Source organism: Paramormyrops kingsleyae, unplaced genomic scaffold (assembly GCF_048594095.1).
Source record: "Paramormyrops kingsleyae isolate MSU_618 unplaced genomic scaffold, PKINGS_0.4 ups83, whole genome shotgun sequence".
Lineage (NCBI taxonomy): Eukaryota > Metazoa > Chordata > Actinopteri > Osteoglossiformes > Mormyridae > Paramormyrops > Paramormyrops kingsleyae.
In genome coordinates, this window is record NW_027326021.1 from 1 (window position 1) to 56,009 (window position 56,009).

A 56,009-nucleotide genomic window follows, 5' to 3' on the forward strand; every position below is an offset into this window, starting at 1 on the left:
TTCAAAATACATTTGTTTCTGTAGATTAAAGTTGAATTATTCAACAGGTCGGTTATTTTACCTCGAAAACCAAAGGTGTTACTTATCAGCTTTACCTCAAAACTAACAAGCATTAGGCCAATGCAGACTTGGCCGTTCATTTCGTCCGTCACATACCGGGAGCTACAACTTTATTATCATTTAATCACTATAATCATTAATACCTTCTGGATCCATGTTCTCCACGTTTAAGGAGTGATGGATTCGAAATCTCATCGAGTAACAGTCCTTTATCTCAACTATCTGCACCGTTTTGCCAAGAGCGAGAGTTTGCGCATCCAGAAAGTTTAACCGTTTTTGTTTTATTTCAAACTGCCTTCATTGACCGGAAACCGTAAATATTTTAAACTCTGCGCTAAGACACATTCGCATGGCGTTAGTTTTACCGATTCTGACGGGATAAGAAACGTGCGCAATTTCTCAAAATTACCACACAGTGGAGAATTAATGCCGGCAGGATCTTACTGTCTACAAAGCAAGTTCAATGCAAGCATAACCTTCACAAGTAAGACGAAGCATGGCGGCGGAAAAGAACAACATTTTTATTTTACAATTGCTTCAAAATTAGGAACAAAAATACGACCAAAAATTCTTTAGTTTGACATGTGATCAAAATACAGAGTAAACTAATACATGATAGCATGCATGCAAAAGATCAACGGCAGAACAGGGACTTTTAACGTTGTCTGCATTAAAAAGGAATTAACCATCCCTCTCAATATAAAATTGGGATAATTTTTTTCTCTTCAGAGGCCTCCATAGAATAGTGCATCCATCCCCTCACTCATGTGTATAGAGACGTATCCTAAGGCTCTGTCAGCAACATTCAGATCAACAACAGCATCAACAATTTCACAGCTAGTTTTAAAACTTGCTTAAACGCACAGTGATTGCAGAAAATGATAAACAAATTAGGTAATATTAATTAAATTATTAAATTGTGCAGATTAATAGTCAGAAAAGGTTTTTCAATTTTACATTATGATAAATGAGAACTATAGGTGATTACTAATTATTGTTAACTAATTTACTGTATGAATTTTTCCCCCTCGTTGTTAAAAATCATTATATGTCAGGGTGCCAGTCAGTGGAAGCACACAGACACGTTGGCCAGCTTTCCTATTCAACTACTTTTTGGTCATTTATTAAGTAACTGACTAATATTTTCCTGCGGGATCTTCTAATTATGTTGAAATAAAAATGTAACTTACAGCGTAAAAACATGGAATCCAGTCAGAAGCGCATGGGCCTCTTGTGCGGTGGAGGAGAACTTGAGCCGCTGGTGTCGTCGGGCTCGGCCTTGCGCTTCCTCTGACTGGTGCCAGCGGGCCTCTGAGGAGGCCTCTCCTCCTGCCTCATGCCCCATGTTCGCAGAGAACTGCTCACATGCACGGGGACATGCACGGACATGACCACGGTGTGGTCATCGCCGTAGTCCGTAATGCCCCAGAGTCCCTCGGGGATGCTGAGCTCATCCAGCTTCCGCAGGTAGTTGCGGCCTTCGATCTCAAGCTGCTGCCACGTGCTGTTAGGGCCCACAGGGATCCAGAAGGTGGAGCTGGAGGGCTCAGCATGTTCTGGCTCAATCTGACTTCCAGGTTGAGTGTCAGAAGCCACAGATAAGGATGGAGATGAGGGCTCATCTTCACCCCAGGCCAAGGGGAGAGCCTCAGGAAGCCCATTAGCATCCTCAGTCGTGGATGCTGGAGCTGCAGGGGAAGCCTCCCTTCTAGAGCTGGGTGATGGCAGCTCCTGTCCGTAATGGTCATCCTCCTCAGCTGGTGATTCTCCATCCCCATGCTGGACACCAGTCTCTGTACCATGATGTACCACTTGCAGCCGTGCAGTTGCTACGTGCAATAGGCTGGGATCCAACTCCTCCCCAGTGAGCCGCCAATAAAATGAAGGGACACTGAGGGCCAGAGACTGCAAGTTCTCCATGGTCAGTGGGCTCCTCTCGAAGTTCACAACCAGAATGGAGATGAACTTGTCCTCCACAAACTCATGAACTGGGACAAAATGGAACACAGAGAGATATATAAGAACATGACAATAACTGGATAAATACTCTACTACAAAATCAGTTTAAAATGAGTCCATGGGCTTCAGATTGTCAGATAAATGAAATAATGTGAATTACCGATAAAGCTAAGAAAGCTAAACCGGAAGACAACATCCATACATACGCTTACTCTCATACATATCCAAATGAATAAATATTAAATGAAACACATTTAGTCCTGCACATTTGTCACTAACAGTGATCTTGCTTTTCATTTTCTTATTATTTAAACAAGATGAGCAAGAATGGGAGACAGAAGGGGAGTATAACGAACGGCATTTCTTATCACATCGTTACATTTTCTCATTTTAAAACTCTGCTTCCAATGTATCCGTTTGCAGTTCAAAATACATTTGTTTCTGTAGATTAAAGTTGAATTATTCAACAGGTCGGTTATTTTACCTCGAAAACCAAAGGTGTTACTTATCAGCTTTACCTCAAAACTAACAAGCATTAGGCCAATGCAGACTTGGCCGTTCATTTCGTCTGTCACATACCGGGAGCTACAACTTTATTATCATTTAATCACTATAATCATTAATACCTTCTGGATCCATGTTCTCCACGTTTAAGGAGTGATGGATTCGAAATCTCATCGAGTAACAGTCCTTTATCTCAACTATCTGCACCGTTTTGCCAAGAGCGAGAGTTTGCGCATCCAGAAAGTTTAACCGTTTTTGTTTTATTTCAAACTGCCTTCATTGACCGGAAACCGTAAATATTTTAAACTCTGCGCTAAGACACATTCGCATGGCGTTAGTTTTACCGATTCTGACGGGATAAGAAACGTGCGCAATTTCTCAAAATTACCACACAGTGGAGAATTAATGCCGGCAGGATCTTACTGTCTACAAAGCAAGTTCAATGCAAGCATAACCTTCACAAGTAAGACGAAGCATGGCGGCGGAAAAGAACAACATTTTTATTTTACAATTGCTTCAAAATTAGGAACAAAAATACGACCAAAAATTCTTTAGTTTGACATGTGATCAAAATACAGAGTAAACTAATACATGATAGCATGCATGCAAAAGATCAACGGCAGAACAGGGACTTTTAACGTTGTCTGCATTAAAAAGGAATTAACCATCCCTCTCAATATAAAATTGGGATAATTTTTTTCTCTTCAGAGGCCTCCATAGAATAGTGCATCCATCCCCTCACTCATGTGTATAGAGACGTATCCTAAGGCTCTGTCAGCAACATTCAGATCAACAACAGCATCAACAATTTCACAGCTAGTTTTAAAACTTGCTTAAACGCACAGTGATTGCAGAAAATGATAAACAAATTAGGTAATATTAATTAAATTATTAAATTGTGCAGATTAATAGTCAGAAAAGGTTTTTCAATTTTACATTATGATAAATGAGAACTATAGGTGATTACTAATTATTGTTAACTAATTTACTGTATGAATTTTTCCCCCTCGTTGTTAAAAATCATTATATGTCAGGGTGCCAGTCAGTGGAAGCACACAGACACGTTGGCCAGCTTTCCTATTCAACTACTTTTTGGTCATTTATTAAGTAACTGACTAATATTTTCCTGCGGGATCTTCTAATTATGTTGAAATAAAAATGTAACTTACAGCGTAAAAACATGGAATCCAGTCAGAAGCGCATGGGCCTCTTGTGCGGTGGAGGAGAACTTGAGCCGCTGGTGTCGTCGGGCTCGGCCTTGCGCTTCCTCTGACTGGTGCCAGCGGGCCTCTGAGGAGGCCTCTCCTCCTGCCTCATGCCCCATGTTCGCAGAGAACTGCTCACATGCACGGGGACATGCACGGACATGACCACGGTGTGGTCATCGCCGTAGTCCGTAATGCCCCAGAGTCCCTCGGGGATGCTGAGCTCATCCAGCTTCCGCAGGTAGTTGCGGCCTTCGATCTCAAGCTGCTGCCACGTGCTGTTAGGGCCCACAGGGATCCAGAAGGTGGAGCTGGAGGGCTCAGCATGTTCTGGCTCAATCTGACTTCCAGGTTGAGTGTCAGAAGCCACAGATAAGGATGGAGATGAGGGCTCATCTTCACCCCAGGCCAAGGGGAGAGCCTCAGGAAGCCCATTAGCATCCTCAGTCGTGGATGCTGGAGCTGCAGGGGAAGCCTCCCTTCTAGAGCTGGGTGATGGCAGCTCCTGTCCGTAATGGTCATCCTCCTCAGCTGGTGATTCTCCATCCCCATGCTGGACACCAGTCTCTGTACCATGATGTACCACTTGCAGCCGTGCAGTTGCTACGTGCAATAGGCTGGGATCCAACTCCTCCCCAGTGAGCCGCCAATAAAATGAAGGGACACTGAGGGCCAGAGACTGCAAGTTCTCCATGGTCAGTGGGCTCCTCTCGAAGTTCACAACCAGAATGGAGATGAACTTGTCCTCCACAAACTCATGAACTGGGACAAAATGGAACACAGAGAGATATATAAGAACATGACAATAACTGGATAAATACTCTACTACAAAATCAGTTTAAAATGAGTCCATGGGCTTCAGATTGTCAGATAAATGAAATAATGTGAATTACCGATAAAGCTAAGAAAGCTAAACCAGAAGACAACATCCATGCATACGCTTACTCTCACACATATCCAAATGAATAAATATTAAATGAAACACATTTAGTCCTGCACTTTTGTCACTAACAGTGATCTTGCTTTTCATTTTCTTATTATTTAAACAAGATGAGCAAGAATGGGAGACAGAAGGGGAGTATAACGAACGGCATTTCCTATCACATCGTTACATTTTCTCATTTTAAAACTCTGCTTCCAATGTATCCGTTTGCAGTTCAAAATACATTTGTTTCTGTAGATTAAAGTTGAATTATTCAACCGGTCGGTTATTTTACCTCGAAAACCAAAGGTGTTACTTATCAGCTTTACCTCAAAACTAACAAGCATTAGGCCAATGCAGACTTGGCCGTTCATTTCGTCTGTCACATACCGGGAGCTACAACTTTATTATCATTTAATCACTATAATCATTAATACCTTCTGGATCCATGTTCTCCACGTTTAAGGAGTGATGGATTCGAAATCTCATCGAGTAACAGTCCTTTATCTCAACTATCTGCACCATTTTGCCAAGAGCGAGAGTTTGCGCATCCAGAAAGTTTAACCGTTTTTGTTTTATTTCAAACTGCCTTCATTGACCGGAAACCGTAAATATTTTAAACTCTGCGCTAAGACACATTCGCATGGCGTTAGTTTTACCGATTCTGACGGGATAAGAAACGTGCGCAATTTCTCAAAATTACCACACAGTGGAGAATTAATGCCGGCAGGATCTTACTGTCTACAAAGCAAGTTCAATGCAAGTATAACCTTCACAAGTAAGACGAAGCATGGCGGCGGAAAAGAACAACATTTTTATTTTACAATTACTTCAAAATTAGGAACAAAAATACGACCAAAAATTCTTTAGTTTGACATGTGATCAAAATACAGAGTAAACTAATACATGATAGCATGCATGCAAAAGATCAACGGCAGAACAGGGACTTTTAACGTTGTCTGCATTAAAAAGGAATTAACCATCCCTCTCAATATAAAATTGGGATAATTTTTTTCTCTTCAGAGGCCTCCATAGAATAGTGCATCCATCCCCTCACTCATGTGTATAGAGACGTATCCTAAGGCTCTGTCAGCAACATTCAGATCAACAACAGCATCAACAATTTCACAGCTAGTTTTAAAACTTGCTTAAACGCACAGTGATTGCAGAAAATGATAAACAAATTAGGTAATATTAATTAAATTATTAAATTGTGCAGATTAATAGTCAGAAAAGGTTATTGAATTTTACATTATGATAAATGAGAACTATACTTGATTACTAATTATTGTTAACTAATTTACTGTATGAATTTTTCCCCCTCGTTGTTAAAAATCATTATATGTCAGGGTGCCAGTCAGTGGAAGCACCCAGACACGTTGGCCAGCTGTCCTATTCAACTACTTTTTGGTCATTTATTAAGTAACTGACTAATATTTTCCTGCGGGATCTTCTAATTATGTTGAAATAAAAATGTAACTTACAGCGTAAAAACATGGAATCCAGTCAGAAGCGCATGGGCCTCTTGTGCGGTGGAGAAGAACTTGAGCCGCTGGTGTCGTCGGGCTCGGCCTTGCGCTTCCTCTGACTGGTGCCAGCGGGCCTCTGAGGAGGCCTCTCCTTCTGCCTCACGCCCCATGTTCGCAGAGAACTGCTCACATGCACGGACATGAGCACGGTGTGGTCATCACCGTAGTCCGTAATGCCCCAGAGTCCCTCGGGGATGCTGAGCTCATCCAGCTTCCGCAGGTAGTTGCGGCCTTCGATCTCAAGCTGCTGCCACGTACTGTTAGGGCCCACAGGGATCCAGAAGGTGGAGCTGGAGGGCTCAGCATGTTCTGGCTCAATCTGACTTCCAGGTTGAGTGTCAGAAGCCACAGATAAGGATGGAGATGAGGGCTCATCTTCACCCCAGGCCAAGGGGAGAGCCTCAGGAAGACCATTAGCATCCTCAGTCGTGGATGCTGGAGCTGCAGGGGAAGCCTCCCTTCTAGAGCTGGGTGATGGCAGCTCCTGTCCGTAATGGTCATCCTCCCCAGCTGGTGATTCTCCATCCCCATGCTGTACACCAGTCTCTGTACCATGATGTACCACTTGCAGTCGTGCAGGTGCTACGTGCAATAGGCTGGGATCCAACTCCTCCCCAGTGAGCCGCCAATAAAATGAAGGGACACTGAGGGCCAGAGACTGCAAATTCTCCATGGTCAGTGGGCTCCTCTCGAAGTTCACGACCAGAATGGAGATGAACTTGTCCTCCACAAACTCATGAACTGGGACAAAATGGAACACAGAGAGATATATAAGAACATGACAATAACTGGATAAATACTCTACTACAAAATCAGTTTAAAATGAGTCCATGGGCTTCAGATTGTCAGATAAATTAAATAATGTGAATTACCGATAAAGCTAAGAAAGCTAAACCAGAAGACAACATCCATGCATACGCTTACTCTCACACATATCCAAATGAATAAATATTAAATGAAACACATTTAGTCCTGCACTTTTGTCACTAACAGTGATCTTGCTTTTCATTTTCTTATTATTTAAACAAGATGAGCAAGAATGGGAGACAGAAGGGGAGTATAACGAGCGGCATTTCCTATCACATCGTTACATTTTCTCATTTTAAAACTCTGCTTCCAATGTATCCGTTTGCAGTTCAAAATACATTTGTTTCTGTAGATTAAAGTTGAATTATTCAACAGGTCGGTTATTTTACCTCGAAAACCAAAGGTGTTACTTATCAGCTTTACCTCAAAACTAACAAGCATTAGGCCAATGCAGACTTGGCCGTTCATTTCGTCTGTCACATACCGGGAGCTACAACTTTATTATCATTTAATCACTATAATCATTAATACCTTCTGGATCCATGTTCTCCACGTTTAAGGAGTGATGGATTCGAAATCTCATCGAGTAACAGTCCTTTATCTCAACTATCTGCACCATTTTGCCAAGAGCGAGAGTTTGCGCATCCAGAAAGTTTAACCGTTTTTGTTTTATTTCAAACTGCCTTCGTTGACCGGAAACCGTAAATATTTTAAACACTGCGCTAAGACACATTCGCATGGCGTTAGTTTTACCGATTCTGACGGGATAAGAAACGTGCGCAATTTCTCAAAATTACCACACAGTGGAGAATTAATGCCGGCAGGATCTTACTGTCTACAAAGCAAGTTCAATGCAAGCATAACCTTCACAAGTAAGACGAAGCATGGCGGCGGAAAAGAACAACATTTTTATTTTACAATTACTTCAAAATTAGGAACAAAAATACGACCAAAAATTCTTTAGTTTGACATGTGATCAAAATACAAAGTAAACTAATACATGATAGCATGCATGCAAAAGATCAACGGCAGAACAGGGACTTTTAACGTTGTCTGCATTAAAAAGGAATTAACCATCCCTCTCAATATAAAATTGGGATAATTTTTTTCTCTTCAGAGGCCTCCATAGAATAGTGCATCCATCCCCTCACTCATGTGTATAGAGACGTATCCTAAGGCTCTGTCAGCAACATTCAGATCAACAACAGCATCAACAATTTCACAGCTAGTTTTAAAACTTGCTTAACCCTCAATGGGTCCTTGTCAGAAAGTTACGTTCCAGGTCCTTGGGGTTCAAGTTGCACCCCTATCCATTGGCATATATAATTCAATGGTACCAAGCTCAAATTCAATTAACTAAAGTTAAGATACATTTATTAGTTAACTGAATGATGCTTGCACAGCTTACGCAGTGAGATAGTGCAGTTAAAGGGGTTGCGGCAGTGGGGGGGGGGGCAGCAGAGGGGACTGGTCATATAATGCACATTCCGACTGTATCCTCTTGCAGAATGTGTCGAAGAGCTTCAGCTGTGGAATACCTAGCCATGGTGTTATATCTTTTCTAACAGTTGAAATGTAAACAAAACAAAATGGCTGACTTTTTTTAATATCCGAAAATGTTCTAGAATATAATAACATAAAAAATTATAGTAGCAATTATCACTAATTAACTGAATTTGTCGATCATATCAATCTCATAAATTAACCCTAAAAAGGGTTATGTAATAGCAACTGGACTTTGTTTTTCATAGAAGACGTTTTGCACTCCATCCAGAGTGCTTTCTCAATTCTGACTGACTGGCATAGCAGGTTGATGAACCCTGTGGAATCCTCAAGTTGTTAGCACTAGATGGTCACCTGTGGGTTGTTGTTGTTCCTCCTGGCTTTCATGTGTTTCACTGATACCACCTGAGGCCGAGCGTGAACGACTTTGGAAGCGTCTTGGCAAAGTTGAAAGAACTGCATTGTAGGTGGACCGGGAGGACAACTGCTTCAGATGAACGACCGTCGTTGAACAGAGGAGGTGGCCTAAGACGTCTATCACCTACCTACAATGCAGTTCTTTCAACTTTGCCCAGACTCTTCCACAGTCGTTCACGCTCAGCCTCAGGTGGTATCAGTGAAACACATGAAAGCCAGGGGGAACAACAACAACCCACAGGTGACCATCTAGTGCTAACGACTTGAGGATTCTACAGGGTTCATCAACCTGCTATGCCAACCAGTCAGTCAGAATTGAGAAAGCACTCTGGATGGAGTGCAACACTTCTTCTATGAAAAACAAAGTCCAGTTGCTATTGCATAACCCTTTTTTAGGATAACCATGACCTGGATAACTGAGAATCTCCACAGACATCTGTCATAAATTAAGGTTTTTTTGGGGTGCATTTTGCACCCCCGAAGAAAGTATGCCAGCGATAATTGACGTCAACACTTTTTCTATCATTTTCTGCATGACCGTATGTAAAACTGGTGCACTTACAATGTCCTAGAGGATAACTGCTGTAATTTTAATAACAACATGGTAGTAGCCATAGAAATGGGCAGGGGGTGCAGAACGCACCCCAAGGAACCATTGAGGGTTAAACGCACAGTGATTGCAGAAAATGATAAACAAATTAGGTACTATTAATTAAATTATTAAATTGTGCAGATTAATAGTCAGAAAAGGTTTTTCAATTTTACATTATGATAAATGAGAACTATAGGTGATTACTAATTATTGTTAAATAATTTACTGTATGAATTTTTCCCCCTCGTTGTTAAAAATCATTATATGTCAGGGTGCCAGTCAGTGGAAGCACACAGACACGTTGGCCAGCTGTCCTATTCAACTACTTTTTGGTCATTTATTAAGTAACTGACTAATATTTTCCTGCGGGATCTTCTAATTATGTTGAAATAAAAATGTAACTTACAGTGTAAAAACATGGAATCAAGTCAGAAGCGCATGGGCCTCTTGTGCGGTGGAGGAGAACTTGAGCCGCTGGTGTCGTCGGGCTCGGCCTTGCGCTTCCTCTGTCTGGTGCCAGCGGGCCTCTGAGGAGGCCTCTCCTCCTGCCTCACGCCCCATGTTCGCAGAGAACTGCTCACATGCACGGAGACATGCACGGACATGACCACGGTGTGATCATCACCGTAGTCCGTAATGCTCCAGAGTCCATCGGAGATGCTGAGCTCATCCAGCTTCCGCAGGTAGTTGCGGCCTTCGATCTCAAGCTGCTGCCACGTGCTGTTAGGGCCCACAGGGATCCAGAAGGTGGAGCTGGAGGGCTCAGCATGTTCTGGCTCAATCTGACTTCCAGGTTGAGTGTCAGAAGGCACAGATAAGGATGGAGATGAGGGCTCATCTTCACCCCAGGCCAAGGGGAGAGCCTCAGGAAGCCCATTAGCATCCTCAGTCGTGGATGCTGGAGCTGCAGGGGAAGCCTCCCTTATAGAGCTGGATGATGGCAGCTCCTGTCCGTAATGGTCATCCTCCCCAGCTGGTGATTCTCCATCCCCATGCTGTACACCAGTCTCTGTACCATGATGTACCACTTGCAGTCGTGCAGGTGCTACGTGCAATAGGCTGGGATCCAACTCCTCCCCAGTGAGCCGCCAATAAAATGAAGGGACACTGAGGGCCAGAGACTGCAAGTTCTCCATGGTCAGTGGGCTCCTCTCGAAGTTCACGACCAGAATGGAGATGAACTTGTCCTCCACAAACTCATGAACTGGGACAAAATGGAACACAGAGAGATATATAAGAACATGACAATAACTGGATAAATACTCTACTACAAAATCAGTTTAAAATGAGTCCATGGGCTTCAGATTGTCAGATAAATGAAATAATGTGAATTACCGATAAAGCTAAGAAAGCTAAACCAGAAGACAACATCCATGCATACGCTTACTCTCACACATATCCAAATGAATAAATATTAAATGAAACACATTTAGTCCTGCACTTTTGTCACTAACAGTGATCTTGCTTTTCATTTTCTTATTATTTAAACAAGATGAGCAAGAATGGGAGACAGAAGGGGAGTATAACGAACGGCATTTCCTATCACATCGTTACATTTTCTCATTTTAAAACTCTGCTTCCAATGTATCCGTTTGCAGTTCAAAATACATTTGTTTCTGTAGATAAAAGTTGAATTATTCAACAGGTCGGTTATTTTACCTCGAAAACCAAAGGCGTTACTTATCAGCTTTACCTCAAAACTAACAAGCATTAGGCCAATGCAGACTTGGCCGTTCATTTCGTCCGTCACATACCGGGAGCTACAACTTTATTATCATTTAATCACTATAATCATTAATACCTTCTGGATCCATGTTCTCCACGTTTAAGGAGTGATGGATTCGAAATCTCATCGAGTAACAGTCCTTTATCTCAACTATCTGCACCATTTTGCCAAGAGCGAGAGTTTGCGCATCCAGAAAGTTTAACCGTTTTTGTTTTATTTCAAACTGCCTTCATTGACCGGAAACTGTAAATATTTTAAACTCTGCGCTGACACATTCGCATGGCGTTAGTTTTACCGATTCTGACGGGATAAGAAACGTGCGCAATTTCTCAAAATTACCACACAGTGGAGAATTAATGCCGGCAGGATCTTACTGTCTACAAAGCAAGTTCAATGCAAGCATAACCTTCACAAGTAAGACGAAGCATGGCGGCGGAAAAGAACAACATTTTTATTTTACAATTACTTCAAAATTAGGAACAAAAATACGACCAAAAATTCTTTAGTTTGACATGTGATCAAAATACAAAGTAAACTAATACATGATAGCATGCATGCAAAAGATCAACGGCAGAACAGGGACTTTTAACGTTGTCTGCATTAAAAAGGAATTAACCATCCCTCTCAATATAAAATTGGGATAATTTTTTTCTCTTCAGAGGCCTCCATAGAATAGTGCATCCATCCCCTCACTCATGTGTATAGAGACGTATCCTAAGGCTCTGTCAGCAACATTCAGATCAACAACAGCATCAACAATTTCACAGCTTGTTTTAAAACTTGCTAAAACGCACAGTGATTGCAGAAAATGATAAACAAATTAGGTACTATTAATTAAATTATTAAATTGTGCAGATTAATAGTCAGAAAAGGTTTTTCAATTTTACATTATGATAAATGAGAACTATAGGTGATTACTAATTATTGTTAACTAATTTACTGTATGAATTTTTCCCCCTCGTTGTTAAAAATCATTATATGTCAGGGTGCCAGTCAGTGGAAGCACACAGACACGTTGGCCAGCTGTCCTATTCAACTACTTTTTGGTCATTTATTAAGTAACTGACTAATATTTTCCTGCGGGATCTTCTAATTATGTTGAAATAAAAATGTAACTTACAGCGTAAAAACATGGAATCAAGTCAGAAGCGCATGGGCCTCTTGTGCGGTGGAGGAGAACTTGAGCCGCTGGTGTCGTCGGGCTCGGCCTTGCGCTTCCTCTGTCTGGTGCCAGCGGGCCTCTGAGGAGGCCTCTCCTCCTGCCTCACGCCCCATGTTCGCAGAGAACTGCTCACATGCACGGAGACATGCACGGACATGACCACGGTGTGATCATCACCGTAGTCCGTAATGCTCCAGAGTCCATCGGAGATGCTGAGCTCATCCAGCTTCCGCAGGTAGTTGCGGCCTTCGATCTCAAGCTGCTGCCACGTGCTGTTAGGGCCCACAGGGATCCAGAAGGTGGAGCTGGAGGGCTCAGCATGTTCTGGCTCAATCTGACTTCCAGGTTGAGTGTCAGAAGGCACAGATAAGGATGGAGATGAGGGCTCATCTTCACCCCAGGCCAAGGGGAGAGCCTCAGGAAGCCCATTAGCATCCTCAGTCGTGGATGCTGGAGCTGCAGGGGAAGCCTCCCTTATAGAGCTGGATGATGGCAGCTCCTGTCCGTAATGGTCATCCTCCTCAGCTGGTGATTCTCCATCCCCATGCTGGACACCAGTCTCTGTACCATGATGTACCACTTGCAGTCGTGCAGGTGCTACGTGCAATAGGCTGGGATCCAGCTCCTCCCCAGTGAGCCGCCAATAAAATGAAGGGACACTGAGGGCCAGAGACTGCAAGTTCTCCATGGTCAGTGGGCTCCTCTCGAAGTTCACGACCAGAATGGAGATGAACTTGTCCTCCAAAAACTCATGAACTGGGACAAAATGGAACACAGAGAGATATATAAGAACATGACAATAACTGGATAAATACTCTACTACAAAATCCGTTTAAAATTAGTCCATGGGCTTCAGATTGTCAGATAAATGAAATAATGTGAATTACCGATAAAGCTAAGAAAGCTAAACCAGAAGACAACATCCATGCATACGCTTACTCTCACACATATCCAAATGAATAAATATTAAATGAAACACATTTAGTCCTGCACTTTTGTCACTAACAGTGATCTTGCTTTTCATTTTCTTATTATTTAAACAAGATGAGCAAGAATGGGAGACAGAAGGGGAGTATAACGAACGGCATTTCCTATCACATCGTTACATTTTCTCATTTTAAAACTCTGCTTCCAATGTATCCGTTTGCAGTTCTAAATACATTCATTTCTGTAGATAAAACTTGAATTATTCAACCGGTCGGTTATTTTACCTCGAAAACCAAATGTGTTACTTATCAGCTTTACCTCAAAACTAACAAGCATTAGGCCAATGCAGACTTGGCCGTTCATTTCGTTTGTCACATACCAGGAGCTACAACTTTATTATCATTTAATCATTATAATCATTAATACCTTCTGGATCCATGTTCTCCATGTTTAAGGAGTGATGGATTCGAATTCTCATCGAATAACAGTCCTTTATCTCGACTATCTGCACCATCTTGCCAAGAGCGAGAGTTTGCGCATCCAGAAAGTTTAAACGTTTTTGTTTTATTTCAAACTGCCTTCATTGACCGGAAACCGTAAATATTCTAAACTCTGCGCTAAGACACATTCGCATGGCGTTAGTTATACCGATTCTGACGGGATAAGAAACGTGCGCAATTTCTCAAAATTACCACACAGTGCAGAATTAATGCCGGCAGGATCTTACTGTCTACAAAGCAAGTTCAATGCAAGCATAACCTTCACAAGTAAGACGAAGCATGGCGGCGGAAAAGAACAACATTTTTATTTTACAATTACTTCAAAATTAGGAACAAAAATACGACCAAAAATTCTTTAGTTTGACATGTGATCAAAATACATAGTAAACTAATACATGATAGCATGCATGCAAAAGATCAACGGCAGAACTGGGACTTTTAACGCAGTCTGCATTAAAATGGAATTAACCATCCCTCTCAATATAAAATTGGGATAATTTTTTCTCTTCAGAGGCCTCCATAGAATAGTGCATCCATCCCCTTACTCATCTGTATGAAGACGTATCCTAAGGCTCCGTCAGCAACATTCAGATCAACAACAGCATCAACAATTTCACAGCTAGTTTTAAAACTTGCTTTAACGCACAGTGATTGCAGAAAATGATAAACAATTTAGGTAATATTAATTAAATTATTAAAATGTGCAGATTAATAGTCAGAAATGGTTTTTGAATTTTACATCATGATAAATGAGAACTATAGGTGATTACTAATTATTGTTAACTAATTTACTGTATGAATTTTTCCCCCTCGTTGTCAGGGTGCCAGTCAGTGTAAGAACACAGACACGTTGGCCAGCTGTCCTATTCATTCAGCACCAGCCCATCTAGTAGAGAATTCAGCACCACGGATAGTGACCTGTGTTACTATGACATCAGGTTCCTTCATTGGCTCTATATGTTTTTCTAGAAATAACTAAATGGCTCTGTTGCAGAAATTTCCAGCCATAGACTTGGTTCCTGTATGAAGAGGATATTTTATTTTTACTCAGACCTACAGAAAACCAGCTCTGCACGCGATCTCCCCTTTACTGCTGGAGCAGGGCACACGCAGATCAACAAGTGACAATGCAGCAAATACAGATGAACAATTTCTCACAGCTTCAGAAGGAGTCAGATTACTTTGTAATTCAGAGTTTGTCTAAGACTTCTGCTAGAACATTTTGTGCACTTGAGCCTACTTTCAAAATGTATGGCACCTGGGTCTACTAAAACAAGGTGATGCTGCCTGAACCACCAACCAAGGCTGGGGAGGAAAGGGAGGAATACTAGCCAAAGCAAGGAAGAAAAGCAGCCCACCCTATCTCATGGTCATGAATACAAGAGTTAGGGAGTGTTATGAAGAAGATACCACACTTAAGACCACACAGTGAATTACACCAGAGAGAGTTATTGCATTCTAGCTGTGTTACGTAACATTCCTCAGCCTTCGGTTTTTTCCACACTATGAAGGACATAATTCAGGGTGACAAACAAAACAGCGGAACTGTAGGGCAGCCATTTATTTGTTTCAGTAGTTTTAAGAAAACTTGAACATAAAATGTTTGTTTTGCTTAGATATAAGTCCAGTTGTAGCAGACTTATATTGGCTTTAAGTGATGGATGTTGCTTGTGTTAATACTGCTTTGATTTTGAGGATGAAGTCTGAAGTGTAGGTGACATAGAAGCATGTAGTTTGATGTTTGGAGGTTGTAGTTTTTCATGGGACAATTTGAATATGGAGTACTGGTGTTGTACTTTTTAAGAGGACAGCTCACGAAAACTAATACAGAGTATTATAAGTACCTCTCTTTAAAGGAACTGAGCTCTCTTAGTGTATTTTACATCACATACACTCTTGGTTCGCTGGGCGGTCCATCCCACTGTAGTTGGAGAAAGCTGCCATCAGTCGTTCGGTGTAGCACTCGCAGGATTTACTAGGCTCCTGCTTAAACTGATGCATCATCATCCAGTCCATGTGCGGGGCGACCTGTATCAGAAGGGCTGCCACATAGCGAGGTCTGTTCTGCCTGGGATCCAGCAGGTCACTGACAATGTCCTTCAACTCCTTCATCTACAGTGTCAGATGACCAAAGTTATCTCCCTCTTGAGGATTTGTAAATAACAACATAGGGGCAAGAATTTTTTCTGCCTCGTCCTACTGCCTGAGTTTTTGACCGCGGCACGTCGTCACTGATAAGGAGGTGGAGTCGGGCGCTGAATGGTTATGATCCTCATCTGCAGGGGGGAGAGGGGAAGGGGCAGGGGAACCAGTTGCTACTCCTCCCTCGGCGGCATAAGGAGGAGACTGCTGTTTGGGCAGCAATGCTTGGGCAGGGGCCACACAGTTTATTCCTGGGTATCTAATTAGCAGACACCTTTTGGTTCCTTCAGGGGCTCCACAGACAAACTCATTGACAAAATAGAGTCGTCACAGACAAATGCTTTGTCACATGCTCAGCCGACATGGACTGTGTGCTGTTTACATATTTTTGGCAGAAACGGAAAGCTCATATGCATATCAGCATATTTTTGGCACAAGTGGAACTCCATCATTTTAAAGAGGGTAAACTCTTCAGGAAATTTACAATGTCAGAATAAACTGATTTTTTAACAGGAGTAACTAATGTGTCCTAATAAGGAAATACATACAATCAGAATAAAATACCTGTGGTTTTTAACAGTGGTAACAATCTGATACGGAAAGGTATCAGATCAACATATCTATAGCATGTAACGGAGCTTGCTCCCCTCCAGAACTCATTGTTCCAGTAGTTATCTGAAATTGTCGTTATTTGGAATATTAAAGACTATGAACAAAAATGGACAATGCAAGAAAATAAAACAATGAGTATGACAGAAAACTAGAGTATTGTTGCAACGGTTGGTACTAGCTGGGTTATGTACTAGCTCACATTAGAGAAACATCATAAATGCTACTAATACACAACTGGGGGGGGGGGGGTGTGGCTCAGTACATGGGCTAAGTCCTTGTGCCTGTAATCAGAAGGTCACCGGTCCAAACTCAACCTCAGCACGTCCTTTAGCAAGGCCCTTAACACCCAGCTTCCTGGGGGCCCACACAGGTGACTGTCTTTCACATAGTGCTTGATTTATAAAGAGCAAATTGAGGGAGGTGTAAAGAAGACAATTTCCCCACAGGGATCAATAAAAGTATCAATTATTATTATAACTGTAACTGCACGTAATAACCGGAAAGCATAATTGCTTACTTTCTGTCGAAAATTCTTGCAGCAATATGCTACATTTATGAGCTAGCGGACATGTAATTCTGTTCTACGCATGCGCTTTAACTGAGAGTGTGCTATTCTGATAGGTATGCTATAATGTCAAAACACCTGTACTAATGAAATGTAATACACAACAGCTTTCAAAAATGCGGTAGCATGGTACCTTTTCAATGGCGGTATAACATGCAGCTAGTCTGCAAAAACTCTTTGGTAAATGTCAATAAATAAAAATCGCTGCATTGCATAGTCAATTAATCTATGTGTGACATCGTGCTCAAAACGACTCCAGATAAGCCGTAAAATAAAGGCATTAATCATGAATTTCAGTCAGTTATGCCACAGCACTTCCCTTCGCTCGTTTTCTTCAACACAAAAAATCGCTCAGGCCAGGATCATTAAGTGCAATGTGGAGAGTGCAGACCAGCCGGGGATAATCGTGCTCGGTTACAGTATAAGGCACACGGGTAAATTGTGAATACGGCCTTAATCTAGCTACAGCTTCTTGAATTGTTGGGCGGTGTGTGTAACATAACGTTTTGACATACCGATATCACTTTATATTTCACGTGTATTTATCACTTCATTTCACGTGTCTCTTTAAGTCATTGTTTGATATTATCCAGAGCTGATCGTGTGATTAATCAAACTTTCAGTGTCATCATTTTTATGCTGTTGTATACTAATCTTTAAAATTCATCTTATAGAATTCTGTTCTTATTATTACATAACAACGCGAATTATTGGTATGTTATTATTTAATCACATTATGGCCGCTTTGCTTGGTTACGTATTAGGCATCATATGGCATGTGGGACGTACGCTGCCAGTTTGAAACACGCAGCCTCACTTCCATTTCTGGACCAAGATGGCGAGGTACGTTAAGTTTCTGCTCCCATATTATCGTATAAATGATCTTATTATTTAGTATCTGTCAAACTTGCATGTATATTAAAATATGTTTACTGTTTCGGGCTACTGCGTTAATTCTATCAAAATTTTATGTGCAAGTTAGCTATAGTTTCGTATTGATATTTAAGTTTTCTGCATGTGCTTTCCTGCGCTTTCATGTTACATTCAGATGCGGATGGTTCCGGTGTTCTGTCGAGTTGAGCTACAGTACTTTGTCGAGTTAGGCTACCTTAACCTCCTGAGACCCTACGTCCTCATATAAGGACATCATTTTTGTTTAAAACTATTAATTGTTCAAAAAAATGTTTGGTTTTTATGATTATGAGGTCCTACTAATCCTAAATGGCTAAAGGAAATAACACATGCACACCAAACAAAAGCCTGAGAGTCAGGAGGATAGTGCTAATAGATAGCCCTAACGCTAGCCCCAAAAAACCCCCTAAAATCCTTACCCTAACCCCTAAAACAGGGGTGACCAATCTTATCCGCAAAGGGCCGGTGTGTATGCAGGTTTTTGGGATAACCTGTAGGTCAGCTGTTCAAACCCAGGTGTGAGGACTCTTCAGCCAATCAGTCCTGACCTGTATTCCATGTGTCAGGAGTGACTGACAGCTCCATTGCATTACCTGTATGTTGTTTTTCCTCATTCAGAATCAGACGAATGGCGAAAGCTGTCAGCTGGAGTGATGACCAGTACTGGGCAACATGGGACAAGTGGGGAGAGGTGATTGACCGGGGAGATGAGGAAGAGCTGTGCTCCCCAGCAGAATCACCCTCTGACCAGGCTGACAGTTTGAACGTGTGACACAACCGAAAGGCAATTGCCAAGGCAGTTAGCTGGACGGATGATGTGTATTGGGCAGCCTGGGACAAATGGGATGAAATCATCTGCTGGGGTGAAGCAAAAGAGTGCTCCCCAGCAACTCCACCCACCAACCAGCCTGGGGAGGATAAGGGGTTAGACGTGCATGGGTTAGAGGTCTTTGTGTTAAATGAAAGGACAGTCTCCATAAAGCCTGCAGACGACCACCAAGACAGGCTGAAAATAGAAGCCGTATTGGTCGACCTCTGCCAGTTTGAGCTTGATGATGTAAATCAAAGTAATGGTAAATTTGAAATTGTAGGAATAGAAATTGGAGAAGTCAAATTGGAGGAGACTGCAGAGAGGGGTTTTAATTCAGTATTTGAATTGGAAATGATGGATTTGGAGATAGAAGTTGTAGACAGTGAATTCCAGCTGAATGCTGTTAATTGGGACATTGCTGAAACTAAAGTGGACAAATTATTAGTGGAACACCTCAACATAAATGATCTCGAAGCAGGCAGTGTGAAGGTGTCCACATCAAATGGCAATGTGGTGAAGGTGCCCCTGCAGACAACGCATGGGAAACAGAAGAAAGGCAAAAAATGGCAAAATTAGACCCCACGAGAGCCGATTGCTGAAGCTGAACATCCTTCTCAGCCTCTTATTTGAATTTGTCAAATTGTTTTAAATCATTGTGGGATTAGCCCCATTGTACCCTTCACATACATACTTACAACATCTCTAAAACACTTTAAATTGTAAACATGTTTCTTCCCTACATCCATTTATGTCTTTCCTATTAGCAATGTAAGGGGAATCTTATTAATGCTAATAATAATGAATAATAATAATAATAATAATGTAACTCTGTTTTGCTTATGTTTGGAAGTCCTGGGTTAAGGACACCTAGCTTAGAACCAGAGTTTTTGTAGAGTTTTTGTGTGCGTGCGTGCCTGTGTGTGTGTGTGTGTGCCTCAGTGCGTGCATGCGTTCATGCCTGTGTGTGTGCCTGTGTGAGTGCCTGTGGCCGTACCTGCATGCCTGCCTGTGTGCGTGCATACCTGGCTGTCTGCGTGTGTGCCTGCGTTCGTGCCTGTGTCGCTTGTGTGCCTGCCTGTGTGCCTGCATGCCTGCTTGCGTGTGTACGTGCCTGAGTGCATGTGTACGTTCGTGCCCGTGTGTGTGCCTGCATGCGTTCTTGTGTGCATTCATACCCGTGTGTGCCTGTAAATGCCTGTGTGCTTGCCTGTCTGCTTGAAGCATGTCTGTGTGCATGCATGCATGCCTTTGTGCTTGGGTGTCGCTGTGCGCACATGTGTGCATGCCTGCCTGTGTGCGTGCCTGTGTGCATGCGTGTGTGCCTGTGTGTAAGCGCCTTTCTGTGTGCATGCATGCCTGTGTGAATGCCTTTGTGCTTGAGTGCATTCGTGCCTGTGTGTGTGTGGCTCTGTGGGCGTGCGTGCCTGTGCACATGCTATTGTACGTGCCTGTGTGCTTGCCTTCATGCGTGAGTGCGTGTCTGTGCATGCGTGCCTGTGTGCATACCTGCCTGTGAGCTTGCGTGCCTGTGGCGTGCTTGCATGCGTGCGTACCTGTGTGCATGCCTGCCTGCCAGCATGTGTGCATGCGTGTATGCCTGTGTAAGTGCCTACCTGTGTGCGTGCGTGCCTGTGTGTCTGCGTGCCTTTGTGCTTGAGTGCCTTTGTGCCTGTGTATGAGCCTGCGTGCGTGCCTGTGTGTTTACATGCATGTGTCCCTATGTGCATGCCTGTGAGCCTGCGTGCATGCCTGTGTGTGTGCCTGCATGCGTGCCTGTGTATGTACCAATGTGCGTGCGTGCCTGTGTATGTGCCAATGTGCGTGCATGCCTGTGTGCATTCCTGCCTGTGAGCTTGTGTGCATGCATGCATGCCTGTGTACGTGCATGCGTGCCTGCATGTGTGTGTGCGTGACTGCCTGCATGCGTGCCTGTGTGTTCGTGCCTACGTGCAAGCGTGTGTGCCTTTGTGCATGTGTGCCTGTGTTCGTGCTTGCCTGTGTGCCTGCCTTCGTGCTTGTGTGTGTGCGTGTCTCTGTGCCTGTGTGCTTGCATGCGTGTGTGCGTGCCTGTGTGTGCGCGTGTCTGTGTGCTTGCATGCCTATGTGCATAACTGCCTGTGTGTGCGCGTTTGTGGTTTCACGTGTATGTGTGGGCGTCCCTGTATGTGTGCGTGCTTATGTGCATTCGTGTCTGTGCGTGCCTGTGTGAATTCATGCCAGTGTGCATGCCTACATGCGTGTGTGCCTTTGTGCTTGAGTGCTTTCGTGCCTGTGTATGTGCCTTCACGTGTGCGTGCCTGTGTGTGTGTGACTGCCTGCGTGCCTGCCTGCCTGTGTGCTTATGTGTGTGCGTGTCTCTGTGCCTGTGTGCTGGCATGCGTGCCTGCCTGTGTGCTTGCGTACCTGTGTGCTTGCGTGCATGTGTGCGGGAGTGCCTGTGTGCGTGCGTGCATACCTGTGTGCTTGCGTGGCTACGTGCGTGGCGCGTGCTTGCCTGTGTGCGTGCCTGAGTACGTGTGTGCGTTCGTGCCTGCTTATCTGCACGTGTGCATGCACGTGTGCTTGCGTGCACGTGTGCTTGCGTGCACGTGTGCTTGCGTGCACGTGTGCTTGCGTGCACGTGTGTGTGCCTCTGTGCTTCCATGCCTGTGTGCATGCATGCCAGTGTGCGTGCGTGCATCCCTGTGTGCTTGCTTGCCTGTGTCCGTCCATGTCTGTGTGCGTTAATGTGTGCGTGCATGCGTTTCTGCCTGCCTGCGCGCATTCATGCCTGTGTACGTGTTTGCATGTGTCTGTGCCTTTGTCTCAGCGTACCTGCCTGTGTGTGTGCCTGCCTATGTTCGTGCGTGCCTGTGTGCATGTCTGCGTGCGTTCGTGCCTTTGTCTCTGCATACCTGCCTGTGTGTGTGCCTGCCTGTGTGCTTGCCTGTGTTCGCACGTGCCTGTGTGTGTGCCTGTCTGTTTGCCTGCCTGCCTGCCTTTGTGCACCATTCACACCTATGGTCAACTTGGTAATTCCAGTTAACCTCAGTTTGTTCCCAGGGGTGGGTGGCACGGTGATGGTGGTTGGCACTGTCACCTCACACCTCTGGGATCTGGGTTTGAGTTTCTGCCAGGGTTCCATGTGTGGAGTTTGCATATTCTCCCCGTGTCATCATGGGGTTTCCCCCCACAGTCCCAAAACATGCTGTGGCGAACTCAGGTTAGAGGGATGGTGGAGAGGGCAAATCAAACGCTGAAACGGAAATTGGCCAAAATTTCAGAGACGACAGGCCTGCCCTGGGTCGATGCAGGAAGGCCGATGCGTGTTTTGTCTCCCTCACGATATGTTACACTGGAGACCGTGGATGGGGATTTTCTGACTTATCTGACAGGTCTGCGGTGAGCGATAGGTGCAGCCTGGGACCAGGTTCGTGCCAATTGGAGGAATGCGGACGGTAAGCCGTTACAAGCTGTGACACCGCTCGAACCAGGGAACTGGGTGTTAGTTCGTGACTTGAGAGGGAAGAGATGGACCACGCCGAGATGGAGGGGACCACACCAGGTCCTGATGGTGACCCCTCACGCAGTGAAAGTGGAAGGAATCGACGCCTGGGTCCATCGGGTCCACTGCAGACGTGTGTCCGACCCTGGTGGTTCCTTCAAGACTGGCCCCCGAGAGGGTCACAATTGTGTGGAATCTACGGGATTCCGTACACCAATCATGATATGGCAGTCCTAAATCAAACATGCTCCAGCTCTTTGTCCGTCATGGCTGCTCTGCTGACTGCGTGCCTATTCACGGAGCAGACGGTCTCTTAGTCGAACTGAGCAATGGTTTGGGGTTTATTCCATCCCTTGGTGTAGCAGACCTTCAGACAGAGGTGGCTGCCCTGCAGGCTGCAGTTGAAAAAGTGACCAGTCAGACACTTGACACTGTAAAGGCCGTTAAAGGTGAATTATCCACAGTGAAGCAGGTAGCTCTGCAAAACCCTGAGGCATTGGATCTCCTATTAGCTGAGAAAGGTGCTATAGTGGGGAAAGAATGTTGCACGTACATCCCTGATTCCTCTCAGGCTGTGCAGGATCTAGAGGACGCAGTGCACAAACAGCTGTCTGAGATACATGAAGAGCATGGCCTGTTTGAGTACAGCTGGGACAATTGGTTCTCTTCACTGATTCCGAGTTTATCCGGGGTGATTAAATCATTAGTTTTTAGTATATTGCTTTTGCTTGTAGTGTTGCTACTAATCATATTGCTAGTTCTGTCTTCCCAGGCAAAATCTCTTATGTTCCTGCGGGCTCCCTCTTTTCCATACGTGGATGATCCTCCCATTCCTGCCTGGCTCTACGGACCTCAGCCCCCGGTCGTCATCAATGTCAGCAGCAACACCAACACCGCTGGTGACTCGTGTTCCATCCAACCGCCACCGGCCCGCTTCTGCCCGTTGCGCTTTCGTCCAGAGGACTACTACATCGTGGACTCTGATTATTTGTGAACAGCGCGGATCTCACGTGTTCAAAAGGGGGGAGTGTAGAAGAAAAATTGGACATTGGTAGGCCCGGGAGGGGAGGCATATTGGGTCTGTTATGTCTTAGGCTTTAGGCAAGAAGAGATTGTTTTGAACACTGCTCTACGTTTGAGCTCCATTTGTTGGTGTTTTGTGACCAATTAGGACTTAGAAGTCCTTATAGGGAATTGGGAGTTATGCTTTATCAACTGGTTGCTCTGTGTGCTCGGGGTACTTGGTACCGAGTGCCAGAGTGTGACGGGAGCGTTTGTTGGAATTGCTGGAATAAAAGAGATTTTCTTTACTCACCAAACTGAGAGGTCCAGACTTTTATTCTAGGTAACTCTCTGTGTTATCACACTGTAAAAAAATCTGTAAAATAAGTCAAAAGTCTGGCAGCAGGGGTGCCAGACAAAACCTGTTAACGGTGAAAAATATTTTCAGAAAAGATGGTTAAAATCTGTTAAAATACAGTAACTTTAACTGATAGGAATACAAATTTATACCATACTTCAACAGGTTTTGTAAGTTTTCTAACACATTAAGTAAGTTTAATAACATTTTTCAAGGTTGAATGATTATCTGTGTAAAAATAAGTTGTTAAATCACTAAATACTTTTGCTAAAAAAAAAGAAAGGAAAACTGTCGATTTTAATTAAATACCCTGTAAAACATTTAATTTAATGTGTAATTTGAAGGTTTTTAAGCTATAACTAAACATAAGCTTTGTCTGGTTTTGGAAGGACCAGTTATCTATATGTACCACATAAACTATCTTGCCACCTGGTCTTTTTATTTTGCTTTTTCATTATTTCAGCACATTATAACGTTAACAAAAATACTGTATTCACTTTGCATGTATATGTCAATGCATTATAATCTTGGAGTTATATGAGGAGTACAAGGATGCAATAACTAAAAAAGGGAACACTGTAGCTGTACATAAAGCCAGGGAAAAGGCTTGGCAAAAGATTGCTGACAGACTAAATGCGTAAGTATGGGGTTCCATTTGTGCCAAAAATATGTCGATATGCGTCATGCATGTTGTCCTGATGTGTCGTCTGACTGTTGTGAAGGACAAAAAAAAGCTTTTTCCTGACACACCTTCCAAATAATCTGTTAGCACAAAGGGGGCGTCTGATAGTTTTTTAGAGACGTGGTAACCTTAAGATTTGACTTGATCCTGTAATTCACCAACAGTCATCCTTGGGGATTTTTTGCCTCTCTTACAATCCTCCTCACTGTAAGTGGGGAAAAACAATCTTGGGTCCTCTTCCAGGGGGCTTCCAGTTGTTGTCCACTTTTTTATTATTGCCCTAACAGTAGAAATGGGCATTTTAAGGCAAGTAGCTATTTTTTAATACCCAATTCCTGACTTATGAAGGTCAACACACTTCTCCCTCATTTGGTTTGTATGTTCTCTTACCTTTCCCATGTTGATGGATGACTAAGGGAATTTGGGCTCTGTGTCACCTCATGTTCGTATCCCTGTTAACTAGGAAGTCATGGATTACAGCTTGAAGGTTCCTCTTCACTCCAATCAACTCAAAGATGTGCAAATTAAAGGGGAAACATACTTCAGTTACATTGTGTTCACTATCATTTCCAGGGGTGCCAATAATCGTGGCACATGTGTTTTGTTAAAGATAATTATTTCTTGATGAAGGGATTTTTCCTTGGAATAAATTTATGTTAATGAAACGATGGATTTTTCTCATTTTTTCAGTGTGACATGAAGCTGCTTCACCAAAAGGTGGATTTTTTTCTAACCCTTTTCACAAATCTTTACAAGGGATGCCAATAATTGTGGAGGGCGCTGTAAACAGGTCCAACTAGGCTCATACTGACCAGTTAAATGTGGTCAGTCAGTCATAGGACAGTGTGTCTATCAGGCAGGTAATAGGAAGATAGGCTATTTTTGTACTTTAAATACGCTCCTAAATCACAATATCCATGTTGTTTTGAAAACAAAGTAATTTGAAAATCTGAAAAGGCATTAGATCAACATATCTAGTTATCTGAAATTGGCTTTACAGTATTCGGGATATTACAAATTATGAACAAAACCGGACAAATAAAAAATATGCATGACAGAATTAAAGCTAGAATGTTTTTGCAGCGGTGGGTTTAGTTTATGTATTAGCTCACATTCAAGAAACAGCATAAATGCTACTTGTACATATACAGTTATAACTGTAACTGCATGCACGTAAAAACAGCAAGTATAATTGCTTACTTTCCGTGGAAACAGTCTGTTGAATTTATGGGCTAGCGGAGAACATCATGTAATTCTGTTCTAGGCATGCGCTCTAAATCAGAGTGTGTTATTCTGATCGGTATAATATAATCTCAGTACTAATTAAGAAATGTAATACGTACGGAACAGCTTTCAAAAACGCGGTACCACAGTACCTTTTCAATATCGGTATCCCATGCAGCGGGATTTTCATTTACAACTCAAAGATAATTAAGTATAGAAGTATCTTCTTATAATTGCAGCATGAATGAATTAAAATCACTGCGTTGCATACTTAATAAATCTATGTGTGTCGATCGTCGTGCCCAAAACGACTCCAAATAAGCCACAAAATAAGGGCATTAATCAGGAATTTCTTTCTGCTGTGCGACTGCGCAAACCTTCCTGTTTGGGGGGGGCAATCGTGCTCAGTCACGGTAAAATGTAAACGGATAAATTGTGAATTAAACTAACTTCAGGTTCTTGAATTGTAGGAGGCTTGTGTGGCATAACCTTGTTCAGCATACCGATATCAATATGTATCGGTATCGCTGTACGATTCGTCTTATAAAATTCTATTCTTATTATTATTATATACAACTACTATAATTATTGTTATGTTATTATTTAATTATGTTATCGCTGCGTTGCTTGGTTACATTGGACGTCTCGGCACGTGGGACGCCGCAAGTTTGAAACACGCAGCTTCACTTCCGTTTCTGGACCAAGATGGCGAGGTAGGAAAAATGTCTGCTCCCGTTTTATTATGTTAATTATCTTACACTTTAGTATCTGTCAAATTTGCATGTATATTAAAATGTTTCTAAGTTGATATTAAACTTTTCCGCGTGTGCTTCCCTGCGCTTGAGTAAATTTGCGCTTGATTGTGAGTAAAATCAGTATATTGCTATTAAATAAAGTGAATATTGTTCTGGGCTGCTGTGTTAATTACATTTAAATTTTATATGCAAGTCGGCTAGTTTCCTGTGCCGCAAAGTCTAGTTGATATGTCCCTTTTCCGCGTACGCCTTCCCGCGCTTTCATGTTACGTTCCGCTGCGGATGCGGATGGTTGCGGTCGGTGCTGCCTACAGCAGTGATATTCCACCAGACCAGGAGAGGGCGGATGTGTTGCTACAACCACAAATAAAGGCAGTGTAGCGAAACTGGTAAACTTTGTCTGGTGACTGAAATCGGTATATTGCTATTAAATAAAATTTAAATTGTCCCAGGCTTCTGTTTTTTTTTTAATTCTATGTGAAAGATAGCTAGTTTCCTATACAGTAATGCGGCTGTTGATTGCAAAGGTGTGGGTCTGTGCAGACCTGTATTCTATGTGTCTGGAGTGACTGACAGCTCCATTGCATTGCCTGTATGTTGTTTTTCCTCATTCAGAATCAGAAGAATGGCTAAAGCTGTCAGCTGGAGCGACGACCAGTACTGGGCGACTTGGGACAAGTGGGGAGAGGTGATTGACTGGGGAGAAGAGGAAGAGCTGTGCTCCCCAGCAGAATCACCCTCTGACCAGGCTGACGGTTCCATCGTGTCACACACCCGAAAGCCAATTGCCAAGGCAGTTAGCTGGACGGATGATGTGTATTGGGCAGCCTGGGACAAGTGGGAGGAGATCATCTGCTGGGGCGATGGAGAAGAGTGCTTCCCAGTAACTGCACCCACCAACCAGCCTGGGAGGGATAAGCGGTTAGATGCACATGGGTTGGAGGCCTTTGTGCTAAATAAAAGGACAATCTCCATAAAGCCTGCAGACGACCACCAAGACAGGCTGAAGGTAGGAGCTGTACTGGTAGACCTCTACCAGTTTGATCTTGAATATTTAGATCAAAGTAATGTTAATTTTGAAATAGTAGAAGTACAGATTGGAGCAGTGAAATTGGAGGAGACTGCAGAGAGGGGTTTTGATTCAGCAGTTGAATTGGAAATTATGGATGTAGAGATAGAAGTTGCAGACAGTGAATTCCAGCTGAATGCTGTTAATTGGGACATTGCTGAAACTAAAGTGGATAAATTATCAGTGGAACACCTCAATGTAAATGATCCAGAAGCAGGCAGTGTGAAGGTGTCCACATCAATTGGCAATGTGGTGAAGGTGCCCCTGCAAGCAGGGCATGGGAAACAGAAGAAAGGAAAGAACCGGCAAAATTAGATCCCACTGCCAACCACGAGAGCCGGTGGCTGAAGCTGAACATCCTTCTCAGCCTCTTATTTGAATTTGCCCCATTGAACCATTCACCTTCATACTTACAGCATCTCTAAAATACTTTAAATTGTAAACATGTTTCTTCTCTACATCCATTTATTTCTTATCTATTATGCAATGTAAAGGGAATCTTACTAATAATAATGCTAACTAATAGTAATGTAACTGTTTTGCTTATGTTTGGAAGTCCTGGGTTAAGGATACCTAGCTTAGGTGTGCGTGCTTGCATGCTGGTGTGTGTGCGTACCTACCTGTATGTATGCCTGTGTGTGCGCGTGCAAGTGTAACTGTGCATGCCTGTGTGCTTGCGTGTGTGCCTGCCTGTGTGCGTACCTGTGGGCGTGCGTGCGTGTTTGTGGGCCTGTGTGTGTGCGCTTGCCTGTGTTCTTGTGCATGCCCATGTACATGCGTGTGTCTGTACCTGTCTGTGTGCCTGCGTGTGTGCGTGCCTGCCTGCGTGCAATTGTGCGTGCGTGCGTGCCTGTATGTGTCTGCTTGCGTGCCAGTATGTGTCTGCATGCGTGCCTGTGTATGCGTGCGTGCCTGTGTGTGTCTGCGTGCGTGCCTGTGTGTGTGTCCGTGCCTTTGTGCATGTGTGTGCATGCCTGTATGTATGCCTGTGTGTGTGTGTGCAAGTGTAACTGTGCATGCCTGTGTGTGCGTCCCTGCCTGCGTGCAATTGTGCGTGCGTGCCTGTGTGTGTCTGTGTGTGTCTGCGTGCGTCCCTGACTGTGTATGTACCTGTATGCATGCCTGTGTGCGTGCATGCGTGCCTGTCGGTGTACCTGTCTGTGTGCCTGTGTGTGTCTTCTCCGGAGAGTCGCCACCTTGTCGTGGTGGGGAGGCTTGCGTGTGCCAAAGATCCCGAGAGCGATACCGTCTGGAGCCACGCTCCTGGTAGGGTCACCCTTGGCGGTAAGGTTGAGGGGGAGGTGCCAGACAAAGCGCGACTCAAGAAAGACCTCAACAGCGGAGCAGGCGGAGGATTGTGTCCAGGCATGCAGGTGGATCACAACAACGGCTGTGAAGGTGGAAGAAGGCTGCAGCAGAGATGGACCTTCAGCTGTCTTGGAGTCCATGCCGTTGATAATAGGTTTGTCTCTGTCAAGGACCGTGTGGTGGCTGTTTATGCCCCAGTCTCCCCGTGTCATCATGGGGTTTCCCCCCACAGTCCCAAAACATGCTGTGGCGAACTCAGGTTAGAGGGATGGTGGAGAGGGCAAATCAAACGCTGAAACGGAAATTGGCCAAAATTTCAGAGACGACAGGCCTGCCCTGGGTCGATGCAGGAAGGCCGATGCGTGTTTTGTCTCCCTCACGATATGTTACACTGGAGACCGTGGATGGGGATTTTCTGACTTATCTCACAGGTCTGCGGTGAGCGATAGGTGCAGCCTGGGACCAGGTTCGTGCCAATTGGAGGAATGCGGACGGTAAGCCATTACAAGCTGTGACACCGCTCGAACCAGGGAACTGGGTGTTAGTTCGTGACTTGAGAGGGAAGAGATGGACCACGCCGAGATGGAGGGGACCACACCAGGTCCTGATGGTGACCCCTCACGCAGTGAAAGTGGAGGGAATCGACGCCTGGGTCCATCGGGTCCACTGCAGACGCGTGTCCGACCCTGGTGGTTCCTTCAAGACTGGCCCCCGAGAGGGTCACAATTGTGTGGAATCTACGGGATTCCGTACACCAATCATGATATGGCAGTCCTAAATCAAACATGCTCCGGCTCTTTGTCCGTCATGGCTGCTCTGCTGACTGCGTGCCTATTCACGGAGCAGACGGTCTCTTAGTCGAACTGAGCAATGGTTTGGGGTTTATTCCATCCCTTGGTGTAGCAGACCTTCAGACAGAGGTGGCTGCCCTGCAGACTGCAGTTGAAAAAGTGACCAGTCAGACACTTGACACTGTGAAGGCCGTTAAAGGTGAATTATCCACAGCGAAGCAGGTAGCTCTGCAAAACCGTGAGGCATTGGATCTCCTATTAGCTGAGAAAGGTGGTGTTTGTGCTATAGTGGGGAAAGAATGTTGCACGTACATCCCTGATTCCTCTCAGGCTGTGCAGGATCTAGAGGACGCAGTGCACAAACAGCTGTCTGAGATACATGAAGAGCATGGCCTGTTTGAGTACAGCTGGGACAATTGGTTCTCACTGGTTTATCCGGGGTGATTAAACCATTAGTTTTTAGTATATTGCTTTTGCTTGTAGTGTTGCTACTAATCATATTGCTAGTTCTGTCTTCCCAGGCAAAATCTCTTATGTTCCTGCGGGCTCCCTCTTTTCCATACGTGGATGATCCTCCCATTCCTGCCTGGCTCTATGGACCTCAGCCCCCGGTCGTCATCAATGTCACCAGCAACACCAACACCGCTGGTGACTCGTGTTCCATCCAACCGCCACCGGCCCACTTCTGCCCGTTGCGCTTTCGTCCAGAGGACTACTACACCGTGGACTCTGATTATTTGTGAACAGCGCGGATCTCACGTGTTCAAAAGGGGGGAGTGTAGAAGAAAAATTGGACATTGGTAGGCCCGGGAGGGGAGGCATATTGGGTCTGTTATGCCTTAGGCTTTAGGCAAGAAGAGATTGTTTTGAACACTGCTCTACGTTTGAGCTCCATTTGTTGGTGTTTTGTGACCAATCAGGACTTAGAAGTCCTTATAGGGAATTGGGAGTTATGCTTTATCAACTGGTTGCTCTGTGTGCTCGGGGTACTTGGTACCGAGCGCCAGAGTGTGACGGGAGCGTTTGTTGGAATTGCTGGAATAAAAGAGATTTTCTTTACTCACCAAACTGAGAGGTCCAGACTTTTATTCTAGGTAACTCTCTGTGTTATCACACTGTAAAAAACATCTGTAAAATAAGTCAAAAGTCTGCCAGACAAAACCTGTTAACGGTGAAAAATATTTTCAGATAAGATGGTTAAAATCTGTTAAAATACAGTAACTTTAACTGATAGGAATACAAATTTATGCCATACTTCAACAGGTTTTGTAAGTTTTCTATCACATTAAGTAAGTTTAATAACATTTTTCAAGGTTGAATGATTATCTGTAAAAATAAGTTGTTAAATCACTAAATATTTTTGTGAAAAAAAATGGAAAACTGTCAATTTTAAATATCCTGTAAAACATTTAATTTAACCTGTAATTTGAAGGTTTTTAAGCTATAACTAAACAAGCCTTGTCTGGTTTTGGAAGGACCAGTTATCTATATGTACCACATAAAAAGACAAAAAGATCAGGTGGCAAGATAGTTTATTTTGCTTTTTCATTATTTCAGCACATTACCTATTGAAATGGAAAAAATACAGTAAGCAAATTAGTCTCCAACTTGGGACAAATAACCTTAATAACCTTAGGTAACAACTGCACAGCTTCCAAAAAATGTACAGAATTCAACTGGACCTTTTGGAACAAAGACTTAACTAGCCCTAACCCACACGAACACGGGGAGAGCATGCAAGATCCACAAAGAAAGCCTCAACGGGCATTCAACCCGGGGATCAAACCCAGGACCTTCTCACTGTGAGGCGGCAGCAGAAACCGCTGTGCCACCACACTGCCCACATATGAACATAAGAACATAAGAAATTTACAAACGAGAGGAGGCCATTCGGCCCATCAAGCTCGTTTGGGGAGAACTTAACTAATAGCTCAGAGTTGTTAAAATCTTATCTAGCTCTGATTTAAAGGAACCCATGGTTTTAGCTTCCACTACACTAGCAGGAAGACTATTCCATACTCTAACTACACGCTGTGTAAAGAAGTGCTTCCTCAAATTTGTTTTAAAATGTTCTCCCGCTAATTTCCACTTATGGCCACGAGTTCTGGTATTTAGACTAATATTGAAATAGTAGTTTGGCTGAACAGCATCCAGACCCGTTAGAATCTTATAGACCTGAATCATATCCCCCCTTAGTCTCCTTTGCTCAAGGCTAAACAGATTCAGTTCCGCTAACCTCTCCTCATAAGACATTCCTCTAAGACCAGGAATCATTCTCGTAGCTCTTCGTTGCACCTTTTCTAAAGCAGCAATGTCCTTCTTGAGGTATGGTGACCAAACCTGCACACAGTATTCTAGGTGGGGTCTTACCAAGGAATTATATAAGTGTAACATCACCTCCCTTGACTTAAACTCCACACACCTAGAGATATAACCCAACATTCTATTGGCCTTTTTTATTGCTTCCCCACACTGGCGAGAGTGGGACATGGAAGCATCAACATACATACCTAGATCTTTCTCGTAATCAGCTACCTTTATTTCAGTGGAACCCATAAAATATCTGTACTTTATATTTCTGCTCCCTGCATGGATTACCTTACTGGAAATCTAAGTAGATCTGTGTTAAATTTCATCTGCCAAGTATCAGCCCATTCGCTAATTAAATCCAGATCCCTTTGAAGCCTCTCTGCTGCTAGATCAGTATCTGCTACACCGCCCACCTTGGTGTCGTCTGCAAATGTAACCAATTTACTGTATGTATTTGTGTCAATATCATTAATGTAAATTAGGAACAATAGTGGTCCTAAAATTGAACCCTGCGGTACCCCACTATGAACGGAGGGCCACTGTGACATTGTGCCTCTAATAACTACTCGCTGCTTCCTGTCAGTTAGCCAGTTTTTGATCCAAACTGCCACAGTTCCTAAAATCCCTGCAGCTTTAAGCTTTAACAAGAGCCGTTTGTGGGGGACAACATCAAAGGCCTTCTGGAAATCTAAGTAAATCACATTATAGGCCTTTTTGTGATCAATTTCACTTGTAGCTTCCTCAAAGAACTCAAGTAGATTCGTTAAGCAGGATCTACCTCTCCTAAATCCATGTTGGCTATCCTTTATAATGTTATTTGCATCTAGGTAATCTACCATTTTCACTTGAATTATAGCTTCCATTATTTTTCCAGTAATGCTAGTTAAACTGATTGGCCTATAGTTTGCTGGATTACTTCTATCCCCTTTTTTGAATATGGGCGTTATGTTGGCATGCTTCCAATCAGAAGGTACCACACCCGCAGATAACGATTTCTGGAATATTAAAGTTAAAGGTCGGCAAATAATATCCCTCATCTCTTTTAAAACTATAGGTAAGATGCCATCAGGGCCCTGTGATTTATTTATTTTGAGCTTAGCTAGGCTTTGCAAAGCACTGACGTGGAGAATTCCTCCCGCTGTGCAGTGTCCTTTGCAAGTGGAGGAAGTTCATGCCGAACTTTATTCACCGTGCCCAGTAGCGTTGTTTTGCGCTGAAGCAGTCTGTGTGACAGTGCCAGTGAGGTGAAGAAATTGTCCGTTGTGACATTTCTCTCATCATCCAAAAATGGCTCCATCAGATTCATGACCACGTTCTCTGCCAGCCTCTCCCACTTCTGACGACTGGGGTCCTTTCCGAAGTAAGGGGATGCATTGCAGACATATTCGGTCTCCAAATCTGCGGCCATCCAGAACTTGATCCCAAATTTGTCCGGCTTGGATACGATATACTGCTTGAATGGACAAGGAACCTTGGTAGGGAACAGCCGTTCATCTATGGTCATGTGTTCTCCTGGAGTGAAACTCTCAGCACAGTTCTTAGTGAAGCATGTCCAAATGTCAGAGATCGCAGCAAATTTGTCTTTATTAGTCCCACAAGTGGAAAATTGCATCGTCACGGCAGAAAAGTGGACAGTGCAAGACAAGAGTAGCAAAATTAAAAATAATAGAGTAAAAACTGTACCAACAGTACAGTATAAAAAGTGCACTATACAAACAATCTGGAAACATAAATTTGGATGAGCATATTGAAAAATATTTATATATATATGTGTGTATATGTAAACAGATAAATATATGTATGTATAAATAGAGTGTATGTATATTATGTACAGAGTGGATATATAAATATATGTACAGAGTGGATATATAAATATATGTACAACACTGGATATATCTATATGGACAGGCACGCAATGGAGTGACAGGGATTGACAAGAACTAATATTGCACATAGAAACTACCATGGTGTATTGGATGTGTGTGTTTGTTAGTCTATGTGTGTGGGGTCAGCTGCAAGGACTTTGTTGCAGAGTCTGACAGCGAACAGCATTTGAGCATAAGTATCTGAGTGAAGGTATTTGTTAACCTGGAGAGGCGCTTCTATGGGGTCACCTGTCTGTGTGGGACCATGTTGTTCATACTGCAGACAGTGAGTACATTACGCCTGCCTGTCCATGTTACATCATTGTAGCAGGATTGACCTGATCAAACTTAGGCATCTTGAGTGTGAACTGGATCATTAGCACCTAATAGCTGTGCTTTTATTATAGGTGCTCCACATTTTATTTACATTTTAAAAATATTTCTCCTCTTTCCATATTTAGCTGTGAGGTCTTCGGCAATGCCACCCGTTTTGTGTCACACTGTTGGGTGTCAGCAGGAGCCAGCTGACTTTCTATTTACTTGTCTCACCTCGTCTCAGTGACCTCCCATCATCAGCAAGGAACGGGAGAGATATATGTTGTCAGCTGAGCTCTAGTCTCCTTCTTATGTTCCCCTTCTGTTCAGGTAATGACCAGCTCCTTTTTTGAAGCTTACTCCAGCCTGAGATTTGGTTAGTCTGTTGTTTGACTAAAGTGTTTTTAACTTCCACAGAACTCTGGGGGCTGGCCGGGGATGGTCAACTTCCTGTGCAGGGTCACAGGGGGTCTGGAGACTATCCTGAAAGCTATGGGCACAAAGCAGGGAATAACCCAGGACGTGGTGCCAACTAGGGCTGCACGATTTGGGGAAAATATCGAATCGCCATTTTTCTGACAGAAATTGCGATTACGATTTGATTTGCGATTTAATTTTTTAATGTCAAGCTTCAGTTCAATATTCAGTGTGTAGTCATTTTAAAACATATGACACAGGATGAGATACCATCAGTATTAACTGGTCTATATTCTAATGCAAGTATGAGAATTTAAAGATGTGATGTGTCAAGTTAAACAAAGTAATAATGAAAACAATTGCAGCATAAAGAAAAATAGCGATCTTGCAGGTAACGCCTCAGTGGATCTGTTTGGGCGGTAGGCGAACTGTAATGGGTCTATGGAATTTGGGATGGATGAACAGATTAAGTTCTTTACCAGCCTTTCAAACACCTTCATGGCCAGAGATGTTAGGGCTACCGGGCGGTAGTCATTCAGGCTGGAGGGCTTGTTGTGCTTCGGGACGGGAACTGTGGTGGACCGTTTAAAACACGTTGGCACAATAGACAGAGCTAGGGACTCATTGAAGATCTTAGTGAAAACACCAGTCAGCTGATCAGCGCAGTATCGCAGGACTCGTCCTGAAATCCCGTCTGGTCCCGCTGCTTTTCTGATGCTCACCTGCTTCAGAGCCCGGCGCACATCGCGCTCTGCCAGGCTAACCAGAGCCGCGCTGCTGTCCTCGCTCACCGAGATCAGACTGTTGTTGTCTCCGCGGTGAGAGCTGTTTATCTCAAACCGTGCGAAGAACGCGTTCAGCTCGTCGGCGAACACAGCGTAAGTGCTCAACGCAACGGCGTGTTTATTCTTATAGTCCGTGATTGTATATATTCCTTGCCACAGTCGGCGGGAGTCATGAAGATGAAAATATGACTCCATCCGTTTCCGGTTTTAACAGCAGGCGCTGTTAGAACTACTTAAGACTTCCGAGTTGGCGTGTAATCAGCGTGGACGCTGGTAGCTATGACCATGCTGGGACTGATGTATCTCCAAGCTTAACTTCTGGCGTATCCTGCTAATACTGGGACAGGTATGTGTTGTTAATCCTGTACATGTCTTTGTCATGTCAGGATATTATGATTGGCCTGTTTGCATTTTTACCGTGTCCATGTTGTATTGTTTGTTTCAGAACATTACACTGCAGTCTGGGGTAACCTGTTGCATGTATTGTTTGTCCCGGCTGTTTTAAACTGTTTTGTATACTACCCAATTGGGAGTTAAGTGTTGCTTTATTCAGTGTGTGTCAGGGTCAGCCCCTGCTGTGGTCCTACCGAGTCCTGAACTGCAAGACTTTCAATGGTCACTTAAGGTACCTGAGTACTGTGAGGGTTGCAGGGTATTGGATTGAAGTGTATATTAGGATAAGTGGGTTTGCACAGTCACGTGTGGTATAGAAACTCTAGCTTCCCACCAGTGTGTCTACCCGCCCTTGGTTCAATAGGCCTCTGTCCCAATGTCTTGGTGATTTGTTTTCTTTTTTCATCTTCCCCTTTTTGTCTGTTTACTGTCCCTTCCCCAACATCAAGGTAGTGACCTATTTAATTGGTGACCAATCAAGAATATTTGTTGTTAAAGGTTGTACTTTTATATTTCTGTAAAACCTGCATCTGTACTTCTTATTAGAGCATTGTTCCCTTGCTCTGGCACACTCAGTAGGTAGTGAATCGCAAGGGGTGGCGTAGTCAGTGTACAGTAAGGGGCGCCACAACTAATAACACTCAAAATACCGTAATGTTCATCATAACAGAGTGGCTGTTCTGTCCTGAAACCGTAAAGCTGGAATTTTTTTAAACATAATATGCATTTTATAAAAAGAAGTTCTCAGATGACACCGCCATTAAGACTAAAAAAATTGGCCAAAAATGATGTAGAGAAGTGCAAACGTGATGAAAGTCGTACCCCTCTTTGCACAACCTCATAAAGGTTTTGTTTTTTTTAAATGATCATTCTGGTTTTTTTTTTTGCAACCAATTTTTTATTGGGTTTTACTACAATGCACAAAAAAGTGACACATCAAAAACTGTTCAACATACAAAACAAAAAAAACACCAGAACCAAACCCCCCCCCCCCCCCCCCAAGACATTAAAGGAAACAAAAGAATATACATCTATATACATACACAGTAATATACATACAGCAATAATAAATAATAATAATAATAATACATTTTATTTATAAAGCGCTTTTCAAGACACTCAAAGACGCAAATAAAACACATACACCTATAAATGCAAATGCATGCACACCCCCAGACATCCACATAGATACACAACACACACACCAAATATATTGCCATATAGCATATCTACATAACCGTACCAGAACATAAGAACATAAGAAATTAACCAGACACAATAGGTGATGTGCTCTCCTCAATGTACTGTAGTACAAGTGAAGCATTACGCTCCCAATTGTTGATAGTAACGTCTGAGGCACCATTTATTCAAGCAGCAGACAGCTCCAACATGATCAGATTGTAAAGGGAAGCCCTCCAGACTATGAAAGTGCAACGACTCGGGTCTTTCCACCTTGAGACCAACAGAAGCTTTGCAGCGACAGAGGATAAAGAAATCGTCTGTTGCTGAGAAGGGGAAAAAGAAAGGAGAGAGAAATCTAAGAGTAACAGAGATTGAGGAGAACAAGGGACAGTCACATCCAGCAGATCAGAAAGAAAGGAGGAGACCGCATACCAAAGAGCGGCCACAGGTGGACATTCCCAGAACATACCAAGGGCTCTAAGTGGGCACAATTTACAAAGGGTATCAGGATCGAGAGCCATAGCGAAGCGCAATCGTGGAGTACAGTACATCCTGTGCACAAAACTAAACTGAACGTGCTGGTGATTGGGATTTCTAGAAGCCCGCTTAATATTTTTAAAAATGGTGCGCCAGCACAATGGAGAAGGAGAAGAGATATCACCCCATTTACGGGCAACAGGTGGAATAACCTGACCAGCATTACGCAAAAACATGTCCAGCGTGGAGACTGGTCTATTAGATTTGGACAGGGAAGCCACAAATTTGCAAAAGGGGTGAATAGGCAAAGGAGCAGAGAAGGAAATCCCACATGTTCTGAAGACAGATCGCAGTTGTAGAAAGAAAAAGAAGGAAGAAGGAGGGATAGGAAATTTAGAGCTGAGAGCCTGGAACGTGAGGAGGCCAGAGTCATCAAATAGATCACCCAAAACACGGATTCCGGACGAGATCCACCGGGAGTTTGTGATGGGCTGACCACCAATGTTAAGCGCTCTATTAAGAAATACTGGTGTATTTGAGTGCCAGACAGGGACAGAGCCAGTGCGCTTCTCGACCCGATGGAAAATCTGCACAGCATAAGACACAATTGAGCCTAGCACAGGTTTAGCTGCCTTAGCTTTCAGGGAGAGAAAAGGGAGATGTTGCAGCTGATGCGGACGCGCCAGATTCTCCTCTATTGGAAACCAGGAAGGCGGTGATGGGGGAGGCTGAAGCCAGTGCCAGACCGAACGGAGAACAAAGGACCAGTGGTACCATTCATATTCCGGTAGAGCGAGACCCCCATCATCTCTAGAAAGAGTAAGAAAGGAGTACCTTATGCGAGGCTTGCGGGCATTCCAGAGAAAGGACGTTACTGTCGACCGGACATCTTTCAAAAAGTGGGAAGGGGGCGGCAAAGGAAGCATAGCACTTAAGAAATTTAAGCGGGGCAAAAAAAAAATTTCCCAGAGGAAACTCCAATTAAGCCTGTCAAAGGCCTTCTCGGCATCCAATGAGAAAAGAGCAGTGGGAGGAGAGGAAGAATAATCATTTTTAACAATATGCAGAAGACGACGCATATTGTCGGCTGCGTAGCGAGCTGAAATAAAACCAGTCTGATCGGGATGTACAATCTTAGCTATCATTAACTGAAGGCGGCGAGCCAACACCTTAGCCAATAGCTTAACATCAGAGTTCATTAAAGATAGGGGACGGTAGCTGGAACAATCAGCAGAGTCTTTGCCCTGTTTTAAAAGCAAAGAGATTATCACAGAATTTAAAGCGGGGTGGAGCTGAGAGGAGCGTATGGCGGAGGACAGCATACGAAACAGAGGGGAGGCTAACTGTGCCCAGAAGGTGAGCAGCACCTCAGCTTGAATACCATCCATCCCAGGAGCTTTATTCTTAGAAAATGACTTAAGGGCCTCAGTGAGCTCACAAAATGTAATGGGGGCTTCCAGTAGTAAGGCATCCTGCTGAGCAAGTATAGGGAGAGAAGCCAGGGAAAAAGGCGAGTCCAGGGCTGTCTGAGATGGAGGGCTGTCGGATAAGTCGAGATCCTTATAGAAATCAAGAAAACGGTCATTAATTTCAGAAGGGTTGGTGGTTACAGCTCCATCCTTGAATTTTACACTTGAAAAGTGTCACACTGGCGGAGCCTAAGCGCCAACAACTTACCAGGCCACTAGCGTAATACCGTGTCCTAGTGCGATGTACAAGAAATTCAGCCTTACGCAAAAGTAAACCATTGCGTTCGGCCCGCACCCTGGCGATACGAGCCTCATGCGCTTGGTCCAAATGCACCAATGCACTCCAAATGTGTCTCCTGCAAAAAAGCAATGTCCACCCTATTTCTAAACAAAATGTCTGTGACACTAGAGCGCTTCTGAGGGGTCGAAAGCGTCCTCACGTTCCAGGTAGCCATAACTAAGTTAGCCATCAGCAGCTATAAAAGACATAGATCCACAGCACAATACTGGAGAGAGAGAGACAAAGAGGGAGACGTCAATAGAGTAGCACATCGTTAGAGAAGGAATTAGTGAAAACCCATAAACAAATAAGCTCCAGTAATACAAACCCCTAACACCCCATAAGACAGAACACCATCATCCAATGAGCCGAAGGGCGCGAACCCCAAGGCAAAACAACCACAAAACACCCCCCTCGCCCCCATCCCCCCAGAACAGCGCGGGGCCAAAAGCCAGCGCGTGACACGCAGGGGATAAGGCATGCGTGAATACTCAAGCCCGCCGGCCACCCCCGGCGTAAACTACAAAGCAAAATCAACTATAGAACAGACACAAAATCGTTAACAGAAAAGCACCCGATTTATATACTCCACACGCACAGTGTGACAGCAATATAATAACAGGCAAACAACAAAGCAGACCGAATAAGCATATTAAATTGGCCAGGACCCGGTGGAGGTGAAAGCGCCGATTGCCTGAAGAGCTTCTTCTGGGTCGGTAAAAAACCACTGGTTACCCGCAAAAGAAAGGCGAACTTTAGTCGGGTACAACAGAAAAGCAGGAACACCAGCTTCCCGAGCCTTCTTCAGAACGGGGGACATAGCCTTGCGAGCTCGAGCCGTCTGGCCGCTGTAATCGGCGAAAAAAAGGATTTTTCGTCCCTCGAAACGAACCCAGTGAACCCAGAACATGCTGAGCCCTCCAGCTCCACCTTCTGGATCCCTGTGGGCCCTAACAGCACGTGGCAGCAGCTTGAGATCGAAGGCCGCAACTACCTGCAGAAGCTGGATGAGCTCAGCATCCCCGAGGGACTCTGGAGCATTACGGACTACGGTGATGATCACACCGTGGTCATGTCCGTGCATGTCTCCGTGCATGTGAGCAGTTCTCTGCGAACATGGGGCACGAGGCAGGAGGAGAGGCCTCCTCAGAGGCCCGCTGGCACCAGTCAGAGGAAGTGCAAGGCCGAGCCCGACGACACCAGCGGCTCAAGTTCTCCTCCACCGCACAAGAGGCCCATGCGCTTCTGACTGGATTCCATGTTTTTACGCTGTAAGTTACATTTTTATTTCAACATAATTAGAAGATCCCGCAGGAAAATATTAGTCAGTTACTTAATAAATGACCAAAAAGTAGTTGAATAGGACAGCTGGCCAACGTGTCTGTGTGCTTCCACTGACTGGCACCCTGACATATACAGTATAGTGATGGATTCGAAATCTCATCGAGTAACAGTCCTTTATCTCAACTATCTGCACCATTTTGCCAAGAGCGAGAGTTTGCTCCAGAAAGTTTAACCGTTTTTGTTTTATTTCAAACTGCCTTCATTGACCGGAAACCGTAAATATTTTAAACTCTGCGCTAAGACACATTCGCATGGCGTTAGTTTTACCGATTCTGACGGGATAAGAAACGTGCGCAATTTCTCAAAATTACCACACAGTGGAGAATTAATGCCGGCAAGATCTTACTGTCTACAAAGCAAGTTCAATGCAAGTATAACCTTTACAAGTAAGACGTAGCATGGCGGCGGAAAAGAACAACATTTTTATTTTACAATTACTTCAAAATTAGGAACAAAAATACGACCAAAAATTCTTTAGTTTGACATGTGATCAAAATACAGAGTAAACTAATACATGATAGCATGCATGCAAAAGATCAACGGCAGAACAGGGACTTTTAACGTTGTCTGCATTAAAAAGGAATTAACCATCCCTCTCAATATAAAATTGGGATAATTTATTTCTCTTCAGAGGCCTCCATAGAATAGTGCATCCATCCCCTCACTCATGTGTATAGAGACGTATCCTAAGGCTCTGTCAGCAACATTCAGATCAACAACAGCATCAACAATTTCACAGCCAGTTTTAAAACTTGCTTAAACGCACAGTGATTGCAGAAAATGATAAACAAATTAGGTAATATTAATTAAATTATTAAATTGTGCAGATTAATAGTGAGAAAAGGTTATTGAATTTTACATTAAGATAAATGAGAACTATACGTGATTACTAATTATTGTTAACTAATTTACTGTATGAATTTTTCCCCCTCGTTGTTAAAAATCATTATATGTCAGGGTGCCAGTCAGTGGAAGCACACAGACACGTTGGCCAGCTGTCCTATTCAACTACTTTTTGGTCATTTATTAAGTAACTGACTTAGGACTGGACGATATGGCAAAAAATTATATCACGATATATTTCTTAATTTTGGTCGATACGGTATAATTCCGATATCGATATGGACAATATTAAAAAGCCTCAGGAAAAAACTGCCGAGGACACACACAATGGATGTCTGCAAACTGAATTTGCAAAGTCTATAATACCTCCAGGCTCCTCCTATTAAAATTATATAATTTTTTTTTTTTATAAAAACAGTACAAAAAAAAATAAGGTTCACTTTTTATTTGTATTTAGCCTGTACAAACAAGAAATGTGAAATAAACTATCAAATAAATAAAACTCTTAGACTCAGCTTATTAACAATAATATATTTCCATTTAAACTAGAACAGGCTGATAATTCATATACAGTCGAACCCAGTTATGTCGCCGGCCTAGGAGGTTGCCAAAAAGCGTCGAGATAACCGATGATCGAGATAACCGAAAACCAATATGGCAGCAATATATTAACATGTGCTTGAAATTTATTTATGTGCATTAATAACTGAGAATGTACATGCACAGGTTTTTGGTGTTTTTGGCATTGCCGCGATTTGTTTGACGTGATCGGCATAATATAAATATGTACATGCATCGGGGCCGGTTCTAGACATGCATATATGAGGGGGCAGACATAAATGTGAAGGGGGCACATGGTGGCGACAAAGGCGGTAAAGGGGTGGGGTGGTGCTCTGGATAACAGTTTTTGTCATGTAATTGGATTGCACTTTGTCAGGCCTCTACCCTAAGACCTGTCCAACTTGGGTGTCCCACCTGAAGGCTAAGCTTCTGCTGGTGTAGCTCTTAGGGTCACTGAGGCACGCAAACCCCCTGACCACATAAGGTGGCAATCCCTCAGGGGGAAAACTGAAAAGTAAAACAACAAAAAATAAAATAAAATATTCCTCATCAGATTAAAACAAGTAAAAACATGACATTTACCTTAATTGGATGGCCTATATCAAACATATTTGAACCCAACAAAACACTTTTCACTATTGCCAATATTACCAAAACTAAAAAGGGTAGGCTAAGTTATGAAAAAGAAAAAATCAATTCACCGAGTCTTGAAATATAAAACTGAAAAATAGGATCGGTCAGGGTTCATTTCACTACATGTTGTACTTGTTATAACTATGTATGTGACGAATAAAGAATCTTGAAATCTTGAAATCACAACGAACAAGTCGCTCAATGAGAATGAATGACGTAACCGACTGGCTAAGCTGCTTCTAGCGCCGAGGTGGTTAAAATGGTACGGTCCACACTAGGGGTGTCTGAAATAGTTTTACATAAAATTTTCCTACAAGGTGAGATTATCTTTCTTTTAAAAAAAAAAAAAACAAAAGAAAAATGTTAAGACCCCCCCCCCCCAAACTGCTATTTTTGTCTATTTGGGGGGGTCTTGATCGGGGGGGTACTGGAGGGTACAGTACCCCCCGATCAAGACCCCCCCAAATAGACAAAAATAATTCGAACCATGATCTCACGAGTCGTTATGATTTTGACGAGAGAGATTGCTGCTTCCCCTCCCGCAATCGCGCAGCTCATTTCACTCTGCCCTGCCTACTGAGAAACGGACTCATTTGCATACTAACAGTGATTGGATGTTTAGCTGGGGGGAGGGTGAGTGGGGGATCTCTGCCGAGTGCAGTGTGAGCCCGCGCACAAACAGAAAGAGCGAACAAGAAGTGAAACTTATCATCTCGTTTGTGCCTTTTTCAGTGGATTTTTCAGCTACTGTAGTAAATCTTGTCCATATTCAGTTTGTGGGTAATTATTATTTTCTTCCTCAACTTCTAAAAGTTTGATTTAAGGGGGCAGGACGTTTGCTTAAGGGGGCGTTGCCCCAGCGTAGAGCCGGCCCCGACATACATATTGGCTAACAAAAGGCATATGCACCAACTAACAGCAGAAATTTACTAGTATACAATAAAAACCACCGTCGTTTCTCGATACAAACCTTTAATTATATTCTCCAAAATTGAAAACACAAAGATCGCTCACAAAAAACCTGCGGGGTGTACTGTAGTTCGTTTTTACAAAAAGCTAACCAGTCTCAAAATTAAATTCACGAGTCATTTCGCTCTGACACAGCTCTGATAAGTATCATACACGCGGTTACTATGGTTTCTAAAATGCTTTGTTGCTTTTGCCTTTAACAGTCTGCTTGAAAACAAATGCTTCAATATTATTTATGCTGTCTAAAAAAGTTTTACCTGGATCGCGTTTCACAGCTGCGTTGTTTAGCAAATTACCCTGCGAATGCGATTTGAATACGCGCTGTTTAGCACTTGTGATACATTTTTAAAAGCCGGCGAATCGTCACGGGGATCGAGATAACCAATGTTAAGTGCCGAATTTGGCGGTTCCACTTCAAAAACGCCAACTTAATAGGGTTGGCGAGTTAACCGAGGACAAGATAAGTGGGTTCGACTGTGTGTGTGTATATATATATATATATATATACGAATATATATGAATATATATATACACGAATATATATGAATATATATATATTCAAATGTATATCGAAATATAGGAAATGTGTTTAAAAATCGTATCACCGTTATTGAAAAAAATTCTATCGCGATATATATTGATATCGAATTATTGTCCAGCCCTAAACTGACTAATATTTTCCTGCGGGATCTTCTAATTATGTTGAAATAAAAATGTAAGTTACAGCGTAAAAACATGGAATCCAGTCAGAAGCGCATGGCCCTCTTGTGCGGTGGAGGAGAACTTGAGCCGCTGGTGTCGTCGGGCTCGGCCTTGCGCTTCCTCTGACTGGTGCCAGCGGGCCTCTGCGGAGGCCTCTCCTCCTGCCTCACGCCCCATGTTCGCAGAGAACTGCTCACATGCACGGAGACATGCACGGACATGACCACGGTGTGATCATCACCGTAGTCCGTAATGCTCCAGAGTCCCTCGGGGATGCTGAGCTCATCCAGCTTCCGCAGGTAGTTGCGGCCTTCGATCTCAAGCTGCTGCCATGTGCTGTTAGGGCCCACAAGGATCCAGAAGGTGGAGCTGGAGGGCTCAGCATGTTCTGGCTCAATCTGACTTCCAGGTTGAGTGTCAGAAGCCACAGATAATGATGGAGATGAGGGCTCATCTTCACCCCAGGCCAAGGGGAGAGCCTCAGGAAGCCCATTAGCATCCTCAGTCGTGGATGCTGGAGCTGCAGGGGAAGCCTCCCTTCTAGAGCTGGGTGATGGCAGCTCCTGTCCGTAATGGTCATCCTCCTCAGCTGGTGATTCTCCATCCCCATGCTGGACACCAGTCTCTGTACCATGATGTACCACTTGCAGCCATGCAGTTGCTACGTGCAATAGGCTGGGATCCAACTCCTCCCCAGTGAGCCGCCAATAAAATGAAGGGACACTGAGGGCCAGAGACTGCAAGTTCTCCATGGTCAGTGGGCTCCTCTCGAAGTTCACGACCAGAATGGAGATGAACTTGTCCTCCACAAACTCATGAACTGGGACAAAATGGAACACAGAGAGATATATAAGAACATGACAATAACTGGATAAATACTCTACTACAAAATCAGTTTAAAATGAGTCCATGGGCTTCAGATTGTCAGATAAATGAAATAATGTGAATTACCGATAAAGCTAAGAAAGCTAAACCAGAAGACAACATCCATGCATACGCTTACTCTCACACATATCCAAATGAATAAATATTAAATGAAACACATTTAGTCCTGCACTTTTGTCACTAACAGTGATCTTGCTTTTCATTTTCTTATTATTTAAACAAGATGAGCAAGAATGGGAGACAGAAGGGGAGTATAACGAACGGCATTTCCTATCACATCGTTACATTTTCTCATTTTAAAACTCTGCTTCCAATGTATCCGTTTGCAGTTCAAAATACATTTGTTTCTGTAGATAAAAGTTGAATTATTCAACAGGTCGGTTATTTTACCTCGAAAACCAAAGGTGTTACTTATCAGCTTTACCTCAAAACTAACAAGCATTAGGCCAATGCAGACTTGGCCGTTCATTTCGTCTGTCACATACCGGGAGCTACAACTTTATTATCATTTAATCACTATAATCATTAATACCTTCTGGATCCATGTTCTCCACGTTTAAGGAGTGATGGATTCGAAATCTCATCGAGTAACAGTCCTTTATCTCAACTATCTGCACCATTTTGCCAAGAGCGAGAGTTTGCGCATCCAGAAAGTTTAACCGTTTTTGTTTTATTTCAAACTGCCTTCATTGACCGGAAACCGTAAATATTTTAAACTCTGCGCTAAGACACATTCGCATGGCGTTAGTTTTACCGATTCTGACGGGATAAGAAACGTGCGCAATTTCTCAAAATTACCACACAGTGGAGAATTAATGCCGGCAGGATCTTACTGTCTACAAAGCAAGTTCAATGCAAGTATAACCTTCACAAGTAAGACGAAGCATGGCGGCGGAAAAGAACAACATTTTTATTTTACAATTACTTCAAAATTAGGAACAAAAATACGACCAAAAATTCTTTAGTTTGACGTGATCAAAATACAGAGTAAACTAATACATGATAGCATGCATGCAAAAGATCAACGGCAGAACAGGGACTTTTAACGTTGTCTGCATTAAAAAGGAATTAACCATCCCTCTCAATATAAAATTGGGATAATTTTTTTCTCTTCAGAGGCCTCCATAGAATAGTGCATCCATCCCCTCACTCATGTGTATAGAGACGTATCCTAAGGCTCTGTCAGCAACATTCAGATCAACAACAGCATCAACAATTTCACAGCTAGTTTTAAAACTTGCTTAAACGCACAGTGATTGCAGAAAATGATAAACAAATTAGGTACTATTAATTAAATTATTAAATTGTGCAGATTAATAGTCAGAAAAGGTTTTTCAATTTTACATTATGATAAATGAGAACTATAGGTGATTACTAATTATTGTTAACTAATTTACTGTATGAATTTTTCCCCCTCGTTGTTAAAAATCATTATATGTCAGGGTGCCAGTCAGTGGAAGCACACAGACACGTTGGCCAGCTGTCCTATTCAACTACTTTTTGGTCATTTATTAAGTAACTGACTAATATTTTCCTGCGGGATCTTCTAATTATGTTGAAATAAAAATGTAACTTACAGCGTAAAAACATGGAATCAAGTCAGAAGCGCATGGGCCTCTTGTGCGGTGGAGGAGAACTTGAGCCGCTGGTGTCGTCGGGCTCGGCCTTGCGCTTCCTCTGTCTGGTGCCAGCGGGCCTCTGAGGAGGCCTCTCCTCCTGCCTCACGCCCCATGTTCGCAGAGAACTGCTCACATGCACGGAGACATGCACGGACATGACCACGGTGTGATCATCACCGTAGTCCGTAATGCTCCAGAGTCCATCGGAGATGCTGAGCTCATCCAGCTTCCGCAGGTAGTTGCGGCCTTCGATCTCAAGCTGCTGCCACGTGCTGTTAGGGCCCACAGGGATCCAGAAGGTGGAGCTGGAGGGCTCAGCATGTTCTGGCTCAATCTGACTTCCAGGTTGAGTGTCAGAAGGCACAGATAAGGATGGAGATGAGGGCTCATCTTCACCCCAGGCCAAGGGGAGAGCCTCAGGAAGCCCATTAGCATCCTCAGTCGTGGATGCTGGAGCTGCAGGGGAAGCCTCCCTTATAGAGCTGGATGATGGCAGCTCCTGTCCGTAATGGTCATCCTCCTCAGCTGGTGATTCTCCATCCCCATGCTGGACACCAGTCTCTGTACCATGATGTACCACTTGCAGTCGTGCAGGTGCTACGTGCAATAGGCTGGGATCCAGCTCCTCCCCAGTGAGCCGCCAATAAAATGAAGGGACACTGAGGGCCAGAGACTGCAAGTTCTCCATGGTCAGTGGGCTCCTCTCGAAGTTCACGACCAGAATGGAGATGAACTTGTCCTCCAAAAACTCATGAACTGGGACAAAATGGAACACAGAGAGATATATAAGAACATGACAATAACTGGATAAATACTCTACTACAAAATCCGTTTAAAATGAGTCCATGGGCTTCAGATTGTCAGATAAATGAAATAATGTGAATTACTGATAAAGCTAAGAAAGCTAAACCAGAAGACAACATCCATGCATACGCTTACTCTCACACATATCCAAATGAATAAATATTAAATGAAACACATTTAGTCCTGCACTTTTGTCACTAACAGTGATCTTGCTTTTCATTTTCTTATTATTTAAACAAGATGAGCAAGAATGGGAGACAGAAGGGGAGTATAACGAACGGCATTTCCTATCACATCGTTACATTTTCTCATTTTAAAACTCCGCTTCCAATGTATCCGTTTGCAGTTCTAAATACATTCATTTCTGTAGATAAAAGTTGAATTATTCAACCGGTCGGTTATTTTACCTCGAAAACCAAATGTGTTACTTATCAGCTTTACCTCAAAACTAACAAGCATTAGGCCAATGCAGACTTGGCCGTTCATTTCGTTTGTCACATACCAGGAGCTACAACTTTATTATCATTTAATCATTATAATCATTAATACCTTCTGGATCCATGTTCTCCATGTTTAAGGAGTGATGGATTCGAATTCTCATCGAATAACAGTCCTTTATCTCAACTATCTGCACCATCTTGCCAAGAGCGAGAGTTTGCGCATCCAGAAAGTTCAACCGTTTTTGTTTTATTTCAAACTGCCTTCATTGACCGGAAACCGTAAATATTCTAAACTCTGCGCTAAGACACATTCGCATGGCGTTAGTTTTACCGATTCTGACGGGATAAGAAACGTGCGCAATTTCTCAAAATTACCACACAGTGGAGAATTAATGCCGGCAGGATCTTACTGTCTACAAAGCAAGTTCAATGCAAGCATAACCTTCACAAGTAAGACGAAGCATGGCGGCGGAAAAGAACAACATTTTTATTTTACAATTACTTCAAAATTAGGAACAAAAATACGACCAAAAATTCTTTAGTTTGACGTGATCAAAATACAGAGTAAACTAATACATGATAGCATGCATGCAAAAGATCAACGGCAGAACAGGGACTTTTAACGCAGTCTGCATTAAAATGGAATTAACCATCCCTCTCAATATAAAATTGGGATCATTTTTTCTCTTCAGAGGCCTCCATAGAATAGTGCATCCATCCCCTCACTCATCTGTATGAAGACGTATCCTAAGGCTCCGTCAGCAACATTCAGATCAACAACAGCATCAACAATTTCACAGCTAGTTTTAAAACTTGCTTTAACGCACAGTGATTGCAGAAAATGATAAACAAATTAGGTAATATTAATTAAATTATTAAAATGTGCAGATTAATAGTCAGAAATGGTTTTTGAATTTTACATCATGATAAATGAGAACTATACGTGATTACTAATTATTGTTAACTAATTTACTGTATGAATTTTTCCCCCTCGTTGTCACGGTGCCAGTCAGTGGAAGCACACAGACACGTTGGCCAGCTGTCCTATTCATTCAGCACAAGCCCATCTAGTAGAGAATTCAGCACCACGGACAGTGACCTGTGTTACTATGACATCAGGTTCCTTCATTGGCTCTATATGTTTTTCTAGAAATAACTAAATGGCTCTGTTGCAGAAATTTCCAGCCATAGACTTGGTTCCTGTATGAAGAGGATATTTTATTTTTACTCAGACCTACAGAAAACCAGCTCTGCACGCGATCTCCCCTTTACTGCTGGAGCAGGGCACACGCAGATCAACAAGTGACAATGCAGCAAATATAGATGAACAATTTCTCACAGCTTCAGAAGGAGTCAGATTACTTTGTAATTCAGAGTTTGTCTAAGATTTCTGCTAGAACATTTTGTGCACTTGAGCCTACTTTCAAAATGTATGGCACCTGGGTCTACTAAAACAAGGTGATGCTGCCTGAACCACCAACCAAGGCTGGGGAGGAAAGGGAGGAATACTAGCCAAAGCAAGGAAGAAAAGCAGCCCACCCTATCTCATGGTCATGAATACAAGAGTTAGGGAGTGTTATGAAGAAGACACCACACTTAAGACCACACAGTGAATTACACCAGAGAGAGATATTGCATTCTAGCTGTGTTACGTAACATTCCTCAGCCTTCGGTTTTTTCCACACTATGAAGGACATAATTCAGGGTGACAAACAAAACAGCGGAACTGTAGGGCAGCCATTTATTTGTTTCAGTAGTTTTAAGAAAACTTGAACATAAAATGTTTGTTTTGCTTAGATATAAGTCCAGTTGTAGCAGACTTATATTGGCTTTAAGTGATGGATGTTGCTTGTGTTAATACTGCTTTGATTTTGAGGATGAAGTCTGAAGTGTAGGTGACATAGAAGCATGTAGTTTGATGTTTGGAGGTTGTAGTTTTTCATGGGACAATTTGAATATGGAGTACTGGTGTTGTACTTTTTAAGAGGACAGCTCACGAAAACTAATACAGAGTATTATAAGTACCTCTCTTTAAAGGAACTGAGCTCTCTTAGTGTATTTTACATCACATACACTCTTGGTTCGCTGGGCGGTCCATCCCACTGTAGTTGGAGAAAGCTGCCATCAGTCGTTCGGTGTAGCACTCGCAGGATTTACTAGGCTCCTGCTTAAACTGATGCATCATCATCCAGTCCATGCGCGGGGCGACCTGTATCAGAAGGGCTGCCACATAGCGAGGTCTGTTCTGCCTGGGATCCAGCAGGTCACTGACAATGTCCTTCAACTCCTTCATCTACAGTGTCAGATGACCAAAGTTATCTCCCTCTTGAGGATTTGTAAATAACAACATAGGGGCAAGAATTTTTTCTGCCTCGTCCTACTGCCTGAGTTTTTGACCGCGGCACGTCGTCACTGATAAGGAGGTGGAGTCGGGCGCTGAACGGTTATGATCCTCATCTGCAGGGGGGAGAGGGGAAGGGGCAGGGGAACCAGTTGCTACTCCTCCCTCGGCGGCATAAGGAGGAGACTGCTGTTTGGGCAGCAATGCTTGGGCAGGGGCCACACAGTTTATTCCTGGGTATCTAATTAGCAGACACCTTTTGGTTCCTTCAGGGGCTCCACAGACAAACTCATTGACAAAATAGAGTCGTCACAGACAAATGCTTTGTCACATGCTCAGCCGACATGGACTGTGTGCTGTTTACATATTTTTGGCAGAAACGGAAAGCTCATATGCATATCAGCATATTTTTGGCACAAGTGGAACTCCATCATTTTAAAGAGGGTAAACTCTTCAGGAAATTTACAATGTCAGAATAAACGGATTTTTTAACAGGAGTAACTAATGTGCCCTAATAAGGAAATACATACAATCAGAATAAAATACCTGTGGTTTTTAACAGTGGTAACAATCTGATACGGAAAGGTATCAGATCAACATATCTATAGCATGTAACGGAGCTTGCTCCCCTCCAGAACTCATTGTTCCAGTAGTTATCTGAAATTGTCGTTATTTGGAATATTAAAGACTATGAACAAAAATGGACAATGCAAGAAAATAAAACAATGAGTATGACAGAAAACTAGAGTATTGTTGCAACGGTTGGTACTAGCTGGGTTATGTACTAGCTCACATTAGAGAAACATCATAAATGCTACTAATACACAACTGGGGGGGGGGGGTGTGGCTCAGTACATGGGCTAAGTCCTTGTGCCTGTAATCAGAAGGTCACCGGTCCAAACCCAACCTCAGCACGTCCTTTAGCAAGGCCCTTAACACCCAGCTTCCTGGGGGCCCACACAGGTGACTGTCTTTCACATAGAGCTTGATTTATAAAGAGCAAATTGAGGGAGGTGTAAAGAAGACAATTTCCCCACAGGGATCAATAAAAGTATCAATTATTATTATAACTGTAACTACACGTAATAACCGGAAAGCATAATTGCTTACTTTCTGTCGAAAATTCTTGCAGCAATATGCTACATTTATGAGCTAGCGGACATGTAATTCTGTTCTACGCATGCGCTTTAACTGAGAGTGTGCTATTCTGATAGGTATGCTATAATGTCAAAACACCTGTACTAATGAAATGTAATACACAACAGCTTTCAAAAATGCGGTAGCATGGTACCTTTTCAATGGCGGTATAACATGCAGCTAGTCTGCAAAAACTCTTTGGTAAATGTCAATAAATAAAAATCGCTGCATTGCATAGTCAATTAATCTATGTGTGACATCGTGCTCAAAACGACTCCAGATAAGCCGTAAAATAAAGGCATTAATCATGAATTTCAGTCAGTTATGCAGTGGTGTAAAGTACTTGAGTAAATGGACTTCGTTACTGTACTTAAGTATTTTTTTGGCTACTTTGTACTTGTACTGAGTATCAAAAATATAAGCAACTTTAGTATCCCAGTGTAATAACAGTGCTATCTATTATTTATTATTTTGTTTGTTAATGTTTCTGCTAGACACACTATTGACTGTCAATTACTGCACAAAGATTTTACTGTGGGACCCGCATGGTTGTTTGTGGTTGTTTTGCTGCTGGTTAAACGTTTCCATCAGTTAGCTGACTATCTAGCCGACTCACTACCAAAACTATGGTAACTAGGTAAAGACCTTCTTGCTGATAATATAGCTTCCATGTAGTTAACAGGACTTGACACTTAAAGACTTTGTGCGTCATCAGATATTACTGTCTGCTCAAACGACTGTTCAGCTTGCTTCCTATGGGTTACTAGTTATTAGCTAGTTAGCAAAGCCACTGTGGTAGCATCCATTAAGGCTGTGCGATATAGCAAAAATATTTTTATCATGATCATATCAAACGATATTGATAATTATCATGGTGTAATTCAAGTCATTATTTTATTACTAGGAGTGCTCCATTTTTGCTTGAAATACCCTTAAGAATTGCCCTTAAGAATTGCCCTTAAGACACCATTAAAGTCAGCTCTGAATTTGTTTTTTTATTAGTTTTTTTATTGTTTTACCTTTTTTTTGAACATTTGAGTTTGACTGAGACTGACTTTTTGTTCTATTTTCTTCTTCTGCCATTTTGAAACATTGAGGTGTTCAATTTAATGTCTATATTAGGAAATAAAGCCTCATAAATAAATAGTTCCTTGTTTTCCACATTTCTTGGTGTTCTTTGAGCCTACATTCAGTACGAGTAAAATACTTAAGTTCTTTTAAAATTGGATACTTTACGACTTTTACTCAAGTCTTATTGGAATTGGTGACTTGTAACTTGTAATGGAGTAATTTATACAGTAAGGTATCTGTACTCTTACTCAAGTATGGTTTTCAGGTACTCTTTACACCTCTGCTTTGTGTTGAAGAAAAGTGTAGATTTTCATTTTACAAAGTATGCAAATTAATTGTAATAATATTAGATGACATTAATTGCATGACTAATAATACTTTGAGAAGAAATGTTTTGCCATTATTATTTTGCCATTTTCATTGCTTCTTTCAGTAAATTATTCTTGATGGCCCCAGTTGGTAGCCCGTGTATGTAAATATGTGGGCAGGATGACGGTTAAAACCCCCCGATTCATGTGCGGCATTTGATCACAGCTGATCGCATTCATGCTGGGAAGAGTCATCCCATCTTAGCAGAGTCGCTGCTGAAGCTGTGTGAGAGCTTATTCTCCAGGTCTGACTAGTTTTCGTGTGGCACCCCACACTTCTGTCACAGGAGATAGTCCTGCCTGACCTGCAGCTTAGTCACTGAAGCGGCTCTTTCCTTGCATCTAATTAATGTAGCAGCTGTTTACTTGCATCTATCACTGAAGCAGCTGCTTCCTTCCATTTGATCTACTATAGTTTTTTATATATAGTGTTTCCTTTGCTTTTGTCAGTCTCTGCCCTAATTCCCAAGTTTCTTTTGCAGTTTTTCCTGATATCTTCAGCTGCATTTTTTGCAGCCTCTCCTACACTGTCTGCTCTGGCTGCAACTTTGGCTCCTTCAATCCCCCTCCTACAGCTCCTGCTGCAGCCAACCCCCCCGCAGCTACACCCACTATTCCTACTACTGCTCCTACACCTAATGCCCCAACGGCCCCAGCTTCTGCAGCTGCTGCTCACGCTGCCCCTAATGCCCCAGCTCACTCTCTCTCTTGCTCGTCTCCTGATCTCTGACTCCTCTGCTTTCTTTCCTCTCTCCTCCATCTCTTCTTTTTCACCTCCATTTCTATAGCGTCTGCTATTACCTGGAGTGATTTATTTGTGCAATGACAGGGAATCCTTATTCCCTGGCCTGCTATGTAGCTCAGTGGCTTGCATGAGCAGCTTAAAAGTTGACACCCTTCCAGTCATGGAACAAGGCTGGCCTTTGGTCTGTCTCACCTGTTTGTTTTATGGTTTTATTTTATCCTTAGCTTTTGGTCTATCCTGCTTGTGTCTTGTGTTTTCTGTGATAGCATGACGTGGCACAGGCAAGGAAGAGAGTAGTATAAAGTCCATATTCCTAGCATTTCGGTGTTGATTTTTTGTCAGGTGAAAGTCTGTATGACCAGATATGTGTGTGACAAACTTGGTGTGGTTTAATGTACCAAAATAGCGACATTAAGCTTTTTCACATTAAGCGTTTTAGAATGTCCCAAAATAAGATGACGGAACAAAAAGTGGAAACGCTGCTGCTTTGAAAAATGAATAAACTATGGTATGTAAGATGTGCAGACGGCACGTGCATGTGAACAGGAACCTTCATTCCCAGTAACGTGTGAAACGGCACCCCTGAAGTCACGCATTACGACGGTCACAAAATATGGCGCAACACCAGCAAGGAGCTACCCAACTCCGCCTGAACCCTTCGGGAAATGCCAGACGGTGTTTTGGCCAGAGCGCACCGCGTACATTCTTTGTTGCTCTCGCGATTTTCGTTCTGCTTCATATAAGTATCTGCTGCTCAACGGTCGCCCATCTTCTCGGCACGAGTGGGGCGACGCTGCTATGTCCCCTGCTGGCCGAGACAAGCCAAGAAATATGAGCGTAGGACCAGTGTCACCGTCGGAGCGGTATCACCACGATCCCACGTAAAATGTCAGCGCAGATAACGTGAGAATCCTCATCACTACAGCTTAATATACGTAAATATACGTGGGGTCCTTATTCAGACCGTGCATGGGATATACACGTATGCTCTACTTACATACTCGGTTTCCTGGCATATACTTAAATCACGTATTTAAAAATAAGTTGCTCACATTGTAATGGAAACTTTCCCTTTCACAAAACGAATATCAAATTCTCTATTCCAGTTTAAATGGGTGTCAGCTGAGGCCCCGCACTGTTTCAAAGTAAGACATTTTTGTTGATCGTTTAATGATTAACAGTATTATAGTGCTTTTGAATAACAGTGATTGTAATGACATCTGCTGTCAGGAAGGGTCTCAAGGCACTGGGTCCAGTGTATAACCACCCTTTTTATTCCAAGTGTAACCATTTGAGTACAGTGAAATTATTTTCATGTTCAAGAAACCAGTCTGAGATGATATGAGCTCTGTGACATGGCACGTTACCCTGCTGCAGTAGCTATTAGAAGCTGGGTACACTGTGGTCATAAAGGGATGGACATGGTCAGCAACAATACTCAGGTAGGCTGTGGCATTTAAACATTGCTCAGTTGGCACTAAGGGCCCCAAAGTGTGCAAATAAAATTTTGCTTACACCAAATTCTGGCCCTATGATCTGGATGTTGCAGCAGTGAATTGAGACTCATCTGACCAGGCAACCTCTTTCCAGTCTTCCATTGTCTAATTTCGGTGAGCCCGTGCCCGCTGTAGCCTGAGTTTCCTGTTTGTAGCTGACAGGAGTGGCACCTGCTGTGGTCTTCCGCTGCTGTAGCCCATCAGCTTCAGAGTTGGATGTGTTGTGCATTCACAGATGCTCTTCTGCATACCTTGGTGGTAACGAGTTGTTGAGTTACTCTTGCCTTTCTATCACCTAGAGCCAGTCTGTCCCTGACCTCTGCCATCAACAAGGCATTTTTTTCCCAGAGAACCACAGCTCACTGGATGTTTTTTCTTTTTCGGCCCATTCTCTGTAAACCCTAAAGATGGTGAAAATAGCAGTCGATCAGCATTTTCTGAAATACTCATACCAGTCCACCTAACACCAAGAACAATGTCACCTTCGAAGTCACTTAAATCACCTTTCTTCCCCATTCTGGTGTTTGATATGAGCATGACTTTGATCTGCATGATTTTATACATTGTGCTGCTGACATACAGACAGGTGAACAGGTATACCTAATAGAGTGGCCAGTGAGTGTATTTCCAGTCTATCTGTTCATTTACTCTGTAGTTGGTGGTGCAATCTGCCTCACTGCTTAATGATCAGTCCAGTAACAGCACTCAGATCAACAGAGGAAGGTGCAATAGCTAAGAGGGCTGGGCTGGGTTGTAACACATCTTTAAGTGTTACAACCATCCCCTTACATACAAATAAGGACACTTCCTCGATTTTAATAATTTTACAGAATGTCTAGACAATGGAAAAGAAAGACTGAAAGAGGTGTGCCTGCCAGTGTTTTTAAAAAAGCATCTGATGAGGTCACAAGGAAGGGCAAGTCAGTCAGGTCAGTTGCAAAGACACATGAGATCTGCCATGTAACACTGAACAGATACTGCAAATCACTGCAGAAGCTGAGAGACCAGGGGTCCAGTGATCTTCCCAGTG

At 43.1% G+C, this 56,009-nt stretch overlaps 1 protein-coding gene across 7 annotated transcripts; it reads right to left on the reverse strand.

The window, feature by feature from the left end:
• Window positions 1–1,256: 1,256 nt before the first annotated feature.
• LOC140586901 (uncharacterized) lies at window positions 1,257–48,067 on the reverse strand. Of its 7 annotated transcripts, XM_072708401.1 has the most exons (7): window positions 47,931–48,067; window positions 46,536–47,333; window positions 44,096–44,893; window positions 9,905–10,702; window positions 6,135–6,920; window positions 3,693–4,490; window positions 1,257–2,048 (listed from the first exon to the last, which is right to left on the reverse strand). In XM_072708401.1, exons 1-2 carry the CDS (start codon window positions 48,016–48,018, stop codon window positions 46,558–46,560), a joined length of 864 nt encoding a protein of 287 aa, XP_072564502.1. In that variant the 5' UTR covers window positions 48,019–48,067; the 3' UTR covers window positions 1,257–2,048; window positions 3,693–4,490; window positions 6,135–6,920; window positions 9,905–10,702; window positions 44,096–44,893; window positions 46,536–46,557. The 7 variants fall into 6 exon arrangements, with proteins under 7 accessions (XP_072564502.1, XP_072564504.1, XP_072564500.1 ...); XM_072708399.1 differs by lacking the exons at window positions 44,096–44,893; window positions 46,536–47,333; window positions 47,931–48,067 and adding exons at window positions 12,345–13,142; window positions 13,740–13,866; XM_072708403.1 differs by lacking the exon at window positions 46,536–47,333.
• Window positions 48,068–56,009: the final 7,942 nt, after the last annotated feature.

Coding starts and splice junctions, on each gene's coding strand:
- LOC140586901 (XM_072708403.1), bottom strand. CDS start 48,018: ATGGTGCAGATAGTTGAGATAAAGGACTGTTATTCGATGAGAATTCGA. Junction 44,894..47,930: donor GGAGAACATGGATCCAGAAG/GTATTAATGATT, acceptor ATTTTGTCCCAG/TTCATGAGTTTGTGGAGGAC.